Source organism: Phaenicophaeus curvirostris, chromosome 1, assembly GCF_032191515.1.
Source record: "Phaenicophaeus curvirostris isolate KB17595 chromosome 1, BPBGC_Pcur_1.0, whole genome shotgun sequence".
NCBI classification, from domain to species: Eukaryota; Metazoa; Chordata; class Aves; order Cuculiformes; family Cuculidae; genus Phaenicophaeus; species Phaenicophaeus curvirostris.
The window spans coordinates 136,271,592-136,343,680 of NC_091392.1; positions in this window are offsets into that span (position 1 = coordinate 136,271,592).

Here is a 72,089-nt window from a genome sequence, read left to right on the forward strand (position 1 = left end):
TCCAACCCAAACTATTCCATGATTCTAAGATTCTATGATTCTATGATACTATGATTTTATGATTCTAAAAGTAAAAAATTACTTAAGCAGATATATCATTAAAATTGTAATGCTAAACTTTGTAAGAATTTGTCCATGAAGGATTTATATAGCCAGGTTTATCCATAAAGGAAAAGATAACCAAAAATTTGACCAATGAATTCTAAGTAAAATAATACACTTAAGCTGTTCCCCTAAAAAAATCAAACAACAGAAAATAATATTTAAATTAAATATTATGTGGGGGTATAAAGGAATACTGTTGAGCAGGATGCTCAAGCAACCTTGCAGCTAGGATTTGGAAAACCAAATATATTTTACTAGTTGTTTATTCTTGTCTGTTCAATTAGCAGAGCTCTTATGTTTAGATAACATAGGCCTGTGAAACCTGAGGCCTTATAATGTGTTGAGATTCCAGCTCTGCCAGGAAAAAGATTAAAAAACTTGATTCTCCTTTGATAAGTAGGTGAAAAACTAGTTGTCGGTGCTCACACTTTCATGCTTGCTAGCAAGACCCAGACTCTGTTGTGCCTGCATTCTCCCACTTACATTTTCATCTCTGTCTGGGTGCTGTCCTGAGCATCTCAGACTGTAAGCAAGGACCAGTCTCCTCAGTACCTGTATTCCTGGTTGCAATCTCTCTGCTGGGTGTTAATCTTGGAGTTGCCCCGGACTGCAAGTTAGCTTCATTAATTTTATCCATGGCTTTGTGGTTGTTCTTGCGCTTTGCCTGCATTCAGCTAGCACACATTGAGTAAATTACCTTAAAATGCCTCCACTAAATTAAAAATTACATTAAAATTACTAAATCTACTACAGAATATTAATGAAATGGTTTGGATACTTTAGTATACTTGGATACTTTAGCTGACAATAAAACAAGAAGAGAGGTATTCAGCTTTTCAATCATGCAAGTAATTAGACTGAGATATGAAAATCCTCTTCCTTTCAAAGTTGGAAGATCTCATTTTGAAATTGAAAGGTGTTTGGAATTCATCCAGCTATGCAGCGCAACAGAGGTATGAAAAAAATTGATAACATTGTTCAAAGACATTTACTGTTTGATATGCTAAGTGGCCTAGAAGAGGCATACAGTCAATACAAAAAGCAGAGACAAGTAATATGTGTCATGTGTTTCAACTGAAAATAACAAAATATTTGCATGTGCAAAGCTTTCACACCATTTCATAGATATGCACTCTTACACCGTTATAAGCACATAGACAAAACACACTTTTTTCTAAAGTGAAATGGAGCATGATAAAGGAAACCACAGTATTGTTCTTCTCATGGGATTTTGATATGCTAGCCAGTTTTGAAAGAGTGCAACTCGTTTCACAGCACTGTAAAGAATAAAGAATAACAACTAGTATTGGCTGCAGGCCAAAGCAATTAGCTAATATTGATAATTAGAAAACTAAGCAATTAGTTAACAATGCTACTAGGAGCTTTGCTGGGTTGTTCCTGCTGGAAAGTGAAACTCATGCCAAAAGAGCCAGATATTCCTCGGATAGTCAGTTCATTCACAGGCAGTGCCCACGCTGCCTTGTTTCTAGTGAATCAATGCCATTCCTAAAAGTTTATTACTCACGGCTAGCTTACATGCCTGATGTTTGTGTTGATGTCACTGAAGTGAAAAATTGTAGTTTTTATTGTCTTACCTGATAACTTAGCCAGTTCTGGGAGTTATATCTGATTGGCAAAAAATGAGTCCTCCATGACTGCAGTTTCCTCTCTCATTTCTTCTGCCCCATGGTCTGTCAAGCAGACTTTATCTATCCTGTAAAAGCTGTAAGATGCTGGAGATCTAGTAAACTAGGTACAAGTTTCATAGGAAAACATGCTTGTATAATTTTTACAGAAAATTTCCTTGTATTGTGTCATGCCTTAATGTCATTCAGCCTGACAGATACTTGAGGCAAAGTTTTCTTCAGTTTATTCTTTTACATAGAGTTGCTTATTCCAGATCCTTCTAAATCCTCAAATTACATCCTGCTATACACCTTTGCTATTACTTCCTATCTTTGTTTTCTATAAGGGCAGAATAAGTAAAAATATTGCTTAACATTTTAAAACTAGTCTAAGATTCTGAAATTTATGCTTAAGAGAGAATTCACAAAAATCATGAGGCAATTCTGAAAATAAGAGATGTCTTCAGTACCAAAGGGTAATATGGCAACCACAGATCTGGTTTGAACTGTAATTCCTAGTAAAATTGTAATGACTGAAAAACAATAAAGAGATCTAAATAGAAGTCAATCATTGAACAAAACAAAACAGATTAACTGTTATGACTGAAAAACAATAAAGAGATCTAAATAGAAGTCAATCATTGAACTAAACAAAACAGATTAACTGTTGAAGGGTAGCTTAGCTAACAGTTCACTACAAGTTGTCATTAGTGTTTAAATTTCATTTATATCCTGGATCAGCCATGCAGAACAATAAAAAAAAAAGCAAATGATTCAGACAACAGCTACGAACTGCTGAAGAGACTCCCTTCAATGTTTTCTGAAAGGATACATTATTAAATAGTATTACCCAAAGAGTAAAAAAATTGAGAACAACAGCATTAGTCAGGATTGAAGAGCAAAAAAGGAAAAAAAATTAATTTTCACAAGTGTTCCTCTATAAAATTCTCCAACACAGGACCTTCCCACAGATTGGAAGTCTTCATGTACTGCTTCAGCACTGGTTCTTTTTATGGGATGCAGTCCTTCAGGAATGCACCGCTCTAGTGTGGATTGACAAGAAACTTCTTCTATGTGGGCTCCTCTCCACAAGGGCACACATCCTGCCAGTAGCCTGCTTTGGTCTGGGTTCCCTCTGGGCTGCAGCTTCCTTCACGGAATATCCACCTGATGTGGCTTGGTTACCTCTATGAGCTGCAAGGTGAATATCTGCTCCACCATAGTCTTCCGTGGTCTACAAGGGAATGACCTGTGTCACCATAGTTTTCACCGAGGGCTGCAGGGGAATCTCTGCTCCAATGCCTGGAGCACCTCTTCACCTTCCTTCTTCATTGACCTCTGTGTCCACAGAGTTGTTTGTTACACTTATTCTTACTCCTCTCTCCAAGCTGCTTTTTTATCTTTTCTTAAATACATTATCACAGAGCTGCTACCAGCATCACTGATGGGCTCAGCCTTGGCCAGTGGTAGATCTGTCTTGGAGACTGCTGGAATTGTCCTACATGGAGGCAACTTCTGCTGTGTTCTCACAGAAGCCATACGTGTAGCCTTCCCTTGTCCCTTCCTTCTCCCCAAACAGGACACGAGAACACAGAACTGGAAGGAACTTCATGAGCTCATTAGTGCACTGTTTGACTCAAGGAATGGACAACTATATGTATTTAATTTCTAATAAACGCTTAAGATGCAGTGTATGAAGACTCTTGTGAGTGAGGTTGCATAACTTCCCTAACCAACCTATTCTGTTGCTTCCCTAGTCTTACAATTACAAAAAGGTTCTCTGACATCGAAACTAAATCTTACTTAATGCAATTTAAGCAGCTTACAGTTTGCTTTGTCTTCCACAGATGTAGTGGGTAGACAGACTTTACTACTTTAAAAAGCCTTCTATGGATTTGGAGATTTTGTTGCATATACTTTCTGAATCTCCTCTATTTTAACCTCAACAGCTCAATTTTTTAAACCTTTACTTCATATTATTATATACTATAAACCTCTAAATATTGCCACGCATATAAAAGAATGATAACGGATCTATCTATATTTGAGGAGAAAAAAAGTTCATATTATAAGTTACATCCATAAAAATATTAATCTACAAATGTTCAGTCTGGTTTATTTTCTCCAGAAATTACAAACATTTAATGAAATTTAGTCATAGTAATAACATGTTTATTATATTCAGGATTGTGTCTGACATTCAAGATGCATCAAAAAGTTTGGGCCTATGGAAAGGGGAAGAGAGAACGAAAGAAAGAAGAAAGTGGTAGGTTGATAGATAGGTAGGTAGGTTGATAGATGGGTAGGTAGGTAGGCAGGTAGGTAGGTAGGTAGATTGATTGATTGGTTTATTGATTGATTGATTGATTTTGTTCCCTAGCTGTGACAGCCTCTCAAGAAGACTGAGGTAACTGACTAGAGCAAGAGCTGAAGAGGCAAAGCTGCTGTCAGGTAGTAGCTTGGCCACTTCCAGAAATTTTATGTGTTTTAATTGGTAAGGTCACTTCTTTAGAGATCTCAGTGAAACAAGCACTGAATACAAGGAGTGAAGAAACTTTTCCTAACACAAGTGGTGGTCCTCACACAAGTGCATGAATTCCTTTAACCTCACTTCACTTGTGTTACTTCACTTCTCTTAAGCTCTTCAAACAAATTTTATGTCACTTCCTAAATTTAGAGGGGACCTTCTTGCACCAATCCAAGCTATCTTAGGATGTAAATAATTACTTGCCAATTTCTGTCCTGAATAGAAACTGAGGTTTTATTAAGCAAGAGTCGATGTTCCCTACTCTTATTTTTGCGACATGGAATCCAGTGGAGAGTAATAATTTTGATAGTGTGTAATGCTTCTAAAGCTAGGGAAGCTGTTTGAAAAGAGTTAGGGCTCAAAAAAGAAAGAGAAATTGAAAAAGTCAGGAAGGCATGAAGGTGATGCTACAGGTTTATTTTTTTATTAGTTAGTAAAAAGGAAAACAAAGAGAAAGAAATTTCAAAATTGAAATGAGAGTTTGATTTTAAAAAATCACAGTGTTTAGAAGACAAAAATAGATCTACTTTTGCAGCAAGAGGAACTGATAAGAAATGCAGGGTATTATATCAATTTAAGTAGTGCTTTTTGTGATTCTTCTTCACACATCTCTGAGCTCTCAACTTACTTGTGACTGCACTCAGTTCCTCAGGAGTAACAAAGTCCTGCAATCAGCTCCCTTTGTCTTCAACTTCTGATTTCCTGAATGGAGTACTATATCTGCTTGACTGAGTAGTCTCACTTTCCTTTTCTGGCAGGGAATGAGACATAAAAGAAGTTTTGCTGACTACAAATACTAAGCAACAATCTGTTAACTTCTTCACTGGCATTCAAGGCAACAATGAAAGTAACAAACTTCTTTGAAAACAAAGTTTCTGGTTTTTTACCCAAATGTTAGAATTAGTATGCAGATGAGACCAGGAAAACCACACAAGTTACTCCTTCTCCACCAGAGGTTTTAAATGTTAGTTTGCATATTTTTATGTTAAAGTAGCTATGAGAATCTACTGTCAATACTTGTCAATACTTATTAACTGTTAGATAAGTTAGCGTACTGGCATATGTCAGAACAGATAGTGACAGGATATTCAGAAGAAGCTTTCAATGGAATATATTGGATTAGAAAAAGTGGAAAAAAAATGTAAAAATATTTTTCTGTATCAAACATTTATTAGTGTTCATTCCCATGATATTCATGTCATCAGATCAGCTGGAATGGAGGAAAGGCAATCTATACTTGGAGTAAGCAGAGTGAGTACTTATGCAAGAGACACCTCAAAACCTGGTGGCAGAAATTATTTACATAGCAGGAGTGGAAGGATTGCATGTTGCACCTCTACATGTAATCCAAGAATCTGGTAAGACTTTATAGACCTTGTCACCCGTGTTTCTAGTTGTTTACGATTAAACTTTAGGAAAGTCAGCTCAATACTCATGTGTATTTCAACTCACTCTGGGGGACAGCATTTTTGGCATTGAGATGATGGAGATGATACTGTTCTTTACACTGCTGAAGCTGATATATGGATAATGCAGTCCCTGTATTGAAGCTAAATTTGCTGACATAATTTCTTTTTCCAAGCTTTTAGATTTTAAGTGTATTGAGCTCTCATGTTTACTGTGAGGTTCATTTATTTATCCACTTCTTCAGGTAGTAATATATTAATGTTATGATAGATTTTGCGGTTTGTGAAATCAATTTTCTTGATTTTTCTTTAGACAGAGATCAATACTATACGGTAATAGTATATGTATTCTTAAGAAAGCAAAACCTAAAAAAATATCAGTCAATACTGTTAACTGTTATTCTCATACATTAAAATTTATATGCAGAGAAAATAAAAAAGTATTTTTAAATAGATGGCTTTATTGTGGAAAAAATATTGTTTTCTTGATGATGCATGTCATTCTCATTATGGCATAATTCAGACAGACCATATCTCTACTAAGATATGAAATAAAATTGTTCTGAAACTATTGGTTGATGAGAAACTGTAGTTTTCTAAATGTCAAGACAAGGTCCAATGATCATGAGTGAAAGAGATGAAGCAAGACAAATTTTTTATCTTCCAAAGAGATTAGAGATATCCTTCTCATGAAGCCATACAACATGATTGAAAGTTGCTAAACTGGACTAACCTTTCAAAGTAAAATAAAAACAACTTTCCATTGTTAGTACTGGTCATTTCCTGTAAAAATCCATCCTATCTGTGGTATAATAGACTTACTAGGCCCTGTGGATGGCAAAGAGCTTGATTTTGCAAAAGAAAGCAGTTGGCAAAAGGGAGCAGCTGGTAATGGACAACTGCATCTTTTCTTTCTTTCTTTGTCCTAAGCCATGATAATTTACCTTCTTCCTTTCTTTTAGCCTGCAGCTTTTCATTTTTGATAGCAGTGATAGAATCATAGAATAGTTTTGATTGGAAGGGACCTTAAAGATCATCTAGTGTCAATCCCTCTGCCATCGGCAGAGACATGTCCCACTAGATCAAGCTGCCATTCCTTTTCCCTCAATCATAGTGACAAGTTCCTTATTCTTACAAAGAAAAGGATGAATGCTTTAAGGGATGCTAAAATTTATACTTCAAATGTATCAATACATGCATATTTTTTTCGTGAAAAACAAGCACTCAAGTTCAAAGGGTGACTAGAAAGGCTACTCTACAACAGTCAAAGATAATGAAGTGAACTAGCAAATCATAGATGGGAGAGTAGAGACACTAAAATCTTATTTCACAATCAATAGAAAGATAAATGCTAAATTCAGCTCTATATTATAAAACAACCTACATTTCTAATCAAAGACACTCATCAAAGATGTGCTGGGTGAGGCAAAGCTCACTATGAGTAAAGATTTCCTGCTTTTCATTTTTTCCCATGCTTTACTTTTTACACCTGGGCTCCTCAGTAATATTTTAATGTTGAATAATATTGATGTTTTTTCTCCATTTGAATAATTCCACTTGAATAATGGTATGTGTGCTGAAAGGCGGAATGTGGTAATGTTGTCACCTGAGGCAGTAGAGTTCCCTTCTCCAAATAAAGATATTCTCATTGGACATTATAAAGGTTATTCGTGAATTCCTGCAGGGCACTTGTATCTGTTACATTCATGACATTTTAAATGGAAGTGTGCAGAGGTAATTAGTCTGAAGGAGGACTGTAATCAATACTGATTTATGATTATTTCCCACACGTAACACTACTTGTTTGGATAAAATAAATTGTTACTTTTACGATTATCATTTTATCTCTGTGATTCCTTAATGTTCTTTGTTCATGAAAATAACAACCCTATACCATTAGAAATTAAAATTTCCAACTGCAGTTGCCTGAAACTCACATTTTTTCTGCAAGTATATGCACAGATGCTTACAGTTGCTTTAGAGCCATGAAACTTTGGGCTCAAGGGTCTTATATAAAAGGAATGTAACCAGATCAGCTCCTAACTGAAGACTGTTTGTAAAGTTATGAAAATGAATGCTAGCTATTTGCCAGTCATTCATCTATTAGTTTGTGTGATCTCTATCCCAAGGCAAGCCTGAGAGTATTATAGACAACACAGTCTTGTAAGCTGGCACCCTTTTGAAAGTGAGATATTTCTAATTATTTTAATTGCCTTCCCCTTGATCTTTCCATTTCTGCTACAGTTGTCTTGAAACGCCTCAATCTTTAATCAATATTCAATGTACATTATCAGTTTTATTCTGAAATCTCTTTATTGATAGCTTGATTTACTTTTCTGCTTAAGGCTTTTCTGCAAGCATCCATTTATACCATTTTGTGATTTTACCAGCATGATCACTGATGTCTAAATGGCTTTTTCTGAGTTATCACCACAGTAGATAGACAGTACTGCCAAACAGAGAAAAAGGGCACCTGTAAGTAGGAGGTCAGAAGATGACTGCATTTGATCACATTAGAAATCTAGAAGAGTTGTTATACACAGATGGCTTCTACAAGAGGAAAATTTCTTGATGCCTACATGTTGAGCAGACAGTACTCTAAAATTTAGTCAAATTCATTCAACTTCGCAGTAAGTGATTAATTTATGTATTTACCTTTTCTCATTTTCACTTTATCTTGTCATCCTTAAGACAAAAATTTTGAGGTACTGTAATCTGTACCTCTAGTCCCCAATTTGGAATAGAAATATCAATGAATACAATGCTTCTTAATTTTATATTTGGATTTTAAAAGTTCCCCCAATGATCTGTCACTTTATCATTTCAGTAAAGTTGATCCCACAGTTTTGATTTTGCAGATGTCATGACATTGGTACACAGCACTGTTTTCTGAAAAAAAAATCCTGTGTCTCTGTGCTACTCAGCCTGTCAGAGGACTTCTTTCCTTAACCTCTACCAAGTAACTATGAAGGCATTCTAGTTCTCCAGGAACCCATCTGTCTACTTTAGCTACCTAAGACACTTTTTTTGCATCATGAATAATCTTTAATAATCCAAACTACCTTTCCATGGTCCATTCCTACTGTCCATCTTGGGCTGATGTGACAATCTACAAAGCAGCACCCAGGAGGGAAGCTGAAAGAGAAAGATTCTCCCATTTTGGTCAATTGAACTGCTATAGGATTTTCTTACAATAAATCAGCTCTGCTCATCATTTCTACTGTCAAACCACAAGGATGCTCCAATTAGAACTTGTTGCTGTACTTTTAGACAAAGGCAAGACCAAGCCGGTGGCATTATCTCCAGTAAAGAGTGGGAGATACCTACAGGGTCCTCTGTTACTGCTGATGATCAAGTTTATATTGTGGCCAAGTAATGTGTGTGGCACAACATGGGTCATGAGGGGCCACAGTGTGGCACAGAACAGCACAAGATGTCTGCATCTGTTCAGGTTGCCAGTTAGGTAAACCACTAACTGCTCCAAGTAAAACGGTCTTCCAGTCAGGATCTCTACAGCTGTATGTTTTGATTTTAATTTAGTGCTACAAATTTTTTTTTCAACTCTATTTCTGCAACTACTGTATGTTTCTTTATTATCTTTATTTTTACTTTATTTCTTTTAAAATTTTGTCTTTCTTCAAGCATCTTTCTTCAAGACTCTATGTTCAGCCATCATTGAAGAAAAGAACTAGAAAGAGAACACACATCTAGAGGTCTTCCTTCAAGCTGTTTACTGACTTTCACTTTTTTTTTTTCACATTAACAAAAGATCCCAGAGAAATGTGTTACTTTTTTTATGAAGAGTGGGTCTGGAAGAGATTCTTGATAACACAAGTAGCTTTACTTTAAGATAAGATGTGGAGAATCTTAATGTAATTCTGTTCATTGCTTTGTTTATATCTCTGTATCTTAGGGATATTGGATTGAAAAAGTCCTCCTGGTTAATCAAATCAAGTTCCTTGCTACTGCAGGAGCCATTACATTTCATTTTGTTTACAAGCTTACAAACACTTAAATTACTTTGATTTATAAATACCTCTGTGAATAAAGAAAACAAATTGTCCCTGAAGCTCAATTGGACTGATGTTCCTAAATTATAAAGGTACTTCAAAATTCTCACTGCCAATTATACCTTCTTATGTTTATATCTCAAGGGCGTGAGAGCTATAAATGAACTATCATATGCTTATTTCTGGAAATGCGTACTAATGTAGATGAGGAGAAAGTTGCTTGTGGGTGAAGTGGGGTAGAAGGTAAAATTTTTTACTGCAGAATGCAGTTTAGAATAAATATGCTTGAACTACCTTTAAATTACAACATACAAGGACAGCTGCAGAGATAGTTACACAAAAGCTGGAAAGACAAAGCAGAAGTAGACTGGAAGACAATTAATAGAAATATTGTAGAATTCAACTGAATTAATATTTGAAGAAAAAAGGAATGTAACAATGTCTTCACTACTATAAACACAGGTTTTTGTTTTATAGTTGAGGTCATGGTTTTTTTTACATAATAGTTGGGTGAAGGCATATTGTTAAGGCTGAGGTTGTGAGATAGCTGAATGAATGCCTCAGAAGCAGTTGTATACAAAATAGCAACACATACAGTGAGAAAAGAAATTTAAAGCCTGAGACAGTTAATGTTTCTGTCAGTCCTTTATGGGTGCAGTTTGGTAGGTAGTGGACCTTATTTTATTTTTTACCTTTTCCAGAGTCTTTTGGAACAGCAGACCAGAATATTTTGATTTTATCTGATAAGACTGTGTCACTGACTTCTGTTTGAATCAATTTATTGATTGATAGCTGTAGAATAAAGGTAGCATATGACATATTGTGAAGTACATGTATTGGATATGGACTGATACAACATCAGTGTAAAATTTCATGTTACTGTCATGTTACAAGCATGCAAAGAGAGTTTGTAACGGTATTTATAACATCAGCATTTTCCCATCCTGTCTTGTCTCCTAAAAGCACCACTGACAGGTTGAATTAGGAAAAGACTGGATAGAAACACAAATAGGCTTATGCTGTATTCTTATTTTGCCACAAGAGTGACTGAAATTGTATTCTGGTAAGAAGATGTTAGGAAAAAAACCCAGAATGATTTCTCCTGAGCAAGAAACAAGTAGGAAAACTAGACATAATTAATAGACAAGTAAGCCCATAGAGATTCAGAAAGGATTCTAAAAAATCTAGAAAATAAGCAGTTATCTTATAAAGCATGGACAAATACTCATAACAAAATTCCATTACAAAATATTTCTCTTGGGAAAGAAAACTTCTGAAATGGAATGTTATGATTTTTGGACAATCTAAAGAACACAGAACAAATATTTAAACATGGAGGCCCTCCTTCGAGAGTATAAGACACAAGACATTTGATTTCTTCAAATGACTTTGTTATTCCTTCTTTGGATAACACTTTCCATTTCTCTGTTCAGAACACATCACCTATCTCCTCTTGGCATCAGGTACAGTACTAAAATGGAGCAAATTTATTGCAAATCAAACAGAACAGTTCATAATATCAATCTTCCTAGCTCACTCCAAAGAGAAAATTGGGCAAAATTGAGGACTTCTGTGGTTCAGAAATTTGCTTCCTACTTATAGGCACTTAGGAAATGTTTAATTTTCTACCCCTCCCCCCTTTATTTCCTCTTAAATTTAATCTTATTTTAATTTTTATTTAGTCTTTATAACATGCAGCAATTTTTGTGTACCTCAGAATTTCAGAACACATAGGTAGCTGAATGAACTTAATGTTAAAACTCAAACAGAACTAGTCTGTCTGTTAACTAAGCCTCTCCATATGTTAGAAAACTACTTCTATAGACATATATGAAAAGTAATCTGAGGCAGATTAATTTAGGAAAACATTTTGCAATATACAAGAATAGCTACTGAATGCATTATATCCTGGTAACTCTTAGAAAATCAAAATGCAGTCTCTAAAATGCTTAATTACGAACAACAGAACACAAATAAGAGCTTAAAATGGAATAATGAAGGATATTGGAAAATGCGACATACAAAGTAATCAATGCAAAAGTAGAATCATCGAGTCATAGAATCATAGAATCATAGAATCACTAGGTTGGAAAAGACCTCCTAGATCATCGAGTCAAACCATTCCTATCTGCCACTAAACCATATCCTTGAGTACCTCATCTACAAGTCTTTTAAATACCTCCAAGGATGGTGACCCAACCACCTACCTCGGCAGCCTGTTCCAGTGCCTGGTCACCCTTTCTGTGAATATTTTTTTCTGATGTCCAGTCTGAACCTCCCCTGGCACAGATTGAGACCATTCCCCCTGTCCAGCACCCATCTCTCTACAACCTCCTTTCAGGCAGTTGTAGAGAGCAATAAGTAAGTATGATCTTCAGCAACTCAACAATGAAATGATGATAGAATTATAAAAAATACTTATAAGTAAATTCAAAGAGATAGAAGCCAATTTTCATGTTTGAGGATGTCTTCCCTGTTATTCTATCATTCCCAGGAACAAAGTCTGTTCAGTGAGGGTCTCAAAAGTGAATAAAGCTGAGAATGGCTCATTCCTGGAGAAAAAGAATAAAATTGCAATCAGAATGATATGAAACTGATAGTCATTTACCTCTTTAAAAATATATAGCATCAATTTAAACTCAGACTGATGTCTTATGAGTGGTGGCAAGTTTTCATTTTTTTTTCAAATTGACTGTTGTTTTATGCTGAATGAATCTTAAGTTGTGTTTGAATCTTGCTGAATGCACTACAATAATTCATTTTAAGATGAGAAGACTGTGAACATTCACACATTAACTCTTAGTTTTCCTAATTTCATGTAGTTAAACATGATCTATTATCTCCAAAGAAACTTTACCTTCAGACAGAAATATGAAATGTGTCTGGATGTAAGCTGTGTGATAAAAAAATACCCAAAAGGTAATTAAGAGGATTTTATCTTAACAGCTGTAAGGAGGAGAGTTTCATCTTCCTAGGGTTTTTGCCATAAAACAGTTTATACCTTTCCAGAACATTGTAGACCTACTAGAGCATTTAGTCTGCTAGCATAATTATTTTCCCCTCACTGCTCAGTTAACGCATAAAATCTAACAGAACCAGATATTAAAAGGCTTATTTGAACTTCACATGTTATGGTATGCCCATTTGTGGAAATTTCTGACTCCAGCAAGAATATTTTGGCTATAAGCAAGATAAATGTATCACTAAACTAGATGAAATTTATGCTGCAATTTCATGGCATTTTTGCCTTTGAGATGGCCTTGATTTTGATTGCCCCTATGCAAAGTGACACATACTGAGGTATTTTCTAAGTGAAGAAGCAAAGATTCATATAGCAATATATCTTCTGATATCCCAAGTGAAGAAAACCATTTTCATAAGAAAATAAATTTACCTAAAGTGAATTTTCCGGTTTGTTTGTTTTTGAAATTATAGGGTCAGTGGTTTATCATTAGTTCATTTGACATAGCCAACATAACATCAGAAAAGCATCTTCTGCATCCATCACAGCGTCATTTGAGCAGTTAAAGTAAAACATACTACAGAAATAAATCTGGCAAATTTGTTTTGTCATAGTTAAACAAACAAACAAAATGAATAGTTTCTGTATTTGGCTGGAATCATCTTCATAATTCTCTTCTATTCCTTAAGGAAAATAATAAAAATGAATCAGTGTACATTGTTTTTTAACTTTCATTATGAGATCAGTGAAATATTACAGTAATATTTTCCTTCTGTTTTTAAAATAGCACTTTAAAATAGGCTATTCATTACTTAGATTTCAAAGAGAATTTATGACTAGTAATATTTTTTATTTATGAACTGCATTAAGCATTGACTTATGATTTTCCAAAATGCAATGAAGACTTTGAAAAGAGATGTTTTTACACTTATAATAACAAGATCACACAGCGATCAAGGGTAGTGAGAACAACAGGATGGGTCATAACCCAGCTTGGCTATTTGAAATTATAGTTTTCTGTAAATGATCTGTCTGTGTAGCATCACTGTCAATTAAATGAGCATTGTAACTTCCTGTGTGGCAAAATTTAAGATTCTTCAGAGAAATGCAGTCATTTAATGCAAATCACACTGAGAGAAACTGTGCCCTGTTGAAACCACTGAGCCTGAAAACATGCATTGTATTCTCTTGTGCTTTCTTTGCTTGACCATTTATTAAAACTCCCATTTGAAATAAAAGTAAAACTCTTCATTGGAGAAAATATGGTTTCACTGCCCTCAATAGAGATTACAGGTGTGATATGCTTTGATGGCTAACTCCTGCAAATATCCATATTCCTATGAGAAGTCATGGTGCTATGAGAAGTGATGAGCATACAGGGGACAGTCCCTTTCTGCTTGCTCTTGGTTTCCTTGTTACATTTTTGACTCCACTGAATATTTGAACACTGACAGAGTGTGTAACAGGCAGCAGTAATCCTAAACTATGGCAGCTAGAGAGATAAAAATGGGTTACAATGTACATGTCAACCCATTCTAACTTTTAATCTAGCCAGTAAATGCAAAATGAAAGTTCCTTTTATTCTGGATAGTGCTGAGAGATGCAAAACTCTCTGTTTAGCACAGGATCAAGAAAAAGAAACCTATATGTCTAATTTGTCATGTTCCAATCTGCTTCTCTGCTTCTCACTTCTCTTGCATCTAAACCAGTTACAGCTGAGAGCCCTACAAACAATAACTTCATAACCTTATTCATTATTCTTTGCTGTGATATTCCTTTCGGGGATTTCTCTGGGGAAAACAGCACATGTATGCATGTGTCCAAGCTTTATTGTCTGAAAATGGCAACTTCACCTAAGCAAGTTGTTATAACTCACATCCTGCAGAGAGAACATTTGCTACAGACAGAATGAACCTTAAAATTCTCATATATAGATGGCATTATTTAAGGGGGAAAGGAAATGTTTATGCTTTGAAGTCCTCAGTTTCAGCTTACGTATTTAATTACTTACAACTACGTGTTAAGAATGCATTTGAAACAGTTCTTGGTAACACACTTCCCAGAAATGATAGACAGATGAAGGTACTGAGAGGTTTGTTTAACTGTAAAATATAGAAGGAAAGGGAAAAAACCCAAATCTTTATGAAGCCTGTCAATGATAGCATGTTTTTTTAGCTTGATATCTGTGTCCAAAAATCAAAGTCTCAGTGGATGAAGGTAAAAGTCACTTAACTGAAAAGATTCCTAAGTGACTGAAAACTAGCATCTGTTCTTTATAGGTTAGACTTTGAGAATTCTCCCTAGAAGATGGCAGTTGAAAAGATTATCTTATAGCAGTACTAAATAATAGAGTGTTCTGCGACATTCAAAGGTCTGAAGCTCCCTGTGGAACTAATGACATTTGTACAGCAAGTCAGGCTGCTGCAAAGGAGGACGGTGGGAGAAGAAAAATGATAGGGTTTTTTTTTTTCAGAATGCTAACCTCAAGTTGCCAGCTTTTCTCAAAAATAACAAAAAAGAGAGAGTTATAATAATACTTCTAAAAAAAGGCCCAACTCTTAGATGAATTTTAAAGTGATACACTTCCACTGACTTTGATGTTCATAGCTGATGCTCTGCCCCTGAAACTTTAGAGGAAATAAATGCTGGGTTGCTGTGCTCTGACAGATCAGTTGGGTATTTTTTCCAGAAGGTATAATGTGTCATTTTATTAAGGGTAGCTGCTTTTGCTTGTCATTGCAACATTTGAAATAGCTTCTCTGCATTTTTTTTTCTTTTTTTCTTTTTTCTTCCTTGACTTACCTGAAATTTTAAAGTTTCTTTGGACTTATCTGAAGTAAATATGGCTAGCTCAGATATTAAGCAGGGTCACTGCCTCCAAATGAGTCCTCTTAATGTATTTAATCTACTGCTATACTGGAAAAAACATTAAGGGAAAATTCGACTGTGGGCTTTCCTCACCTAGGAGGTCATTTGACCTTATGTTTCCTGCATGCCTGCAGAACAAGGTTGTAACACATGGGAAAAAAATATGTGAAGACTCTTCATCTCTCTGGTTGTATCTGAGCAAAATGGCAGCTGGGAATTTAAGAATCACAGGGGGAAAAGGCAGGCAGGCAAGGACACTTGCTTTTCACTGGGAAGAGAGAAGAACTCAGCTATAGACCTCATGCCTGGTTGCCTTTTACATCTACATCCCTTTGGATAGCCCTTCTTACTTGTGACATAATTTCTTCACTGTATCAATGTATCAATTCAGCATGACAATTGTGAATTTAGATGTCTTTGATATCCCACAATCACAGTGCTAAGGCCTTTTTCCTGATATATGGGAGCCAAATTCTTTCAGACCAAGAAGGGATTGCTGAGGAAAAATAACACTGAGATATTCGTAAAAGTCACTTTGTTCTGCTGTTTTCTGCCACCCATTGTGTGATGCAGTTAGATGTGTCAATCGGCACAGTGACCTGCATAGTGCACTTCTTCAGGGGTTTAAGTAGAATTGGGCAGCTATCTGTCTAAAGTCATACAGAAAGAGAACTCAGCTGGAAGACAAACATTATCTCCTCAAGAGGGCAGCTAAATCCATGTTTGAGTACTCAGGCAATTTCCACCTCAAGGAACCAGAGATCTAAGCGGCATTACAAATAGATGCTCTTGATTACTGTCTGCTTATTGAACTGAGAGCCCAAATTCCCAGCTGAGATGGGTTTCCTAGGGTTGTATTCAGCCTCACAGGTGGATAACATTACCTACCTGCATTTGCTGGGTTTTTCACCTCAAAACCTGCTCAAGGTTTCTCACCCTGAATGTGGACAGGCAGAGAAACTGAGACTCACACCACAGAGGGTTTCATATACTAACAATATTTCTCTCTAGAATTATGAAATAGATAAAGAGCAGGATTTATTGTGTACTAGTAAGAATCTGGCACGTCAGACTTGGTCTGTCTTTCAAAAACTTTTTTGTTAAACACTGCACACTGTTTAGACTGAAAATACTGTCTCCTCCAAGGCATAATATGTTATATTTTGTGGCAGATGTACTCTCTCCCAAGCTAAGGAAAACATAATGGCTGCCAATGTTGGCAAAGCACATTCAAAAGAGTGGCAATAGTCATTGGCTTGGTTACGTCCATATGGTGACATTGATCATATATGCACCTGAAAAGGGGGTGATGATTGCTGACCTTAGTCACACACAGCTATGAAGAGGGGGAGTGATTACTGACTTAGGCACACAGAAACACTCAAGTGTGCCTCTGAAAAGTGCAAAACTTTAGCCAATAAGGAATGGACACGACCACAGATCAGATTTGACTTAGTGTATAAATGAGGCCCTGCCAGGATACCACCTTGAGCCTATATTCCTCAGAGCATGAGGTCTGCAGTTTGGGTCTTGTCCCCTTCAGTTGGGATGTCCTGTTCTGGAGGGATAGGGGAGAACCTGGTTCAATAAAATGGCATCCTAGGAGGTGAGTGAAAGTGAATCAGCACTAAATGGTTAATTTGAACTAACTTATTAATTTCAAGGCAACTTGCAAGTATGCAATCTTTTATTAAAGTGAAATAACTATTGCTCTGTGGTAAGGCAAAGATGCATACATATGCAGAACATTTGAAGCAATAAGATGTATACACATGCCTCTCCAGAAATGGAAATACAGAGAGAGAGAAGCAAAAAACAAAGAGAGGTAGGTTAAAAAGTATGAGACAGAGAATTAGTGGAAAAAAATAGTTTCACCTTCCCAAATGGATCCTGTGATGAAAGATGACACCAATGTCTTTAGAAAAGTGGGAACATTCATTTCAAATAGGGACGCTCTCTCCTTTATGCAATTTAGTGCTGATTGATCATGCCCATTTATGCTCACTAGGCATCTCTCAGGAGCAAACTTTTGTTGCATAAGCTGTCACACACTGCTTCTGGACAGACATGCACAATTCATCTTAGGAGCTTCTGGGCCCCAAGCCCCTTCTGAAATTTCAGTGACTGACACGTGAGCTCTCTTCACTGCACTTGCGCAAGGAGAACTTTAACAGGTGTGGAAACAACTGACCTTATTTTGGCTCTTTTGAGGTAGTTTCAACCACTTTGTCTCACCATTTTGACTCAAAAAGTGTGTTTAAGACAAAATAAAAATAACATGTCTGCAGTTTGCAAAACAGACCTTGACATGCACCCCATGGCTTAAACAGATGTTTTTGCGGTACCCAGGGTGCACTTAATTAAATCCTCTTCTAAGGTGGTGATCTTCACATAGCATAGCATGTAGTAGGAGAAAGAATAGAGGTCATAGAGGAGATGGCATGGTTTATCATGTAGCATAAAACACCTAAGACTACCACCATGACCAAAAAACCCAAATAAAATCATTACTCTGATTTGCATTAAACACCTTCCCTACGCCATCAGCCATAAAGATTTTTAAATGGATTATAACTTTGAACCACGCCATTAAACCAATTATTTGATTGTGTGGATTGAAATAGTTTTTCTGTCTGACTGGTAACCTTCATTTTTACTCAGGCTTTTTCTACGGAGGTTGTAGCATTGTGGATGGTAATGCAACATTCTCCTTCTGTCAAGTTTAACATTCCACATATTCCTTGTTGTTTAAGCTCCCACATTTTCGAAGCTGAACAATTCTCTAAGGCCATCTTGGAAACTTGCTGATCCTCTATGTTTAATTCTCCAAATGCATACTTGGTCTAGTTGAGTAATTACATGGACCTGCCAAGTTAAATTTTCTGAAATGGATTAATGCTTCTGGTGGAGTACAATGAAGGAGGAAAATGCCTGCAATCTGAAGGACATGTGTTGTCCCCAGGTAAAACAGTTAGGGATTTGGATGCTATGAATTATCTTTTGAGTGTCTCCCTGATCATTAAGACCTTCAAAAGATTTCTTGGTTCATCCCTGGAATTTGGAAAAATTGAAAAAATTCTTTAGGCAGAGTGAAGGTAATACCACTGTCCTGCAGGTTATTCTAAAGTCAGATATAAATGCAATTTTCCATCAGATAATGCCTAGGTTAGTGCTAATGGTGCAGGATAAATACTAGTTTGGCAGGTGCAGGTATCAATCACTATAGTTTAAAAGATGCCTTTGGAGTTCAAAGGGAAGAGGTACATCTTGAAGGCGATAATGGGTATGAAGTGGAACATCAGATTAAATAGTCTGCATTATATCATGAGAGATGTTTGGATAAGCTTTCACCCAATTATAAGTTTCATTGCAATATGGCATTTGTTTTTAATCTGTAAGAAGTATAAACCAAACATGCACATCTCTTATCAAAGTTTTTAACCTTGTAAATAACCAAGTTTCTAGGGGGTTTCCTAGTCCAGTGGTACAATTTATAATTTTACTACACTTTTAAAGGTTTGATTTGGTTTTCTTTGGGGTTTTAACATGCTTGAATGGTTTTAAAATCAGGTTCTATCATGTCTACATTCACTGTATATAAGAATGGTTTCATTTCCCAGTTCCCATGTTGATATGGAGTTGTATGCACCGGTAAAGTGCAACATTCAGAGAAAATTCTGCCACATAATAACCTGGTCATAACAAGGGGTGGGAATAAGGGTCAAAGGGAAATAAATCTTATATATCTGGAAGTGAACGTTTATGACTGAAAGAAGTGTCAGGTAACTGTACTTTGCCTGTAAAAGTAATCACTTAGGAGACTTCAGCTTTTGGCTTTTGTAAGTCAAGGATCACATTCAGGATAAAAGCAGTATAATTGTGTCAGTTCCAAAAATATTGAAAGGTATGAGATTCATCATTATAAACCAAATTACTATTACATGAAAATCTTTTCACAGCCAGCCTAAAAATGGTTTCCTGTAATCCATCAGTTACAATTTCATCAACCTGCCATTGAACAATGGTCTTGCCAGTATCTCACGTACTAGGGATTGTCTGCTTTCGTCATATCTATGGTAAAGGTGAAGGTGAGAGATGTGACAAAAAATCACATGCCTTTTTTCAAAGATTGGGGTAGGGCCATACGCAGTCCTTGGTCTGTGTAATTCAAGGTTATTATGAACCCCTGGATCAATTACCACACAAGATTTGAAGAATTATAGTTTCTAATTCCTCCTCCCCCTCCTTCACAGAAGGGGGTTGGGGGGAGGACAACCATCCAGAAAAAAAATAGTATTATATACATTGAGGTTATTGTTAACCCTATGTGCAAGATAAACAAGAAAAAACTTGGTTCTCTTTTGAACTTTTCTCAAAAAGAAAGGACAATCCACCAGGTATTAATCTTGCATTCCTTTACATGGGCATCAGTAGCTATCCAAGAGAAGGTATCCCTAGGTGTCTCAAAGGTTAAAGGTACTTTAAAGAAACAGTGCTTAAAACAAAATAAAAAGTGTAATTCATCTGTGGTTTATAACAGAGTCCTTGCCAGGGACACCATCCAAAGAAACTTTCCAGAACTGAGTAACGTCCCTTAACTAAGTGAATGAATTGTGCATTTTGAATCATCATTCTAACCTTAGAATCAACTATTTGTCATGTAGTAATTGTTTTCAACCAACACCCTGAATGAACCTGTAAGTCACGTTTGTTGAATTGTTATAAGAACAATTTCTATCAGAATGTATTTTTTTTTGATTCAACCATTCTATATTTTGTGATAATAAATTGGCTTTTGGAATATAATATTGTCTGACTTGCATTTCCATAGTATATATATAATGGCTTCATATATTTTCCCTTTTTATCTGTTTATATGCTCAAAATATTTGGTATAGACTAACAGCTTTTCAGGGATTCGGGCCTAAGTGATTTACTACACTGAAGTCATCTTGCTTCTTCTTCTTTCAACTGTAATATGTGAAAATAATTTTTGACATTATAAACCTACTGAACAAACTTTAACCTTAACTTTTTTATGTTCTAGAATAGAAGGAACTAGAAAGTCAGTGATGTCTTATATTGCTTAGGTTTTAAAGATTCTTTTTTTAACTTTTCTCTCTTTTCTTTTGTGATTCAGTATAGACAGATGGAGTTCTTCTTGTGTTGTTGAGATATTTAAAATTAAAAATAGTAAAAACTTACTAAAATTAAAAAAAACAACCCCAAACCCTCTCCCTTCCACTCCTGTTCCTTTATTAAAATGTGAAGAGATCTGTCTTTTAGCATGGAAAAGTCTGAAGAAAAAAATTTTCTCCTTTCCTGGTAAACAAATACTCTTCCTCTACTGCTTCTGCTTAATACATAGATAATTTAGTTGAAGTGTAAAAGGCAGGAAAACGTTAATCACAATGTTTTTAAAATATTGATCCTTCTCCCTCACCAAGCAAAATCTAGAAGTTAATACTACACAAAGCAAAGTAAATGTGGCAAAATGGATCCACCCATCCTAATTTCTATTGTAAGAACATTCTCCTAAAAAAAAATCTGTTTGCTATGTTCTGCCTGAATGATAGATGGCCACAATGTCAAGACTTCATTACAAGTATTCTGCCTCTACAAGACTCTGACAAGTCAGTTTACTCCTTCAGTTTTACTGGCAGTTACCACAACCCACGAGTCTGCATTGATTGAATTTGTCCTAAAGGTACAGAACATGTAGAAATGCAGAGACTTTCTACTTCAGATTGCATCATCAGCTGATCAGCTGCTATAAAACCAGTAGCCCTCCCCTAATTCTAACAGTTCAGCACTGATTTCTATTACATACAGAGGTGGTTTTGCATTCTTTACTTTTATTTTTGCCTTTTTATTCTCCCCTCCTGATGCTTTCACTACTTGGTAAATTAAAATGAGAGTTCATTAAGTTTTAACCCACAGAAGTTGCTTTTAAGCAAATTTCTTATTCCGTGTTGACTTCCTTATTTCAATAAAGCCCTCTAAAATTGAATCCCAGTGCTTTGTTGTGGCATTTTAGGAACAAGTCTTAGAAATTATCCTTTAAAAGAGGGGGAAAAAAGCAGCAAATTATGCCCTGGTGTTCTTCCAAGCTTCCTACTCCTCTTGATAAATACTGCATCAAAGCTACTCCTTATAAGACAAACTGTTCCTCTGCTCTTGAATGCTGGAGCTTTTGTTTGTTTTTAACAATTTCTCAGTTGAGCCTGCCAGCAGGCCTGTAATTTATCCAGCAGGGATAACACTGCACAATGCTCAATTCTTCTCTGTCTAGCTTTCCTGACTCTGTTTTTTTGTAATATCTGGCTCTATATGTTATTGGTCACAGCTCTCAAATCCAAGGCCTTAATGAGCTCCAAATGTTAGATATACTTATTGCACCATTAAAAAGCCCTCTCAATTTCAATTCTCAAATAGCTTCAATGCAAAAGGCTGCATGCTCTATCTCCACATTTTCCGTTACTCTTTTACCCTTTTTACCCCTCTAATAAATTGCCTACAGCCACAGATTTCACATAGTAGCAGAATCTGTTGGACTCCACTGGGAAAAGGGCCTTATTGTGCTTAGTGCTGTAGGAACATAGAGCAAGGATCAATCTCAGCCCTAGATAGCTATTAGCTGTGACAGGTAAAAGGATTATTCTACCTTGTTTAACAAATGAGGTACCAAAGTGCAGAGATTAACCAATTGCTCAAGGAAATCCACAGCAGAACTGAACGCAGATCTCTTAAATCTGAGCCAGATGTCCAGTTCACAAGGCCATTTGTCTTTCTTAGATTAATTCACATTCTGAAAACATCTGTGTCTTATCTACTGTCTCTGTGCATCCTGGCTCAGCAGAGACTTCCTGTAGTTATCAATAAGGAAATCTTTCATTTCTGCTCTCTTTGCCCACACCCAAAAATACCCTTTGAAATGTCAGGACACTGATAAATGTTGAGTTCTATCTAAAAAAATGCAGACTATTCCCATTGCCAAAGCCAATGTTTCACACCTCACAGAACAACTGGCACAAACACAATTCATGTTCATTGCTGTAAACAAGATGTAATGGAGCAGCATAGCAGCAACCACGACTGTCACATATTATCATTGCTCTACTTACATATAATTAATTCCTTGTGAAAGACACCATTATAACAAAACAATTCAAAACAATCTCTCAACCAGTGTTTCTGCCTTGGAAACAACGGAACACAGGCAGGAGAATGGTTTGGGCTAACAACACTCCTCTTTGTTCTGTACCAGAGCCAAGAAGCTCCATATCCATCAGCAGTGCAACCAGCCAACTCACAATAATGAGCTTACTGGAAACATCTATGGTGGAAATCAAACCTATGATTTCAAGATATTTTAGTAATTAAGCAAGGAAAGAATAACACACAATGAGTGTAGAATATTTGTTACAAAGGTGCTTGTGGGATAGTCTGTATCTCCCTGTGCTAACAAATAAAACAGTTTCTTAACTCTTCCTGGGGATGGCAGTAGATTGCGATTTCTGTAATGAAACACTAAATACTTGTGAAAATAAGTAATGCTGTTCACAAGTCAATACCTACAAACCAGAGCACACATTACTCTTCACAATTGCTGCACTTATGCATGTTCCAGGAAAAGAGGGGAGAAATGATAGGCAAAATGTTCTGGCTATTAAAATACTCAGTAGCTTCTGCATGAACGTGATATTTCAAACTTTCATCATAACAATAAAAAAAATTATACAGCTTGAAGAACTTTGTATTGTTAGGTTTAATGAGTCCTTCCATTCTCACCTACTTGTCCTCTTCTAAGGTACGCATCAGATAAAGCACAAAATGAAACCTCTGAAAAAAATTAGTTTCATTATATAGCTTTCTTATCATAAGATGGTTATTGCTTATGCTCTACACTTCTTAGTACTGCTCCAAGACTTCCTATTCAATTCCACCAACAGTTTTAGAATGCAACTACAACGTGGTTTAGAAATATTTTTTAAAAAATCAGGGAATATTCTTCAAGTTAAGTCTTTTGTTACCACTTGCTAACCCCCCGCTACTCCAAGTTAATGCAGCACTAGAGCCAAAGCTGACAGTTACCTTTAGGATAGACTGAATTATGTTTGTCTGTTGCTTGTTGGTGAGGTTTCTGCCATCATCTGCAATACAGTATTTGGTCTTTCACAGAATCACAGAATCACAGAATAACCAGGTTGGAAGAGACCCACCGGATCACCGAGTCCAACCGTTCCTACCAAACACTAAACCATATCCCTCAGCACCTCGTCCACCCGTGCCTTAAACACCTCCAGGGAAGGTGAATCAACCACCTCCCTGGGCAGCCTGTTCCAGTGCCCAATGACCCTTTCTGTAAAGAATTTTTTCCTAACGTCTAGCCTAAACCTCCCCTGGCGGAGCTTGAGGCCATTCCCTCTTGTCCTGTCCCCTGTCACTTCGGAGAAGAGGCCAGCACCCTCCTCTCTACAACCTCCTTTCAGGTAGTTGTAGAGAGCAATGAGGTCACCCCTCAGCCTCCTCTTCTCCAGGCTAAACAACCCCAGCTCTCTCAGCCGCTCCTCATAAGGCCTGTTCTCCAGCCCTTTCACCAGCTTTGTTGCTCTTCTCTGGACTCTCTCCAGAGCCTCAACATCCTTCTTGTGGTGAGGGGCCCAGAACTGAACACAGTATTCGAGGAGCGGTCTCGCCAGTGCCGAGTACAGAGGGAGGATAACCTCCCTGGACCTGCTGGTCACGCCGTTTCTGATACAAGCCAAGATGCCATTGGCCTTCTTGGCCACCTGGGCACGCTGCTGGCTCATATTCAGTCGGCTGTCAACCAACACACCCAGGTCCCTCTCCTCCAGGCAGCTTTCTAGACAGACTTTTCCCAGTCTGTAGCACTGCATAGGGTTGTTGTGCCCCAAGTGAAGGACCCGGCATTTGGCCTTGTTAAACCTCATGCCATTGGACTCTGCCCAGCAGTCCAGCCTGTTCAGATCCCTTTGCAGAGCCTCCCGACCCTCCAGCAGATCGACACTTCCACCCAGCTTAGTGTCGTCCGCAAACTTGCTAAGGGTTCATTCAATGCCTTCATCCAGGTCATTGATGAAGACATTGAACAGGGCTGGACCCAGCACTGAGCCCTGGGGAACCCCACTTGTCACTGGCCTCCAGCTGGATTTCACACCATTTCCCACCACTCTCTGGGCCCGGCCATCCAACCAGTTTTCTACCCAGGAGAGTGTGCGCCTGTCCAGCCCAGAGGCTGACAGTTTCTCAAGCAGAACGCTGTGAGAAACTGTGTCAAAGGCTTTGCTGAAGTCCAGGAAGACCACATCCACAGCCTTTCCCTCATCCAGTAGCCGGGTCACTTTGTCATAGAAGGCGATCAGGTTAGTCTGGCAAGACCTGCCTTTTGTGAACCCATGTTGACTGGGCCTGATCACCCGGTTCTCTTGCATGTGCTTCATGATAGCACTCAAGATCACCTGTTCCATGACTTTCCCTGGCACTGAGGTCAGACTGACAGGCCTGTAGTTTCCTGGGTCCTCCCTGCGGCCCTTTTTGTAGATGGGCACAACATCAGCCAGCCTCCAGTCCAGTGGGACTTCCCCAGTCTTCCAGGACTGTTGGAAGATGATGGAAAGGGGTTTGGCCAGCACATCCGCCAAACCCCTTTGGACTATTTAAGAATAGAAGACTTATGGGCAATTCAAGATTAAATCTCATTTTAATCTCATATTTCAATTTTACTTCTCATTGAAGATCTGACTCCATTAACAACTTAGTTTTGTCCAATCCTGAATCTGTTATTGGTCATTGTGGGCATTCAAGTGTTTTCAAGGAAAATCCTGGACTATAAGACTATTTTCTGAATTCACAGTGCCTGGCAAGTGAGGTCCTCAAATACAGGACGGTCAATATTTTCAATTTGGTTATGTTGTTATGGATAAAAACGTCTTAATACCTCAAAAGAACCAGGAATAACGTTATGTTTAAGTTTTTCTTTTTTGACAGTTGTATTTTAAAAATAACTTGGACAGAAGTAGATAGATCAATAGAGCTATACTGCTTCTTCTAGGAATGATAGTAAATTTCTCTGTGCTCACTGCTGTACTGAAACATCTAGACACATCTTAAAAAGCCCTGCAGTTTCAAAGTTTTGAGACATTAAATATCTGATGAATAAGGTCAGTTAGGTCAGTCCTTTCCATTTCAAGACACAGAAAAGGAAGAAGTGACGCTTGCAGATCTCTGGGGTTTGAGTAAAAATTCTAAATGGAAATGTGGCAAATCAGATTTTAATCCTTCCTGCCTAAAGCAGCCTGTGCCCATGCCACCTAGAAGGAAGTTTTACCACAAGTCATTTTGGACTGTGACATTTAACTGTGAAAGTCCACCTGGAAGAAGCAAAATATTCAGTAGGGAAAACAGCAAACGGGTACAAGCACAACACTATTTTGTCAGCCACAAGGAAGACCAGAAGTGAGAGATAGTTTTGCTACAATAAATGTGATAGTATCCCCCATAAAATTAAGGCACCTTAAAGAATGCTTTAGGGTATGTTCGTGCTTCCTTGTGCAAAGTTGCTTTACGGATTTCCAAGTAGCTCTGAAAAAAAATACAATATGGACAATTATGTTATTCATTGTAATCATCTTTTGTGCAACCCCAGTGACCAGAGAGTCCTGTTTTTAGTCTTTGCATTTCTTGCATTTCTCTCTAACAGCCTAGAGAGCAGGATCGTCTGAAAGCTAAAAAACTCCGTGAGAAGCTGAAAGAGCTGGTTTTGAACCTTGATGTCCAATACCACAGTTCATACTCTTACTGTAATCTGCTGGGGAAAGAGGTCCACGCTGTCGAATCCTGCACATTCTCTGTAGAACCCACACACAGAAAATGTTTCAAATGTTTGTTCTCAGGCTCCGTGAGTCTAAGCTATTTCTTGACTGGCTACGTTTATGAACAAGTGCACAGTCATTTCTTTTGTTCAGCCTGTATTCAGCCTGGAAAGACTAGCCTAGGAAATTTCAAAACTCTGAAATGTTATTACTACTAAGGTCAATGAGACATTTACATCTGATTTCCATTGAGACACATTTTAACATCTCAGAAGAAGCTAAGATTTTGTTTAGCTGTGGTTTTGAAGAGATATCAAGGTTAAGTATTCTGTACCACAAATAGAAAGACATGTTTTTAAGAAAAAGAAGAACAACAGACAAAATACAGAGCAATTTTTTCTCCTAACTTAGCAGTGTAGAAAACTCAACAATATTTTGTGACTGTAACATTATAAATTTATAAGTACAGTAAAACTGGATTTATTAACAGAAATATTATTACTGAATTCTGTTTCACTGCATAAGGCTAAATGGTGCCTCATTCATTTGGTGACTAAAAAAATAAATATTTAATATTATTTGCTGATTTGTACTATGTAGCCAAATATACATAAACCTTTATTAGTGAAAATGACAAGAAAACCTACATTTTTTTATTATAAAAAATTACTGAATGCTGAAAAAATTTTGGAATTAAAATATTTTTTGGTTTATAATTAATACTTCTCTTTCTTTTTACTGTCTTCCCCCAGGGCCTCTCAACTGTAGCTAGAACTGGAAACAAAACCAACACTCTTAAGATTCTTGTATCTAATAAAAAAATCTAGATATGTGAAAATTCCTGAAAGAACTGCCTAGCTAAGGGCAAGAAATATCATATAGAAACCACATAACTTATCACCCAAATTTCCTTCTCACAGTATGTTCAGAAATCATCTTCTTTAATCATGCTATCTAGAAAGTTTAAAATTAAAAATAATAGTAAAAAAGCCCCACACATCTTTATTCCTTATAGTAACAGCAAATCTGGATTCTGAATCTCTCCTATACACTGATCAGTAGGATTTCTACTCTGCACAGGATCTAGCCAGAAACATTGGACCATTTAGTGTCATGGGAAGTAAAGCCGATTCTTACATCTGTTTGCAGCTTCACAAAAAAAGGATGATTGAAGGAAAATAAAAAAATCTTATCCTTTTTCAACTTATAACTTGATTTCCCTTGTCTTGTTTAGAGTAGTAATGCCACTGAAACTGAAATACGTGTTCAGCTTTGGTTATGTGGAAGTTATGGTCCAATAGTGCAACAACTCAGTGCAACACCAGGCTTTTCAAACCCTCCATATGAAACCAAGAATTAAACATGAAGTGCATAATATTTAAAGCTACAATAAGTAAATAAATTTGTGCTTTCAAATGCTGCACATAATTCCACGTAATATTAAGAGTGATACATCTTGAATGAAAAGTGAGTGCTCATGAATGAAAGGCAACACTAATTTCTCTTGATGCTAATTTTCCTTGTAGCTATAAAATCCCTATAGAATGTGGACAGGGTAAGGCAAGCTCCCTATTAAATGGCAATCATTTGTAAGCATGATCTGAGCAAGCTGTGGAGAAGATGAACAATGTGAAATTGCAAACAACAAAATTACTTATCTCCGAAGATATTTTATTTGTTTTAATATTTGTATGGGTTTAAATAGTGTTACTGACATTCTTTTCTTTGAATAGGCATCAATCCAGCAGTTACACGAGAAGAGAATTCTATTAATGTTGAACAGGATTAATCTAGCAGTAAAATAAGAATTAATGAATGACCACATTTTTTTCCCTTTCTCTCAGTGTCTTTAGCTACATCTTCTAGTTCAATTTCATCTGAAAGCAATCTATTTTGCATGCTTTAAGCTTTTCAAGTTTTGAGACAAACTCAGTCAGCAGACAGTCAGATTTGCTGCAAAAACCACAATTCTAATCTAAACCAAAACACTAGCATAGATGAAGGCAGTTTCATCTCTTATTTTTGTGCATGATGTGCTTCTTATAGTAACTTTGTTGATTAATGTTGCACTTATAACATTTGGTTGCAAAAAAAAAAATCAATATAAACACAATTAGCTAGGAAATTAGTAAGTCGCAAAATTTTAATAACATTTCCTTTTCTGTTTATTAATATTTCCAATTCAATATTCTTTCTCTCATCAGATATATTTATTACACATTCATAAACATGCAAAAAAGAGTTCCCTAAGAAATATGTCTGCATAGTAAAATGAGCTTCTCCTTCGTATCATAAGCATAAATTTTTAAGATTCAGAAAAATATAGTTTTGACAAATTTTATATAAAGAGAATGTTTAGACTACGAAATTAAAAACCAAGCTAATAGAAAAAAAAGGTTTAACAGTGTCAAGTGTAATTTTAATGTATTAATGTGGAGCAAGACACAAAATGGAATTCTACAAATTTGTTTTCAGGATTTCCCTTGAACATTCATGTTTTCCAAAGTATTGTGGTTGGGTGGGGGGGGGAGGTTGGGAGGGGGTCAAGCACAATGTAATTTTTGACCACTGCTTTCAATGCTTGTGCACTTACATATATTTTGGCAGAATTTTTGAAAGACCTCTAGTCTTCTAACTTTCAGCTCTGTTCAGGTCCATGGACTACTATATACTATTGATTTTCCAAGTATGCAGTAATGAAAAACCAACAAGAAATCTAAGGGCAATTAAAAAGGACTTCAGGGCCTTGGGACGAATGGTGAAGGGATTGGTTGCACAGGTAGAGTTCTCCTCTATCATTCCTGCTACAGGGAATGATGATGGAAGCAGCAGGAAGAGACACGAAATAAATACCTGGCTCTGAACCTGATGTGAGGAGGAAATCTTTTGGGTTTTTGACCATGGGTTGGCCTGCACAACTCCAGGTTTCCTAGCAAATGATGGGGTACACTTACCCACATGGGGGCAAAATGATGTTTATCAAGAAGCTAGTAGGGCTCATCATCAGAGCTTTAAACTAGATATGAAGGTTGAGGGTAACAAAACCAAGCTTCACAGAAAAAAGCCTTGGAATGGCACTCCCTGCCTGAGGGATCATGTGCTAGTGAGGCCCTTTGGTCTGACACCTCAGAAGAAGTGGGGGATAGCACTTCAAGTAGCAGCAAATATGCAAAGGTTATTGACAGGTTAGAAACTACAGCGAGTAGTCACTTAGGAATTAAGGCTATTCCAATCAGGAGCATGGTGGGACCAATAGCCCGAGTGAAGTGCATCTACACCAATGCACACTGCAAGGGCAATGAACAGGAAGAACTAGAAGTCTGGGGCACGCCAATCGTGAGATGATAGAATTCTCATTTCTAGGAGAAGTGAGAACTGAGCAGCAGAACTGCCACCTTGGACTTCTGGAGGGCAGACTTTAGGCTGTTCAGGAGGCTGGGGATAAAATTCCTTGGGAGGTAGTCCTAAAAAACAAAGGAGCCCAAGAGGACTGGATGCTCTTTAAGAAGGAAAGCCTAGCAGCACAAGAGCAGGCCATCCCTGTGTGCCGAAAATTGGTCCAGTGTGGTATCAAAAAAGCCTGTCTGAGTGGAGAGATCTGGGTGGATATCAGAAAAAAAAGGAAAGTATATGAGCTTTGGAAGAAGGGGCAGATGTCTCAGGAGGGCTGCAGGGATGAAGTGAGATCATGCAGAGAGAAAATAACAAGGGCTAAAGACAAACTAGAACTTAAATTGCCCAGTTTCATGAAAGATAATAAAAAAATCTTCCTGCAAAGATATCAACAACAAAAGGAGGACCAAGGAGAATCTCCATCCTTTACTGCACATTGAGCAGACATTAATGACAAAGAATTAGGATAAATCTGAGGTATTTAATGACTTCTTTTCCTCAGTCTTTAACAGAAAGGTAAGATATTCTCTGGGTACTCAGCCTCATGAGCCAGAAGACAGGAGAGGGAGCAGAACAAAGCTCCCACAATGTCTGAGGAAATGGTTAGATACCTGCTTGGCCAATTAGACATTCACAAATCTATGGGGCCAGATGGAATCCACCCAACGGTATTAAGGGAGCTGATGGAGTTGCTCATCAAACCCCTTTCCACCATCTACCAGGAGTCCTGGGGGACTGAGGAAGATCCTCTTGACTGGAGATTGACAAATGCCATGCCTAGAAAGTCCAGAGGGAGGATCTGGGGAGACTGTCAGTCTGACTGTGGTGCCAGAGGAGGTCACGGAGCATCATCTTGAGTGCTATCACGCAGCACGCACAAGACAACTAGGGGTCAGGCCTAGTGAACATGGATTTATAAAAGACAGGTCCTGCTAAACTAATCTGATCACCTTCTATGATAGGTTTACTGGCTTAATGGACGAGGGAAAGGCTGAGGATGTAGTTGCTTTGACTTCAGCAAAACAATTGATACCTTTTCTCACAGTACTCTGCTTGAGAAACTGGCTGCTACTAGCCTGGACAGACATATCTTCTGCTGGGTAAAAATCTGACTGAATGGCTGGGCCAAATACCTTTGTCAACAATCTGGATGAGGAGACTGAATGTACCCTTAGGAAGTTTGAGGATGATCCTGAGCTGAGAGGAAGTGTTGACCTGCTTGAGGGTAAGGAGTTTCTACAGAGGGATCTGAACAGGCTGGATCAATGGGCTGAGGCCAACAGAATGAAGTTGAACAAGGCCAAGTGCAGAGTCTGGCATTTGGGATGAAAAAACCTCATGCAGTACTACAGTCTTGGGGAAGATTGGCTAGAAAGCTGCCTGGCAGAGAAGGACCTGGGGGTGTTGGTTCACAGGCGGCTGAATATGAGCCAGCAGTGTGCCCAGGTGGCCAAGGAGGCCAATAGCATCTTGGTCAGTATCAGAAACAGTGTGACCAGCAGGTCTAGGAAACAGATTGTGACCCTGTACTCTGCATTGGTGAGGCTGCAGCCCAAATACTGTGTTCCATTTTGGGCCCCTCACCACAAGAAATACATTGAGATCCTGGGGAATGTCCAGAGAAGAGTAACAAAGTTGGTGAAGACGTTGAAGGAGGAGCAGTTGAGGGAAATAGGGTTGTTTAGCCTCAAGAAGAGGAGGCTAGGGGGAGACCTTATCACTGTCTACAACTACCTGAAAGGAGGTTGCAGAGAGGTGAGTGTTGGTCTCTTCTCCCAAGTGACAGATGATAGGACGAGAGGGAATGGCCTCAAGCTGCACCAGGGGAGGTTCAGATTGGACATCAGGAAAAATTTCTTCCTGAAAGAGTTACCAGGCACTGGCAGGGGCTGTCCAGGGATGTGGTTGAATCGCCATATCTGAAGGTATTTGAAAGCACAAAAGCAGACATAATTATAGGCAACAGACTTACTGCAGATCACCTCATAACACTACTGTTACAGAGCCTTTCAAAAATAAGCAATTCTGGATTTACATTATGATTATTAATACTATTGGTGGTGATTACATGAAATACAAGCAAGATTTTTCATTAGATTCTCAGAAACTGTGACTAATATGACTAATTTGTAGGTTTTAAAGAAGTTGATATATATTTAAAAGAGTCCTTACGTTTCAGTTGAGATTTGTTAAATGTGGCTTTTTAAAACTAGTTTAGAATTTAACATGTTTTCAGAAATATTGTACACCAGTCATTATTTAATATCATGCCTTTTTAAGCCTTGGAATATATTATCTTATGTCATTACAGTGCTCTCAGCATCTCTGAACGGTGGCAATAGAAAAGGAACAATTCACAAGCTGGCGTTTTACCAAGTTCATGCTTTGATTTTTAATACCTCACCTAATTTTAATGACAGATACATGTTTAAGATTATCATGGAACAAAATAGAACAATACAAATCACTTTCATAGTTTTCCTTTCAAAAATTTTGAGGTTAGAATTAGAATGTAGTTGCTTCTTTAGCACCAGTACACAAGCAATTGATGAGAAGTGGTGCTCCCAAGGGAGCAAACTAATTTGAGACTTCTTCCAGTTCCATTAATTCTGAACAAAAAAAAAAAAGTGGAGTCCTGTTTCAGTTTGCTGCCTAAGTTCGACTTGCTTTAAGCAACACAAGTATCAGCTTTTAAACAGCAGGCAGCAGAGAACTTAGAGTGTAGATTTCATAGAATCATAGAATCACCAGGTTGGAAGAGACCCACCGGATCATTGAGTCCAACCATTCCTATCAAACACTAAACCATGCCCCTTAGCACCTCGTCCACCCGTGCCTTAAACACCTCCAGGGAAGGTGAATCAACCATCTCCCTGGGTAGCCTGTTCCAGTGCCCAATGACCCTTTCTGTGAAAAAAGTTTTCCTAACGTCCAGCCTAAATCTCCCCTGGCGGAGCTTGAGGCCATTCCCTCTTGTCCTGTCTCCTGTCACTTGAGAGAAGAGGCCAGCACCCTCCTCTCTACAACCTCCTTTCAGGTAGTTGTAGAGAGCAATGAGGTCTCCCCTCAGCCTCCTCTTCTCCAGGCTAAACAACCCCAGCGCTCTCAGCCGCTCCTCATAAGGCCTGTTCTCCAGCCCCTTCACCAGCTTCGTTGCTCTTCTCTGGACTCGCTCCAGAGCCTCAACATCCTTCTTGTGGTGAGGGGCCCAGAACTGAACACAGGATTCGAGGAGCGATCTCACCAGTGCCGAGTACAGAGGGAGAATAACCTCCCTGGACCTGCTGGTCACGCCGTTTCTGATACAAGCCAAGATGCCATTGGCCTTCTTGGCCACCTTGGCACACTGCTGGCTCATGTTCAGTCGCTGTCAACCAACACACCCAGGTCCCTCTCCTCCAGGCAGCTTTCTAGACAGACTTCCTCTAGTCTGTAACACTGCATAGGGTTGTTGTGCCCCAAGTGCAGGACCCGGCACTTGGCCTTGTTAAACCTCATGCCATTGGACTCAACCCAGTGGTCCAGCCTGTTCAGATCCCTTTGCAGAGCCTCCCGACCCTCCAGCAGATCAACACTTCCACCCAGCTTAGTGTTGTCCGCAAACTTGCTAAGGGTGCACTCGATGCATTCATCCAGGTCATTGATAAAGACATTGAACAGGGCTGGACCCAGCACTGAGCCCTGGGGAACCCCACTTGTAACTGGCCTCCAACTAGAGTAAACACCATTCACCACCACTCTCTGGGCCCGGCCATCCAACCAGTTTTCCACCCAGGAGAGGGTGTGCCAGTCCAGGCCAGAGGCTGACAGTTTCCCAAGCAGAATGCTGTGAGAAACTGTGTCAAAGGCTTTACTGAAGTCCAGGAAGACCACATCCACAGCCTTTCCCTCATCCAGCAGCCGAGTCACTTGGTCATAGAAGGCAATCAGGTTAGTTTGGTAAGACCTGCCTTTTGTGAACCCATGTTGACTGGGCCTGATCACCCGGTTCTCTTGCATGTGCTTCATGATAGCACTCAAGATCACCTGTTCCATGACTTTCCCTGGCACTGAGGTCAGACTGGCAGGCCTATAGTTCCCTGGATCCTCCCTGCAAACCTTCTTGTAGATGGGCACAACATCAGCCAGCCTCCAGTCCAGTGGAACTTCCCCAGTCTTCCAGGACTGTTGGAAGATGATGGAAAGGGGTTTGGCCAGCACATCTGCCAGCTCCTTCAATAACCTTGGGTGAATCCCATCCAGCCCCATAGACTTGTGGGTGTCTAGTCGCACTAGCAAGGCTCTGACCACCTCCTCTTGGATCATGGGAGCCTCATTTTGCTCCTGTAGCTCATGGGTTTGTACACAGACAGAACAACTTTCTTTACAGTTAAAGACTGAGGCAAAGAAGGCATTAAGTACCTCAGCCCTTTCCTCATCCCTTGTCACTGTTGTTCCTTCTGTGTCCAATAGGGACTGTATGGTCTCCCTAGTCCTCCTTTTATTATTTATATATTTGTAGAAAGATTTTTTGTTATCTTTCACAGACTTTGCCAATCTGATTTCTAGCTGAACCTTAGCCCTTCTGATTTTTTCTCTACACAACCTCACTTCCCTCCTGTAGTCCACCCAAGAGGCCTGTCCCCTCTTCCAGAGCCCATAAACGTTTCTCTTCTTCTTGATATCACTCAAGATCTCTCTGTTCAACCAAGCTAGTTTTCTCCCCTGCCAGCTTTTTTTCTGGAACATGGGGATGGCTTTCCCCTGAGCTGCTAGGATTTCCTTTTTGAAGAGCTCCCAGCCCTCATGGGCTCCCTTGCCCTTAAGGACTGTCTCCCATGAGACTTTCCCAACCAGCCTTCTGAAGAGTTCAAAGTCTGCCCCCTTGAAATTTAATGCTACCGTCCCACTAACAACCCTCTTCACCTAGAACAGAAAACCCTATCATCTCATGGTCACTTAGTCCTAGGCGTCCACCTACTGCCACATCCCCCACAAGGCCTTCTCTGTTCACAAACAGCAGGTCCAGGAGGGCACCCTCCCTTGTTGCTTCATTCACCAGCTGGGCAAGGAAGTTGTCTTCCAGGCACTCCAGGAACCTCCTAGACTGCTTCCTTTCTGCTCTATTGTACTTCCAGCAGATATCAGGAAGATTGAAGTCTCCCACAAGAACGAGAGGCATTGATCTAGAGATTAACCCCAGCTGTTTATAGAAGAGCTCATCAGCTGCTTCTCCTTGGTTGGGTGGTCTGTAACAGACTCCCATCACAAAATCTACCTTCTGGTGGGCTCCTCTGATTTTAACCCACAGGCATTCAATCTCCTCATCACCACAATCCATCTCAACAGTGTCCAAGTCCTCCCTTACAAAGAGGGCTACCCCGCCTCCTCTCCTACCCTTCCTATCCTGCCTGAAGAGTTTGTACCCCACCATAGCTGCACTCCAGTTATATGAGTCGTCCCACTACGTTTCCGTGATGGCAACGACATCATAGGCTCCTTGCCCTACGACAGCTTCCAGCTCTTCCTACTTATTCCCCATGCTGCATGCATTGGTGCAAATGCACTTCAGCTGAGCTGCCGAGCCTTCAGCCCTCTTAGAGGGCACAGAGTTCATTCCCAATTGCCTAGTAACTGGAGTAGCTAGTTCCAGAGTGCCTATATCTCCCTTAGCACCCCGAGGTGTGTTCTCCCCGACATTTTTTGTGGTGATGTACTGGTGGTCCTCACCAGCACACCCTCTCCAAATCACCAGTGCCCCACATCCAGGCTTGTTCCTGTCTAGCCTGGCCTCAATCCCCTCCCCTTCACATCTAGTTTAAAGCTCGATTTATGAGCTTAGCTAGGTTTCTAGCAAGGGCTTTAGCCCCCCTAGGAGACACACGTGTCCCCTCCTTAGCAACAAAGCCTGGGGGTGCGTGAGCCCCCCCATGATCAAAGAAGCCAAAGCCCCTCTCCTCACACCAGGCTCGGAGCCAGGCATTAATCGAATTCTTCTTCCAGGCTTCCCGCTCCTCTCTATTTAGCCATGGGATGGAGCAGAATACTATTTGTGCCCCAGAGCCCTCCGCCATTTTCCCAATGGCCCTGAAGTCTTTCTTGATTGCTTTGATCTTTCTGTTTACTAGACCATCGTTACCAGTTTGGACTACTATCTATCAGAGTATAGTAGTCTGTCTTGTGGACCAGGGAAAGAAGTTTTCTAGCTACCTCCTCCACTGATGCCCCCGGTAAGCAGCAGACCTCTCTGTGGAGTGGGTCTGGCCTGCAAATGGGTCCCTCCATTCCTTTTAGGAGGGAGTCCCCTACAACAATCACCCTCCTCCTCTTCTTAATGGAGGATGTTTTTATCTTTTTCTGAGGTGCGGCCTAGGGAAGGATTCTAGGCTGTGGGAGCCATCATCCTCATCCTCAGGGTTGGATTCCATCTGCAGCACCTGGTACTTGTTCACCGGGGGGATCTGGGGTTTTGCTCTCTGGTTGAGGGGAGCAGGTTTCCTTCATCTGGCAGGAACTTGCTGCCATTCCCCATCTCTTGTACCCCCAACCTTGCAGTTTGCAGGTGGATGGTGTTTGGACACATCAGCTCCAGCAGGCTGCTGAGTTAGTGAGAGGGCTCTGCTCCACTGGTCTATCTCCCTCTCACACTCCCTGATGGTCCTCAGCCTCTTCACCTCCTCCCTTAACTCCTCCACCATAAGACAGAGTTCCCCCACTCGAGCGCAGCTTTCACAAGTGAAGCCAGGACCAGAGGCACGAGCCGGTGTGGGAGGGGGCACTGCCTGCAGCCCAGGGTCTGGGTAGCTGCCTGCACCCACTGTGGCTCTGGCTGAGTGGCAGCATCCATCCTGCCTGCTACAGCACCCGGAGCAGCTTTAATCTTCTGCCGGGTGGCCACCATGGTCTTTGGTGTCTTCTGTCTAGTCTCTAGGTCCTCTCTGCGCCCTGCCTTTGCGCCCTGCCCGCTCAAACTGCCCCACTCCTCTTTGCGGTGCTCCCAGGGGACTCTTTAAATCTCCCGCGGTGGCCGCCGGGACCGCCCCCTCCCGTCAGGCACCGCGGGACCAGCCTGTGGGGCTGTCAGGAGCCCCACCTCCACCTGGGTTTTTCTGGGATTTTTCCGGCTCAGGGGAGCAACCACCGCCTCAGAATGTCCACCCCACCACAGAACTCACCGTCCTGCTGCCGGGTGCTGCCAAAGAAGCAACAAATTGTGAAATGGAGAATGAGGTCCTCAGGTTGATTTTCCTCTGCATCTATTTTAGGAGAACTCAGCACAATTCTGTTTCTGAAAACACCGGACATTTCAGTTGTTCCAATTTGAAATGACTGACTTTTCTTGACCTCAATATCTGACAATAAGCAAGCATCATATCAAGAAAACTAAACTGCTGAGACAAGGTAAAGTTGTCCTAGTACAGTAACAGAGACATATAAATTCATTCAAAAGAATTTTATTTGAAATGCTGATTTTACAAATGTAAAACTTCACTAAAACATAAAATGACATTTCCTTGCTAAAAGAGTAGTGTCATTTTAGATGCAGTAAGTAGTTTTAATAATATAATATTAATATAATATTAAAATATTTGAAGACATTAAAATGAGGACTTTAATGAAATAATCAAGAAAGTAACTTTCAGTCTTCTGGCTTTAAGAGAAGTGCTGCTCGTACAGAATAGCAACAGAGTAATTAGATGTGGTGGCTTATAAGGATTTCTGCACAGAATGACGAAAAGCGAGACTGGATCTTTATGGATGTATTTATTTAACTGAGAAGATACTAAGCATTAGTTTTGAATTCAGGTGGAAGAGTGAAAAGACCTAGCGTATTCATAAAATTTAAACCTTCGCACTGCTGAGAAAATGCAGCATCTTCTCTTTGAACCATCCACTCGCTGAACTGTTAAATGAGAGCATCAGTGCTTGTTAACTCTCTCAAACTGACATTAAAGACAGCAATTGCAAACAGCTCCTGAGGGAACATCATAGAATTTGCTGGAAGCTCACTCCTACCTTGCTCACTTTGCTGGTATATGATTCAATTTTCTTTCATGCAATCTCCCTGTTTTAAGAACACAAAACCCTTTATGAAGGAGACTAGTAGCTACATGATTAAGGCCCAGGAAACTCTGTACACAATCTGACAAATAAGAACTGTTGCTGAGCATCCTTCCTCTGCGTCTGAATTAAAACATTTGATACTGCCTTCATGGTTTATTTAATCACACAGTTTCTCATCAACTGGCTGAACAAAAGTATTCTGGTAACATGAACAGCTTCACGTTTAAGGACAAAGAAGCTGCAGCAACAAAAATTCACTGTCAGGTATTCATTCTCAAGAGAAACATCACAGCTTCTTTATTCTTGACTTTGCTATAAATATTGAATATTGAAAGAAATGTTCTTTGTTTTCCCACTACAGAACTATAAAGCTAAGTAGTCATGTGTGACTCCTCCTTTACTGTCAAACAACTGAAGCAGCAAAATCAATACTAAGATTGAAAATGTTTATGTACATACTTTCTCTAAAAGGGAACAAGATTAGCTGGCGTAACCAGTTTTCTGCATACCTGAATAATCACAGAAAGAAGACACAAAAATAGAGGAAAAGCCTTTTCCAATTCCATCCAGCTATTTTTCACTGTCTTGACAAACAGTCTACCATATGTCAGTACAGTGTCATATTCTTCTTCGGTCCAGAAGAGAGATGAATGCCCAAGAAATGTAAAGAGGACACATACAGAGAATGGAAGAAGTAAGGAAATAATGGAGAATTTTTTTAAAAGAAGAGGAAATAAGTGGAAGATAGAGATAGTACTCAGAAGTAAAACCAGAAACCATGTTGCATTAGTAGCTAAGGAAACTCGCAGGAGCGGAACAACACTGAGATATTCTGAGCTTAGACATCAGTGTTGGATATGGACACTGAGGCACCCATTTGCCTATCTGACAGGAAGTCACGAGAGTTATACTGCCTTCTGGAAGATAAGATTCCAGACAGTGCTGTGCTGAGAGGGCGCCTCAACTTGTTAAGAGCATTGGCATCAATGATGCCTCAAGCCAGAACCTGGGAATCAAGATCAAGAAAGACTACAAAGCCCTAGGCATGCAAGTGAAAAATATCGGTGCTCAAGTTATCTTTTTCTCCCTTTTACCAAATGGAAGAAAGGGAGCAGCTAGAAACAGACATGTAGTGCATATCAGCTTTTGGGTGCATAGTTAGTGATGTCTAACATAATGATGTAGATCAGAGAAATACAGGCCAGGTGCAGTAGTGGAAGTCCCAAAAACTCGAGATGCAGTGTGCAGGGGATAGGAGTATGGGCATTGGATCTTAAGATATGAGCTACTATCTTGTGCACACAATTATAAACCATTTGCTAAAGACTGAGAGGGCTTAGTTTGGGAAGTGGACAAAAACAGTCCTCAATGGAAGAAAGAAAAAATAAATATTTTGACATACATAAAAGGCACTGTATATAGTAAATGTTGATATAGGTTGGAACTATAGAGCAATGAAGGAATGGAGAGGTGTAGAAACATGTTAGGAATCATAGAAGTGATCCCAAGCAGAAGCTAGAGGGATAAAGAAAATAATGACAACACTTATCATGCTCCTGACAACAAAGTACTTCAGAGACTGCTGATCCATAGTATTTTCCTTTCCAGCAGTGTGAAATTCCCAACAACTGAAGCTATCAGCAATGAGCTACTGAAACATGCTATCTTTTAATGATTGTTAATATGTTTAATTTTTATTTGTGCAGTTGTCATTTCAATGTAAACAATACAGCCATCCTATTAAAAGTATCAACTCCCAGTTTACTTAATTCTACTTGTCCTATTCAGCACAAGTCAGGACTTAGCAGTCAGTTGGGGCTACATATGAACATCTTGATGAAGTGGGGGTAAAATCACCTCTTGGAAGAGTTTAGGCCCCTAAAGGGGATTTTATGTTGTACAACATTATTTTCTCTCCATTTAGTGTAAAATTTCATGCATTCACAAAAAAATATTAATAATTAGAAAATATCTTTCATTTTGGATTTAAAGAGAGCTTATTCATTCTAATTTTGAATAATGATGAACACCAGTCCCCAGCTGACATTAACTGAAGTGCATCCTGACTTCCGACACATGTATAAATTAAAAGAAGAGAAATTTCACAATATGTGGCCTAGAGAGATAGGAGAAATATAGCATTCTTTTTAAATCTACACTCTTTTGTCACAGAAATTTGTCTGCATTTAGAGGTAAGGTTTCTTATGACTTACCAGAGCAAACATCTTGGAGTTCATATCCTACTGAAATAGACATGGCCATCTTTCTCCATTGAAGGTTTTATTTTGTACTATCCACAGTTTTGTAAACCATAGCATTGCCTGATTTGTACTAAATTAATAGTCTTGTATTTGGGTCTTTTTCTGTTTTGTTTTGGGTTCTTTTGGTTTGGTGTTTTGGGGTTTTTTTTAAAAAAAAAAAAGTATAGCATCATCTTCATTTTTATTAAACTTAGATTTACAATGCATCAGTCTGGTATTGTAACAGGCAAAATTTGTCTTTGCAAATAAAACCAACTGCCAAGTACTTGCAGCAGATTAGCTGAATGTACAAGATACAGTTTAGAAAGCTACAGCAAGTAGCCTCTGTACCTCTGAGACAAATGGCACTTTTGAGTTCTGCTAATACTACTACAAATAGCCTTATTGAAAAGTCAGATGAGAGACCTCTCATACGTGTGTTTTCACTTTATGAAAAATAAAGCCATCTAATTTCATTCTCTCTGAAAGACAAAGAGGGTGTATTTGTTTTACTTTCTCACTAAGAAATGCCAGATCTGTCTAGACAGATTCTAGTATCACAAGAAATAAATAGAAGAAAAATAACTCAATAAAAGTAAAAATAAAAATAGCTATTCAAAATTCTTCTTCTGTCTTTTATTTTTTTTCTGTCTGTTTAATGTCAGTACATAGCATGATGTGCTGTTTCACAGTGTTATGGAATGTGACTCTTTTAAATCTTTACATCAGCAACATCTCAAGTGTCATGGAATGTTTGTAAAAGTAGATATTATAAATGAGAAAATATTGAGAAATAAAAAAAACATTTAACAAGCTGCATGTCAAACATTCAAAACTCATAAAAAAAATGTGGTCTGAGTTGACCTGTTTTAGAATCATCACAGAATGAGTCATAGAATGGTTTTGGTTGGAAGGGACCTTCAAGATCAGGTACTTCCAAATCCCCCAGCCATGATCAGGGACACCTCCCACTAGACCAGGTGTCTCAAGGCTCCATCCAACCTGGCCTTGAACAATTCCAGGTTGAAGTCACCCAGCACTTTATGCATTTTGTAAGTGATTTTTAATTATAGCATCATAGGTAATTTTTTCCCTTACAAATGTATTTGTATTATTTATTGTCCTCACTAAATAGTACTCATATACTGAGCAATTATCTGTATTGTGTTTTACAACAGAGTGTGACTCCTAAAGATTTTGTAATAGTCACATTCACCTTGGAGAAGGAAGTAATTTATTTCCTCTAAAGTATTTTGGTAGTACTCCCCACGCTAAAACTGAAAGGTTTCTCAGGCATCAGCTTCAAAATGTACTTACCAATTTATAGAGGAAATAAGGTTATTTCATTTTAGAAAAGGGGGAAAAAAACACTACCATAGCTGGAATCAAATCAAGCATTTACAAATATATAAGACAAAATACTTAAACACTCTATGGCATTTTATGTGATGAAAACTCAGATGCTATTGACCTCAGAAGCAGCTGTAAGCATTTACTATTTCTGCAAAACGGACTGTAACATCTTAAATTAGTTATTAGGAAAATGAAGGGTATGTTCATACAATGATCTGCTTGTTTTAAGCAACAGCTATTTCTCAAGAAGAAGCACTAATAAAGTGTTCTCTAGACCAACATCCTGCTGACTAGGTGATCTTTGGCAAGCTAGTTTCCTTGGTTTTCTCTTCTTCCAAAACAGTGTTTTGGCTAATAATTTCAGAGGAAAAAAACCAAACAGAGGTACTCCTAGCTTTGCCCGTAATCATAGAATCATAGAATCACCAGGTTGGAAGAGACCTACCGGATCATCAAGTCCAAACATTCCTATCAATCACTAAACCATGCTCCTCAGCACCTCCTCCACTCATCCCTTAAACCCCTCCAGGGAAGGTGACTCAACCACCTCCCTGGGCAGCCTGTGCCAGTGCCCAGTGACCCTTTCTGTGAAAAATTTTTTCCTAATGTTCAGCCTGAACCTCCCCTGGTGGAGCTTGAGGCCATTTCCTCTTGTCCTGTCCCCTGTCACTTGGGAGAAGAGGCCAGCACCCTCCTCTCTACAACCTCCTTTCAGGTAGTTGTAGAGAGCAATGAGATCATGTAGAATCAGTCAGGTACACGTGTGACTTCCATGCATAAACAAGGAAGACATTGTAATCCTTCAGCTAAAGATACAGACATATTTTCTAAGCCTGAACTTCAACGTTTTTGGGAAATGCTGAAGTAAGTACTCCATCTATTTGCATGGGTTTGACTTTTAAAATTAATTTTATTAATGCTGTATCACAAAGATCTGAGCTGCTTTACAGCAGCATTTCATCAGCCTAAGGAATAGTCAAGAGAAATTCTAGAATACTAATAAAAATGAGAAGCTGGTGATAAGAATCCTTGGGTGAATACCTTAACATCCATCCAGAGGCACTGAAAAGGGTTGATTCTGCTTGTGCTCTGCCTGTAATGCTTTAATCTCAGGCTTCTTTGGGGAACCAGGAATTTTTTTATTTATTTTTTTTTGCCTTTATGTACATCGTGGTTTCTGAGTATTTCAGTTAACTTCTGAAGTGTTGCCATGTGCTGCAGCTTCTGTTTAAAGGATAGGGATGTTGTGGATATGAAGACACTTTGTATTCAGAGTTTGTCTTGATCTAATGAGCAGGGTCTCTGGGAAAGTCATCTAGCAAGTGTCTTACTATTGTAGTATCCCACGAGACTGGCAGTGATATGGCTCTGTGACACTGGGTGCAGATAATGGAGGGAGCCAACACATGCGGCATAGAAATGGACCAGAAGCTCTGCTGAGGGCAATACTCACAGGCTGACCACAATGGTGACACAACAGAGTGCACGGTCTCCAGTACCAGCCCTGAAGAAATTGCCCCTCAGCCATAAGAGGCTGCCATTCAGAGTGAGCTCCCAGGGAAGGATGCATTCCCAGGCCTGTGAGCATGCCTGGTGACCCTCGGTGGTGCAGAAGCTGTGTGCTGGGGGGAAACTCCATGTTGTGAAGGAAAAGAGATCTCAGAGGATGTCAGCAAGCTGCTTGGCATCTGAGATGATGAAAAGGAGAGTGGATGAAGGAAGAGCAGTGGATATTTATCTTGACTTTAGCAGGGTTTTTGATGCTGTCTCACATAATACCCTTATAGATAAGCTAATGAAGTATGGGTTGGATAAGCTGGAGACACTGGGCTCCAAGTGTTGTGATCAGCAGTATAAGATCCAGCTGGAGGCTAGTAACTAGTGCTGTACTCCAATGGTGGTTACTAGGCCAAATATGGTTTATTGTCTTCATTAAATACCTGGATGATGGAAGTAAGTGCACCTTCAGCAAGTTTGCGGATGACTCAAAGTTAGGAGTACTGATATGCCAGTCGACTGTGCTGCAGTTCAAAGGTACTTTGATATGATAGAGAAATAGTTAAACAAAAATATTATGAAGATCAGCAAAGGCAAATGCTAAGTCCCATATCCAGAAAGAAATAATGCCATGAAATACCACAGGCTTGGGAGCTGACTAGCTAGAAAGCAACTCTGCAGACAAGATATTTGAAGCCTCTATGGACAGCAAGCTGACCATAAGCTGGTAATGGACTCTCATGATAGAAATCAACAGCCTCCTGAATTTCTTTAGGCAGAGCATTAACAACAAGTAAAGGGAAGTGATCTTTTCTCTCTACTCAGCCCTGGTGAGACCCATCTGAAGTACTTCGTTCTGAGCTGGGCTTTCCAGTGTGTAAAAAAGATGGACATATTGGAGCAAGGGTAACACAGAGCTGAGCAAGAGACTGGGGTATTTGACATAAGAGGAGAGGCTGAGGGAGCTGGGACTCTTTAGCCTGGGGAAGAGAAACATTAGAGGGAGTCTTATTAGTGTGTACAGATAACTGATGCAGGATGTGAAGAAGATGAAGCCAAACTTTGCTCCGCAGTGCCCAGCGAGAGAACAAGAACGAATGGTTGCAAATTGAAAAAGACAAAGAGCCATCTGAATGTAAGTTTTAATTTTGTTTATTTCACTTTTTACAGTGAGGGTGGCCAAACAGAGAAATTGTAGAGTCTTCATCCTTGAGATAGTCAAAACCAAGCTTTACATAGCTACCTGCTGTGGTTAACCTTAGTTTGAGCAGGATGTTAGGCTAGATGATCTCCAGAGGTGCTTCCCAGCCTCAGCCATTTGGTGGTTCTGTGATTACAGACTTTGATTTCTCTGGGTCCCAGGTTTGTAATATACTGCATCTTAAGGGCAAAGAGAATTCTATGCCCTTTTCCAAACTGACTATCTAATTAGTTATCATAAACTAAATTAACTTGATAAAGGGCGGTTGGTGCTGTGTTCCTATGCTAATTCTAAGACAGATAATTTTGGTTTTGTCGTATCTATAAGAGCAAGAGATGTTTTTTAAAGAGACAAAGATGCCTCCCTAGTACCTGGCTAATAAGTTTAGAATGATAGAATTTGTTGGATTCTACCACTTTGCTATTGTTATGTTCTTTAAGTCACAGGGTACTAAAATTTGAAATTTGCTATAGGCTGAGATCGTAAAAAGGCCTTCTGCTGTTCTCCAAAACACTTGACATAAGTATATGAGTAAAACATCAGTTGCTGGCAGGATGCTTAGAATAAGATGCAGCAAAAAGACATCTCCCTCTTTCTCTGCATCCATGAGGTGTAGAACAGCAAAAGAATTTGTGTGAGATCTTATAATTACATTAACAAAAGGGACAAATTGAAGCATAACAGGCCATTGCTAACTTATGCATATTCCGCTTTTTCAACATAGGGTTTGGTTTTGTGGTTTTAATGGAATTAATATGAGCACTGCAGCACAGTTCCTTACCTGTTATGGATACACTACATCTTGTTCAACAAAGGAATGATCAGTCAAATTATCCCTATGACTAATTAAGTGAAGATAAGTTCGTGCATATACTGTTAACTGTTGCAGCTGAAAAGGATAAAAGCCAAAAGTGAAACCTTTGATATAATAATAAATAATCCATACTTGCTCAATAATCTCACCTGCTGCTCATTTTTGTTGTAACAGAGGAGATCAGTTGTTTCTTTTTCTGCACCCAGTCTTTTCAACTTATTTTTTTATGAAAAATCTCCGTGTTCTTTGAAATCTAATTTGCCCTTTTTAAGTGCCTTCATACCATGGCTACTTGATGCTTCAAGCATGTAATAGAATACGTTATACATCTCTTCTGCTCCAAAAAAAGTGTGCATTTGTTTCTCTTCTATTTTAATCTCCAATCTACAAACTTGTGATGAAGAGTGAAGAAGAAAGAAAGATAAAGGGATCAATTAAATGTCAAATCCAAAAGCAAATCAGTTTGGATTTTTTTGAAACAAAGGCTTCCACAGGTGAAAAGAGTGGCTAAATTTACCCAAGAATTAGAAAGGAGAAGATCAAAGGAAGAAAACAAAGAGCTTCTTTTGGCTGTTTTTTTTGTTTGGTTGGTTGTTTTGGGGTTTTTTTTGCTGGTTAGTTTGTTTTGTTATTTAGTTTTTTGGGGGGTGTTCTGTGTAAGCTTACAACAGTTTTTTTGAAGAAAAGTTATTTAAGCTTGAAGGTGAAGGTGAAAAACAAGTTAACTTTTGGTTCTCCAGCAACACACTGTAAGTATTCAACATTATAACAGTCTGCTAGTATTGCAGCTGCACTTATTGACAATTCTGCATGTCTCACATATGAAGGAGCAAGTGATGGAAAAAGCTGCAACATTCAGTTATAAACACTTACAATGTAATATAAAAATGTCTCACTTTTCTGAGCCTCATACTTTTATATCAAGCTGATGAATTTCACTAAATTAATAAGTAACACGTGGTGTAGTTTAAAGGGAAATAAGGAGTTTAAGAGAACATCCCAGTAGGATGAGATATTAAGCTTATCAGAATGCTCAAAACAGCTGTTTATGAAGAACATAGTATGGAATGTAATCATATCATGTCAAGTGATATATTGCCAGTAGAGTTATCAATTAATTTTTCACATAGTCTTTTACTATGTAAAAGATACTGTCATACTACTGATATTAACTGGATAAGGTTTAATTCTACTACATACAACTTTCAGTGGTATCAAGATGCTAGATAGCCTTCTTTCAAATTCTGAAGCAACATGAAACAGTTAAAATTCTCCCTAGGCCCCTTCATACTACTGTCTCTGTATAATAAGCACTTGTAGAAACTACAGTCCTATATATATTGCAATTTTAAATTCCCAGTATGAAGCATTTAAACACCTTAACCAGTAGCTGCCAGAATTGCAACTTTAAGTGAATATCCATGACTGTAGAAAACCTGTGCAGTCCTGCTGTTGGAGGACAGAACAAAAAAGGAGAGGAAGCACCTCGTAATGCTCTCCTACATCTATTCCCAGTTTATAGCTTGTCTACAAAGACGAAAGTGCAAGAGCCTGCTTGTACAGATTATATGAAAATAGCATATATGACTCTGCTAAATACAGTTGACAATCATAAACACATTTGAAAACAAATTATTTTTAGTTTTATTATTATTTTAGTTTGTTGCTCTTACTTTAACAGCTGGACTTATTCTGCAAACAGTTGCAACATGTTGCCTTTCTATAATGCTAAATTTATACTGACAGGCTCAGCTTGATCAAATGCATGCTTAGGGCAAAAAATAGTCTTATTTTCAATGCAACAAAAAAAAATCTTTTTTAAGAGACTTGAGGTAAAGAACTGAATGCCCAACTGAAATAAAGTGATAAAGAACTGGAAATGAAAATTGCTGAAAAGGTTATTACATAGCATGTTTAGGGCAGGCTGCTGTAAATTTCAGTAATCAAAACAACATAACAAGGTTTCATGCATAAGTGACTACAGGTTTTCATTCTTTCCTTCTCAAGCCTGGTCACTGTCAAGTATTTAGTTTGCTCTACTTTTTTTCTTCCTGATTGTTGTAATTATTGATGAGACTGCACCTCGAATCCTGTGTTCAGTTCTGGGCCCCTTACCACAAAAAGGACGTTGAGGCTCTGCAGTGAGTCCAGAGAAGAATAACGAAGATGGTGAATGGGCTGGAGAACAAGTCTTATGAGGAGTGGCTGAGAGCGCTGGGGTTGTTTAGCCTGGAGAAAAGGAGGCTCAGGGGAGACCTTATTGCTCTCCACAACTACCTGAAAGGAGGTTGTAGAGAGGAGGGAGCTGGCCTCTTCTCCCAAGTGACGGGGGACAGGACAAGGGGGAATGGATTCAAGCTCTGCCAGGGGAGGTTCAGGCTGGACATCAGAAAAAAAAATATTACAGTATTCTTTCTCTGTTATTTATTGTATACTATCTCCTTCTTTATTCTATTCTTTATTCTTTATGTAATGAATTTCTTCTCAGAAAATAAATCAGTTTTTCATTAAGGTTTTCAGAAATTTATATCTTGATCACGTCAGTATAGGTTTCTCTGTCATGAACACAGATAACTTAAAATGATCATTTTAGTGCATATGGATGCTCACAATGAAATATAGACCTCCTCAGCACTACCCAGTTCAGTGGCTCAGGTAAAACCTATCATGATAGGATTGTAACTTGTTATCATTATCAAGAACTCAGAGATAACTGTCAACCTAAAGAAAAGTCATGTATTCAATAATTCCTGGAGATATCAATTTTGTCCTGTGTAAGTGCCCCCTCTCTCCCACAGAATGTGATGCGCTATTCTAAAATATTTGTGTGTTCTAGTTTGTCTCATAATATTTTAAAAATATTTTAAAGTCACAGAAATCTTTTTTTATGGTAACAGTGCATCATTCAGATTTGATACAGTTATGAGTAGAATTCAGGTGGGAATGAAATGAAGCACTTAATCATAGAACTTCCCTATTTCCAGTCTCCAGAATTCTGCTACTTTCTTTATAATTTGCCCTGTTCATCCAAAGCAGTACTCCCTAGGAGTTTTTCTTATAAATATCACAAGCTATGGCTCCTTTGCCTCATCACCCAGCAACATGTTTAGCAGATGCCAGGCCAGAACTGATTTCTGAAATTATGAATCACTTTCTCCTTTTGTAATTGGCTTCCATTTCTTATACTTATTCTTCTTTTTCCATTTAAATAATTTATCTTTGCTATTTACACCCTTCTAAGATTTAAAATTGCTACTATGTGCCCTTCTACCTATCATCACTTGGACAAATTTGACAAAATTCAATATTCATCTCTTAATCATCTCAAGTTGTTAGCTTGGTGTGTTGCTGGTTTTTGGGCTTTTTGAGGGTTGTGTTTTTTGGGGGGTTTTTTGGGTTTGTGGTTTTTTTTCCCCCTAGTTTATCAATGTCCTTGCCTCTTAAAGGACTGTATGTGCCCTCAAAGGATCAGTAAATTCCTCTAGGAGTTGTATAGATGATTTTATCATGGTAGCTTCCAGAAAGGAATATGTGTTTATAAGGCAAATACTCTAGATCTGTAAGGTATGGGTCACAAAGTTGTGTTTGTTTCTCCTTAGATTTTCCTAACGGTGTGTCTAGCAAGAACATAAGTTGCTATTGCACAGACTTCAGACGCATTTGAAAATTAAGATCCTTAGTAATTTCTCAAGCTGTATTGTTTCCATCCTTGATGTTCTTTGGCATTTTTTCCCCAACTTCAAAGGTTTATTTTATAGGCACATGAATTTTCTATTTTCTCCAACTTGTAGGCAAGAGCCATCAGTTTCTGTATCATAACAAAACTTCAGTTTATCTGTCACACACACCAGCTGTTACTGAAAGTTTAACCCCTCCAAAGGCATAGTTAGTCTCCCACTCTTAGGCAGTTAATTTGGCATAACAACAGTTTTCTTGTAGATGAAAAATTGTCTTTCTTTTATTTATTTCCCATCAATTAAGCTTTTATTTGTTGTCCTGTACTGTCTTCCCATCTCGTTTCTGTTCTTCCCATTCTCACATTGTGAATTCAGGTCTTCCGTTATAGATTATGCTACCTATGGGACCAGATAGTCACACCACTTTTTTTCTGTCTTACTGCTTATCAGTCCTACTGATACCAATTATAAAATTCCCAGCAAATTAAGTAGGGGCAGGTTTTTGCTTTTTTTTAACCTGCTTGAGTTAAACGGGTTAGGCAATAGTTATGCAACTACTATTAGATGACAGAATAAGCTAAGACCAGCTCAGGCTATGACAAGCTTAGGTAAGTCATAAGACCCCTGATAGCAAGATCAACAGAAGGTCTGTGGCCTTTGCTAGTAATGGCAAAAGCTTAATTAGTTGTCCACAGGTTCCAGATACAAGCACTGGCCCAGAACTGGAAATGTTTTAGTGTTGGGTAAAGTTTTTAAAGATCTGCTTTTTAACTTTAACTTCTTCTGAAAATTAAGCTATATAAACACAACTAAATTATTCATGAGGATGTATGGAAAGTTCTAGAAAGAAATTACATGGACTACATTTGAATATCTTTGCTTTTTGCAGACATTGGAGTTGGCTTTCTACAGTTGTTTTGGTGTTCAGTAATAATAGTTTACCAGAATGGCCTGTAAACCTAAAAGTAGATAAAGTGCTGAGATAAATTTCTTTTATTTTAGCTCTTTTCTTCTCAGGAAGGTTAATAACCTTATCAGATGAATCTCTATGGTCATACTGAGCAAGGTGGTAGACAGATTTAAGAGGGAACCAGTAAGGAATTTCCTGTATGAAGCAGAAGAGGTGAATACCCAATGGCACCATGGCTGCGAAAATTAGTTGTTCTTCAGAATCTATGGTATTCAGATCTGGTTTATAATATACAATATATAAAAATTACTGCTTCAGCTAGTAAAGCAAATAACTAAGAGAAATTGCCAGTATGTATTTTAAGATCTGTTTAGCAAAACTTAGCTGTTTGCTCTGATCATTACCATGAAGATTTACTTTTGTACATCACCTTCGTCTGCTAAAATTAGCAAAACCCTGCTATGTATTGACAACATCTATTGACAAAAAGCAATTCAGAAGCCAACAACAGCTAAGTAACCTCTACTATTAGACCCTAACAAAGATTTCTAGAAGTCTAAAATTAGACCATTAAAACTATGCAGCATTAAGTGATATGACTTATCAAAACACTTGAACAACTGTCACCTATCAGTAGAGCTCACATAACATCAGAAATGTTAAATAAAAGCAGGATGCAGCCTGTTAAGATGTAACTTAGTTTAATTGCATTCCCTGGTGCAAATACAACTTTTCATTTTTCTGTGCAGTATATTTGGAATATTTGGATGACCTTACCTCTGTGGGTGTTAGTGGCTGCCATTCTAATTATGTTGTCTGTCCTTGTAATACTTTAAGATGTTGGTTTATTGTTTGGGGTTGTTCTGTTTTGTTTATAACATGGCTGCTGTGATTTCGTTCCTTGCTTATGTGTTAACAGGAAATACATTCTTATCTTTCATTTGCATGGATCTACCAGCTGTAATAAATCATCTCAGATATCACTACCACCCAGCTTAGTGTCATCTGCAGACTTGCTAAGGGTGCACTCAACTTTCTTTTTTTTTTTTTTTAATCTATTGCCAAGTGTTGTTCGGATAGGATTGATACTAAGAAAAGTAATATTGCTGCAGGGAGTTCTCAAAGCAAAAACACACTACTCCATGTTCATTAAGATTCCAAGTTCTTTTTCCCTTTTCCTTCATAATAATTGTATCTATATATGACAGAAACCCTTTTTGGAGAGTGTTTGCTTTCCCTGATTGGATTCAAATGTAAAGATGCCTTTCTCTGTGGGCTGAATTCTTTTTCCTGTCTAATCAGCAGCATGGCCTGAATCCTAATTACAGTTCAGGGACTTAATGAATGAACTTCAAGAATATTAATTTAGTGCTTGAAACACGAGCAAATAGATTGAATGTTTTATTTAGGAGCTTGCTTCAAGAAGTCTCCTTTTAGTGGCTTTAGAATGTAAGGTTTAAAACGAGAACATGGTAAAAACCTAAAATTTAATCTTCAATGTGAGTAAATAAGTAGAGACTTAAAGAAATAGGGAGATGAAATGGGGAGAAACAAAAAAAAAGGAAAGTAGCTGTAATAAAACCATGATTTTAAAACTAGTGATCTTACACATTTCGAAGCATTTTTACTTGCAATAGAAAAATCTAAACTGCAATAATGTGTATCACTGATAATTTTTCAGGTAACATTCATTATTCAAGTGGATTTGATTTTGTGGTTTTTGAACAGTCACCTTACACTTACAGTCTTGCTGTCCAGTGAAGGACTTGGGTTTTCTTGTAGGGTATTGCATTACCTATACAGCTAATGAGAAAAAGCTGATGCTTTTGAATACCTCCAGAAGTAGATTCTGTATGTGCATCTAATTTGAGTTTTAAACATAGAAATCTCGTTAAAAAGCAATCAGTGGGCAAAGGGCACTGATTTGCCATATCGATAAGTGACATACTAAGGAGCAGAGGTTTTCCCAGCTTGTAGGAGAAAAGGTTCAATCCCCAGACAGCTTCCCCAAAATAAATTTTCCTGTTTTGTAACAGACACCAGCTCTGTAAGCACAAGCACTTTACTCAAAGGACAATTTGCTGGCCTCTTCACTGAAGATTTTTTGTTTCTTTACTAGGATTCTGAGTAAAAGAACCTTATTAGTAAACAAACTTTTAGATATTTTAATACAGGTCTGTTCTCTTTCTGGCCTTTCATGTAGGAGCTTCATTCACTTTTTCTTTGTTTGTTTCTACAGATCTTTTTAACAATCAGGGAGAGAAAACTTCTTTATTTTTCTAGTCGTTGATGAAAATGTCAAAAGAAGAGAGAAGAACTGGTGCATCAGGATTTGGCTACACCACCTTCAGAACCTGAGAAGAAACTTGCAGGACCAACTGCTAAAGCTTAGACAAAAGTTTTACAAACTTTTCATTAAGCACCCTTGTCACTTGGATCTGTTTTTCTCTTGGAGAACTTCCTGGTCATCATACAAAAAGCTCTCCTTTCTTTTTGGGTTTGGGGTTTTTTTTAGGAAAAATTAACATAATATTGCATGTAATAGAGCAATGGGATTGTTCATTTGTGCTTAGAAAAGGAAATATATTTAAGACCACAGAACTTGAATGCATTCATTGGCTAATGGAAGCTAGAATAGATTCAGATTGTAGTTCTCTCTACTGAGAAACTTCAGTCCCACATGTTCTGTTTTATTGATGCCGGTCCATCTTTGCAGTTTAAGAATAGGAAGGATTTTTCTTCTTCTTTAATAGCTTTACTTTCTAATTTATTTCCATGGGCAGGAGGAAGAAAAGAATGCAACTCTTAAAACTGTTAATAATTTTCTACAAAAAGATGAAAAGGATAAACAGCTATCTACTTACAGTTCCATTGAGTAGTTTTACTCTTGACTGGATTAACTAAACTAATTGAATTAGATTTTCATTCAAGTTTTTCATAAATTTGCCCTCTCCAATAGTTACCCCATCCCTATGTTTTTTTAAATCCTCAGAGTCTATTAATATCACACGAAAGTGGTCTGTGAGCTGCCTTTGACCTTCTAATCAGATAAATTAAATGCTGTCCTTCAGCTTGAGTCCATAGTTTTACAGGAATTACTGTAGATGGACAGTAAAATGCTTTAAACAGAACTGTGACACAATTTATTTTAATTGTATCCATCTGCAACTAATCTGTCCCACTGTCCTGAGCCATCATTGATATTTTCTTCTTTAAGTTGATGCTCTTTTTTTTTTTGCTTGTTTAAGGTTTCTTTTCACATTCTGCTTCACTCAAGAAGAACTCTCTATTTCTGTATCCTCACTAGAAAACCATGTCTATGCTCTAAACTCAACGAACCCTTTAAAACTGTTTCTTATTATACAAGATTTGAATTAACTTTTTATTACAATTGAGTGAAATTGGAACACTTTTGATGGTTATCCAAGTCAAGGGAGTGAAAATACAGGTTGTGTTAATAGATAGCTAATTGGTCATTTTGAAAAGTGTTCAAGCATCCATGGATTCTTATACAAAACTGCCGTTGAAAAGACTAACCATAAAACTATCAGTGTTTACAAGATTGTATTATACAAATCTGGTGTCTCCCGTAGTTTTAATACACTGCAAAATAGAGTTTTTCTTATTTCTTATGAATACAAAGCACATCTCCCTAAAGGGACTTTTCTTCCTACAAGCTATCAATGCAATCAAAACTAGTGATGCATTTTATTACATTACTGCTTCTTGAAGAAACATGTTTTTATTGTAATATTTCATAAAGATCTCCTGCTAGTGATGTAAAAGTAACTATCTAATAAAATATAGTAGACTGTTCTTGCAAGTCCAATTAATAAAATGTATTGTAGGATAGTGAATATAGTATCTGTTTTTAAACTTATCACTAAAAAAATAACATCTTAGAGTTCAATTACTGAAAATAGCCTTTAAAATCCTATTTTTACCTTGTACATCTCTTACTTTCTCACTATAAAAAAATGTGCAGGATATTCTTGATGAAAAGTGCAAAAGATCTTGAAATTCTTGTATAACTTAAAATCAGCTTGTTATGTCTGCTATACTGGATATATACAATACATGCATATTTATAAACACCATATTAATGCAACAATGCATTTATGCACAACTAACAGTATGAGAAAATTTGGTAATGAAATTTTTGGTGAAAAGAGAAAAAACTTCCTAAAACATAGACGTTTGTTTTTAAGAATAAAAAACAATGGGAATATCCATAAAAGTTTGTTTAGCCTACTAAAATTTATCTCCCTATGTGATATTTACTCTCAACAAAAATAAAATTTTACTCTAGAGGGAAATTAAGGACAAGGAACCAATTAAGAGCCACTAATGTTGTGCATACACCAGCAGATAGCAACACTATTTATAGAATCATACAATCATTACAGTTGGAAAAGACTGTTAAGATCGTAAAGTCCAGTTGTCAGCCCAATACCACCCATGTCTACTAAAATACGTCTCAAAGTTCCATGTCTACAGGCTTTTGAACACCTCCAGGAATGGAGACTCCACCACTTCCCTGCATAGCTTGATCCAATGCTTTACTACCTCTTCAGTAAAGAATTTTTTATCCAATATCCAATCTAAACCTCTTATATATCCATATCCGTATCCATATCCATATCCATATCTGTACAGTAGATAAGTGCAGCAAAATAATTGGTGCTGAGGACTGGGTGTTCACAGTATGCTCCTTTACAAGGTTTTTATTTCACACTATTTCTAGTCTGCTCCTGCAGGTTGAATGCTTGTTAGTCATTGGAGGGCATTAAGTACATTTTTGCAGTTCATCTTTCAGCTTAGTTTAATCTGAAACATATCCAGTCTGCATGCTCTGGGAGTCCTCCACGGAGTGTTACAAGAGAGAACAATCAGGTCATTAATTTCAAAAGCAAACTTTTAATTCTAACTAAAACACTGATGTAGATGCAGTTTGAATTTCTCAAAAGTGGACTTCTGGTCAGATAGCTAAAACCATATGTTATTAATATCACAGCAGGTGACTTATACAAAATAAAATGGTTGTAGTTTTGTGATTTTGGGGTGAGGGGGTTGTTTTTGTTTTTTAAGAGAGAGATTTTATTATAACTTGAAAGAACTTTTGTCAAGGGAAAAACATTCATCCAGCATAATAATCTGGAATCTGTTCTTACATACAAATCTGTTCCAGTTGGCTCTGGATGCTAACTTTCCCAGCTGTCCTTGTTAGGATAATTGGCAAATTAGCCTTTGTCTTTCAGACTGCTTACCAGCTCAGCTTACCTGGCTGTTTCTCAAAACCCAGGCAACCATAGACAGAGAAAACAGGAAAATACAGCCTTCCATGAATGTTGATTACATACAAAACCTTTACAGCGCTACCCACTCACAATCCATTTGTAGTGAAGACACAGGCCAGATCATTTGACCAAAGGGGTGTACTGGGTAATGATTACCTGATTAGATGTAACTTTCTGCCACAAGCAAATACTAGTAGCTCCTCATCCTGCTGCATGTCTGGACAGACTCAGTTGGACAAGTTGGAAAATGGGCCTGTGTGAACCTCTTGATGTTCAGTAAGGCTGAGTACAAGGTTCTACAGCTGTGTTGGGGCAATATGCATTTTCAATATAGGATGGGTGATGATGTGATTGGGAGTAGCCCTGCAGAGGATGACTTGGTGGTGCTCATTGGTGAGAACCTTGACATGAGTCTCACATGTCAAAAGGGACAACATGATTAACATCATGAGCAGGTAAATTTGAAAACATACAAGAGACTTCAAGAGAAGAGTTTATCAATCTGTTTGAGTCTTTTTGCCTAACAGTATTGCAAGAGTGGAAAATCATCACTCAGCCTGCTAGCCAACCTTCCAAACTGACAGTGATGCAAGGGTGTGATGCGTAGCCTGTCAGAACTGTAGCAATGACACAAGGGTAAAAGATAATCACGCAGTTTGCTACATATGCAATAGGTAACATAATAATCACATAAGGGTAAGTGATAATCACCCAGCCTGTCATGTTCTATGAATGACGTTGCAAAGGCAATAAATTTAGCCTAGTTGATCGAAGCAGACTCCCCCTTTAATCCCTGCAAACAATTATAATGAACTGCAGAGACTTGTACAAACAAGTTGATTTTATTAAAAATAACAGCTCATGAATTAAGAAGGTTGATTAATAACTGCTGAGAAAGTAACATTCCTGAAAATACATTGAACAGCCCTGTTTATTATATCACACCCGAATGCATACAGTCACACAACAAACAATGGTATATGCAGAGCAATAACAATCAGATGCAGGTAAAGATAACACATATATAAGGTTAGAGTACAGAGACAGATGCTAACAATTAACTTGACGTTAATTAGCTCGATGGTAAGATGTATACTTAGTGTGGATACACAAAGTGCTTACCCCAATTAAATCCAGGGAAGAGGAGATGGAGGGGGATGGGATGAAGCCTATCGGCTAATCACAAAAGTTTTGATCACGTTTTCCCCTCCAGTCTCTTGCTTAACTTGACGAAGTTCCTGGGAGGCTGGGGAAGAGGGAGGTGGAGTTCAGCCCATTAGTTGATCCCTTTAGTTTTGGTGATATTTTTCCATTTCTTCGCATCTGCCCACCCCCCAAAATTTTTCCTTTGTTTACACTCTTTATAGTAAGCTTACACCTAGGGGTGAAGAAACTTGAGTGAATGTGGTCACTATATTTATTGCTGAATGGTAGAGAAAGAATTCTCACTTCGTGTGCCAAAATTTAACTGCACAAGCCCAACAGGTATGGCCATGGGAGTGTTTTGTCTCAGAAGTAGGGAGCAGGCCGGTAGCCTTAGATGTGGAGGTGTTTTTCAGTATTATAATGATATTACAATGATGAGCACAGTTCGACTGTAGGCCAGGTTGTCAGGATAGCATCTTCAATCCATCTTCTTAGAAAATAATTAGGTTCTTGCCCTTCATGGGGCCTTGCTGAATAAGCTGAATATATATATATATATATGGCTGAATGTGGGAAAAAAAGCTAAGCATGGGAATAGGACTGAATAAGGGGAGAAATGGCGCTGGGTGCTTTCCCCTTCACCCCCCGCCTCTTCCTTTCTTTCCCCCTCCTCCTTGCTGCCATGAGCTGAGTATAATGCCTTCAACAGAAAGGAAGGCATCAAGGGTATACCAGCCTTATTTCCCACGTATGAGCAATGTGTGCTTGCAGCTCAGAAGGGCAACCATGTTCTGGGCTGCAACAAAAGAAGCATAGTCAGCAGGTCGAGGGAAATGATTCTGGCCTTCTATTCTAATCTCATGGGCCCCCACCTGGAGGTACGTGTCCAGTTCTAGAATCCTCAGTATAAGAAGAATATGGAGGTGTTGGAATGGGTCAGGAGGGAAACCACAAAGACAGTCAGAGGGCTGGAGCACCTCTGCTATGAAGATGGACTGAGAAAGCTGAGGATGCTCAGCCTGGAGAATAGAAACTTCTGGTGAGATCTTATCATGGCCTTCCAGTACCCAGGGAAGCTGTGGATGGCCACTTCCTGGAACTGGTCAAAGCCAGGTTGGATGGGGCCTTGGGCAGCCTGACCTAGTGGAATGTCCTAGAACCAGATAATCTTTAAGGTCCCTTCCAACTCAAACCATTCTATGGTTCTATGATACACAGAGATGTCTAGTGGCAGTGTATGTGAGTGTGTGTTTGAGGGCAGTGAAGGGATTATGGAGTATTAGGATATGAGTCTGACAATAAGAAATAAAATAAGGCAGTGGACAGGGGGAAACAGAGGAGGTTGTATTCCTTCATGTATACATGTGCATAATTTCCTGTGGAGCCCAAAGAAGCTGCTATTATTGATGAGGGGGGTCAGAAAATAAAAAATAAGCAAAATTATTTCTCCCTGTCTCTGTGCAGTGACTCATGAAAAGCACTGTTTGGGAATCCTTATAAGCTGGAGAGAACAACAAAATAAATTCTTTCAGAAAAGAAGGTCCAGCTTAAACATTTCTGACTTTTATTTTCCCCTTTTGATACTTCAATGCGAGCAATAACTCAGCAGAACCAAAAAGTAACTATACAGAAGTATTTTACTTAATATGACTCCTAATATACAGTGCATGTAACTTACTAATATAGATAATCTTTTCAAATATCATACTAAAACTTAGTACATATGACAGAAACATGCATGGCAGCATTGCACACATCAGGTATGAAGAAATAGTAATTATTATGTTTGTTAATTTTGTTGTTCATTTAGGAAAAAAGTGGAGCTTCTTTATGCTAGTCTTTTTCTTCCCATGCTGATTACGTGGAGCTTTAATTGCGTATGTGCCTGCATTCTACATATGCCATGGAAAAGTAAGTCAATTCAGCCTAAATCTTTTTGAGTTGAGGGATTTTTTGTTGCCCTTTTTTTTCTTTAATACTACACTTTAAATCTTCAAAATGCTCCACTACACAATAGTGGTTCAATAGCATAATAAACCCCTGCAGAATAAGGCAGGTTGCACGCTTCAACAAGTAGGACAGAAAAAAAGAGCTCTCATGGAGAGTACTGTAGAATTCACGAAGTGACTAAAGGGAGAGTTCAGTAACCCTTGTGCTCCTTGAGGAATGCATTGCAAAAAATAATGAACTTTTCTATAAATTTTATAGACTGTTGAGGTGAGAATGGAGAGAAGGGGTCAGGTTTTCTAATGTTCTTCAGGCTGTTTTGCCACTGAGATTGTGTTCAATTACTTGGTTTGCTCATTGTAAGCCAGTGGGTTGAAGCATGAGTGAGGTCATGGTTTGTAATAGTATATGGATCAATGCTTACCATTTAGAAACTGGGCAAACTAGGTTAAAAGAAGGGACAAAGTACGTGTCTAAGGCAATAGATCAAAAAGATAGCATATTTGTTCTTTTTCCTATCAGTACAGCAGATATTTTTCTTGGTTGGGCTTTGGTTTAGCAATTTTTTTTTAAATAATGCAATAGAAGCGGAGCTGAATGATAATATGTAATACCTCCATTTAACACAGACACAATTAATGACTTGATAATGGAGTCATACACTTTGGTAGAACTAAAGTTCTTTAAGTTGACGTAACAGACTGTAGGTAAACTTTTATTTTTTTTCTTGCTAATTAAGTCTAATATTTATTTAACCAAGAGAGATTTTCAGATCCAAGTTGTCAGTATATACCTTCCCCAAATTGCCATCCTAGTCAGTCCAGTGGGATCAGTATGTCTCTGGGAACAGAATGAAGTTTCATTTTGGTAAGCATATGCTTTTCTCCAAAAGCTTGGGTATTGTCATTAAGTTTGCAATATTCCACAACTCTTGAAGTCATTACTGGAGGTGACAGTCCCCCAGGCCTGTGCTTGCATAGTTTTATTATCATTGAATTCTAAAGAGATGGTCTATCTCACCCTGAAGACACACAGATTAGAACAAAATTAAGTAAACACTGCACACATTTCTTTGTCTTAGTTTTAATATTCTGTCTGGACTACTCTTCTAAAAGCTGGGGTTCTGTGGCCTAACCAAGCTTACTTATCAGTTTCATGGCTTACTTCCTTAATTCTTGAGACTTTCTGGCTTAGCTCACATCTTCAACTTTCTTGGTACTACACAAGTGAATATTGTCTTTTCCTCCCCTCCCACCAAACTGTGTTGTCCTTTCTTTCTTTTTCCATCCCAAAACTGTGCCACGTTGGCTTCCATGACTAACAAGACTCCCTTCCCTGCTTGAATTTCTTCTTTTTGTACATGGTAATTATTCCAAACTCACTTAATGGAGACGAGTAAGAGAAAATTCATTCCACAGGGTTTTGTTTGTATCAAACACCCAGACTACCACAAGTATAACAAACACTAATTTTAATACACTATGGTGTAGGTCCCTGTCATAAATGCTGACTGTATGTTCAGGTGGCAACATTAAAAAACAACAAAGAAACCACAAAACTCTCCTAATTCATTATATTAAGTAAATAGATACATTTTATACAGGCATAGCAACATGACCTGGTTTACTATCAGAATACTGGTCTATATAACCTGTTTCAGATGCCTTCAGAATATCTTCTCTGAGCATCAATGAGTCATTGAGCATTACATGAACAGGTTAATCTCTCCCCTGTTAAAGTTTCACACAGGTAATAGTTTAGGTCCTGCTTGAGCCACTGATTGTTCAAACCACTTGCTTAATAGCTACGTATCTGCTAATTTGCCTAATCCTGTTCTGAAATTGTTTGGTCCCTACAGAATCTTATTGCAATAAAATTATGAGTTGTATGAAAAAGTAGTGCATCAAGGTTGTGCTAAGTCTGCTACCCAAGCATTTTACAGTGCACCACCAAGTCAATCTTATGAGAAACTTACTAACCATATCAGTTAGATTATTAATCATGCTTTAGCCTTCTTCCTGTTTTCCTTGCTGAAAAGAGCTCTACAATTTTCACAGTAGCTGTGATTATGACCAGCATATTCCCTCTTTTATCCCTGTTCAAATTTTGGTGTATCTTCTTGAAGACCATACACAATGTTAAAGGAAAATGTGCCATATATTGGTGCAGAAGCAGCATGATATTTTCTATTTCTCTTTTCCTTTTTTTAATAACACCACTGTTTGCCATTTTGACTGCCATTGCAACACTGATGTTCTTATATCTGAAAACAACATAATAGCTGAGAACACATCAGTGTATAGACCTACTTGGAATGCATTTATTCAAGTATGTTTCTTAACATTTAATTCTATCTGTTCATTTCAACACTCAGTATCATGATATTCTTCAGTCAGCTTTAGACTTGACTATCCTGAATAATATTGTATCTTTTGTTAAATTTGTCTTTGTTATATTCACTGCTTCTCTCAGGTCATTTATCAACATATTGAACTGTGCAGGCTCTTGTCCAGATTCCCCAAAGCCTCATGCCTAGGACATAGCATAGTTTTGCATTCTCTTTGTTTCCCTTATGACAACAGAACTACATCTACAGATCAAAATCTGTGATCGAAAACCTTGTTTATTATTCACAAAAACCTTTCCCATTTATTGCTGTAAATGTAATCCTCTCATGTATTCAGACATGCTGTTAGTAACCCAGACCTCTACAGTCTGTCAAAGTGCCCAGCAAAACAAAATTATTAAAACTGAACAGAAACATATTTCAGTGTTATATGTGATGAATATCATGAGTATCATGTGATTATTATATGTGTTTGGTAAGAAAATTCTCTGTTACTATGTAAAAATGTAAAAATAAAAGTGTTATTTTCAAATTACAGAATTGCACAGAATGACAGTTATGCAGGTTACCTTCATTTTATCTATCAGACTGGTGAAAATGAGGACCTACTTTGTTGGAACTGGTAGAACTAGATTACAAGGAATCTTCCTTTTCATACTGCCACAAATTCAGGTTTAAGGTTTAAGTACTGCAACCCTGTTAGTCATAATGGGATTGGACAAAGGTTCTTCACAGCAGAAATCTACCCAATGTACCAATAGTCCAGTTAGGATAAATGCTTTTAAGGTGGTGATAACTGTGCAGTCTTCCCATTACAAGCACAGTAATGTGTGATTCTACTTACCTTCTTCAAAGTTAAATTTTTAGCAGCTTTTACAGTTCCAGCAGTACATTGCATCCTTGCAGACATGAATCCCCCTACCTTACAAGACCGCAGCACCAGCCTTCTCCAGTGAGTGCATTTCTGGTCACATACCAAGCTATTCCACCTCATGACTCTTCCAAATGGGAGCAGAAATGTGCAAATCAGAAACTTCGTTTACTCAAAACAGTTGAAGACAAATGAATATTATCTGAAAAATTAAATCAAAGATCTCTAAAAATAATGTAGCAGTCAAAGTCTGGTTTGTGTTTCCTTCTATTCCTTTTCTCTGTTTTGTTTTTCTTATCATTCCTTTGTTAGTGCAGAATGAAATGTGTCTCTTTTCCTTCAGGGTACTCTGATTACAGGAGAAATCAAATATGAATAAGACTGTTACAATCTGATAAAATTCTTTTTAAGCTGAGGGGTCATTTATATCATAAGTGACTGTCTCTTGGTGCTTGAATTTTCTCATCCTGAAACTACCTCTTGGAAGCAATACTTATTAATAAGACAATTAACATTGATACTAAAAATCATAGTCCTTGATTTCTTATATTGGCATTTTGAACTATTATTAAGAACATAACAGAGAAATTACCTGAAATCCTGGAGGGCTATGAGTAGATATTAAAAATGGGGAAGAAAATAAGTAATATTCAAATGATATGAGAAGAAAAATTACATGCTGAACAAAAGAAGGCATTTACTGGCTAAGAAACTGTGTAATAGAAAATGCAAAGATAGTAAGTAGTCTTTCTAATCTGAAAGGACATGTGAGATGAAAGGATTAAACTCCACAGATTTCTTAGTGAATATTTGAGAAAAATTTCACCATAATGGAGTTCTGAAACATACAAAACCCGAAACTAAGTCCTACATTTTATAAAATTTATACACAAAAAAGTGACTCATACTGTGCCATTTACTGTGATGATTATTTATTCTTATTTTCAAGAATATCTTACAGATTTTTTCCCAGTTCAGGTTTTAAAGATGATTTTAGATTGTTCTTCAGACAATAAGTGTCAAGTTCAAAGATCTTATTCTTACCGAAAATATTTTGAGTTTTCACAGACAACATCTCTGACCCATGTTTAAATCTGTAGTTACTTTTAACAGAAATTCTATATTCTATACCAGCGATAGACTGACCTGGAAATAGTGGTAAAATTACTAAGGGTGTGTCATATGCAGAATATTATGTAAACCTTATTTTAAACTGAATATTGCTCTTACTAAGTTTGCGTAATTCAGACTAGAATTATTTATTCTCGGTTTCCAAATTCCAGCTAAAATTAGAGGAATACTGTAAATGAATTATTTCAGGCATTCAGGAAAGTGATTAGGAAGCAATAAATACTCTTGCCTGTATTCTGTAAAACAACAATCTACTAATGACCTTTCCCAAGTTGTTTTCTTTCTCTGGCTCTGTTTTTGGGAACGTAGCAGAGAGGTTATGTCAGATATCTTTTGCCTAAATTTAACTTTTTTAATTATATAAAAAAAAATTTTCAACATTCAACAGAGACATTAATTTGAAGCTATAATCTTTATTTTATATGCAATGGCTTATAATTTATAAAAATAAATCAATATTCCTCTTTAGCTATTCATTAAATAACATCTTTTAAGTGAACAGACATCTTTTGGTCTGTGTTGCATTTGACATTTATATTTGAAGATGTTCAAGGTTATGAAGATTGCTTGGAGGGGTCATTCTCCAGCATTCAGCTTCTATTTCACTGCTGTAACAAAGGCATTTGGTGTGATGAACAGCCACATGAGACCACTGTCTAGATTTGAGTTCAATGTCATACAATAGCAGACCATATCACCCAACTTTTTTATTATTCTTGAGGAAAACACACTTATTTATCATAAAAGTAGCTGTTCTACTCACACTCTTTATTTATCTTTGTCAGATGCTTCTGTAAAGACAGACTTTAACTCTTTCACTGTCTTGTTGACTCCACATATTTTTAATAACTTGTGAAAGAAAGAAACTGAACTGAGCACTTTTTTTAGTATTATATTTTTCTACATGCCCTGCTAACCAACCAGGTTAAATTCTACTTTTTACAAGAGAAAAAAGACCACCAAAAGTGGAGATTGTCTTCCCCTGTTGCCTAACATCCAACAGTCAGAGAGCTTGTTCTTTGATATTTAGAGTTAGAGCAAGAGAGCCAGAAGGAATCATAGAATCATAGAATAACCAGGTTAGAAGAGACCCACCGGATCATCGAGTCCAACCATTCCTATCAAACACTAAACCATGCCCCTTAGCACCTCGTCCACCCGTGCCTTAAACACCTCCAGGGAAGGTGAATCAACCACCTCCCTGGGCAGCCTGTTCCAGTACCCAATGACACTTTATGTCCAGCCTAAATCTCCCCTGGCGGAGCTTGAGGCCATTCCCTCTTGTCCTGTCCCCTGTCACTTGGGAGAAGAGACCATCACCCTCCTCTCTACAACCTCCTTTCAGGTAGTTGTAGAGAGCAATGAGGTCTCCTCTCAGCCTCCTCTTCTCCAGGCTAAACAACCCAAGCTCTCTCAGCCGTTCCTCATAAGGCCTGTTCTCCAGCCCCTTCACCAGCTTCATTGCTGGAAAAAGAAGAAGAAAGGTTTTCATGAAGACTCGAGTGTGAGTACTTGGGAAAGTAAAAGATGTGAAGAATGTGAGGCAGAGCATCTCCAGAAAGGAAGAAGGGAAAAGGCTAGAGGGGAACAGAAGTGGAATTTGGAATGGGAAAGCATGTAAAACCTAGCCAAAAAGACTACGAAGAAAATAGATTCAAATAAGAAATTATGGTGAACAAGTTTGAGGAATAATACTATAGGAAGCTGTAGATAAACTATCATTTTGTTGTCTTAAATCAAGATGAGGTGCTATTATACAAGATATGTTAGTAAAGAAAGTGATGTTAGTACGTTAGTAAAGAAAATTATATTGTTGTCTGACTCGTGGGCAAGAACACTGAATAATATGCTGTGCCCAAAGCGAAGCATCGCATTTCCTTACAATTTCTGTTTAAAGTGTATAGATTCCTTCGGAAATGTCAGAAGATCTACTGAGTGTCATGCCATTCACAGTCTGGATGTTGGAAACTCAGTGCCCTGAAAATTATAGGATTCAAATTTTAAGTAAAAGTTTTTATTAGGGTATTCTACTAATTTAGTTTAAAAGAGTATGCATCTGTGAATATAGATTAGTATCACAGAAACAATCAGCATATGCAGCATGACTTTGTGAAATAAAGTTATGTGTAGATTAGGAAATTTTAACTGGATACATTTCCTATAGTTTCTTCCTATAAAATATTATCCATACATATAATACATATAATCCTCATTTCAAGTACGTGTCTCACTAGGAGTTACTCCTAATGAGAGTAGTAGATAGATAAAATCAATACAAACAAGAGACAAATTAAACTTCAATATTCAGTTTGAGATCTACATGCAGAAAAATAGTTATGTAAATACTTAATTAAGCACATGGATATGTCTGCTAATTTTGACTTTACAGAAGTGGAAAAGTATTCCAGGGAGAACCCTGGAAAACAGTAAGGACTTAAATCCATCAGTATTTTTAGCATCATCATAAGTGCAGTCCTAGTGTTGCAAATGCAACAGACTGCTTTCATTATCACGTATCTACATCAGGGCTATGTTTGGAGGTGGGCTGAAAACTGAAAAAATGGCTGGGCCCAGAGGTGGAGGTTGGAGGCCATTAACTAGCTGTATGCCCCAGGGGTCAATGACAGGGCAGAGTGAACCTGCAGCAAGTCTGCTGATGACACCAAACTAGGAGGAATGATTGATATGCCAGAATGTAATGCTGCCATCCAGAGGGTCCTTGATAGGCTGGAGAAATGGATTTATGGGAATCTCAAGAAGGGGAAGTATGGAGTCCCATACTTGGGGAGGAACAGCCCCATGCACCAATGTATATTGGGGGCCGCTTTACTGGAAAGCAGCTTGGTAAATAAGGCCCTGGGAGTCCTGGCGGACAACAAGTTGAACATGAGTCAGCAATGTGCTCTTGCTGCAAAGGCAGCTAATGGTATCCTGGGCTGCCTTAAACAAAATGCAGCCAACATGCCAAGATACTTCCTCTCTGCTGATCACTGCTGCTGCTGATCACTGATGAGACCACACCTGGACTACTGTCTCCAGTTCTGTGCCGCTCTGTACAAGAGAGACATGGACATACTGGAGAAAGTCCAGCTAAGGGCTACAAAGATGATTAAGGGATTGAACTCTCTCTCCTGTGAGGAAAGGCTGAAAGAGCTGGGATTTTTCAACCTGGAGAAGAGAAGTCTTGGGGGGATCTCATCAAAGTATATAAATACCTGAAGAGAGGGTACAAAGAGGATGGAACCAGGCTCATTTTCATAATGTCCACAGACAGGACCAGAGGCAATGCTCACAACCTGAAATACAAGAGGTTGTCTCTGAACATTAGGAAACACTTTTTCACCAGCAAGATGATTCAGAACTGACACAGGTTGCCCAGACAGGTTGTGGATTCTCCCTCCTTGGAGTTATTCAAAAGCCTAGTCCTGGGCAACTGGTTTTAGATGGCCTTACTTTAGCAAGCTGTTTGGATAAGGTGACCTCCAGATGTCCTTCCAACCTCAGCTGTCCTGTGATTCTGTGAATTTAGCCTATTTCAGAGAGGAAGTAGGAGTGAGTGATTAATATTAAAAAATCTATATGGAAAGCAACATTTCCACACGGAATTATTTTTTAGATGATCCAAATTGTATAACAATAGGCTGTTTGGGAATAGAAAGGAAGACTGGAAGACACATTCAATAATTTTTATTATTATATTGTCATTTTTAGGTCTTAAAAAGGACAATATTTCAATCAAAATGTAATACCTTTGCTTCCAGTCATACTTTCCAAATGGCTTATATTGTTTTTTAGAAAGTTAGCACTGAATTTAAAATAAGTCTGCAGATGCAAACAAATCTAATTGGGGATCATAATGGTAGAGAATGTCAGGGGTAGGTTTATCACTCTAAGATATATACCACAATTTTCTGACTGAAGAAGACTCAGACTAGACCTCAAAGATTAAATGAACTGTTATTTCCTATCTCACCAGTTTCATAAATACCTGTTTGCATTAAAACCAATCATATATCATATTAATATTTCATATTTATCGCAGCCTACTTCATTCAAATTTGTTCAAGACTGTTAGGCTGTAATTCCCAGTACATACTTGCTTTTTACAACCAGACACTAGTAAAAGAAAAATATGCATACAGAACTTGTAAATGCTCTTATAATGCTTACTGCTTGGTTCATTAAAATGTTAAATGAGGGTACAGTGAGGAAATATAGTTTTTATTTATTGAAATAATGAGTACTGAAAGGAACTATTCTTGGTGAAAGAGAAACATAGCACTGGAGAACTGATTCATAAGCCTCATGCTGGCTTCCCCACAGTATGGGGGTTTTTTCTAGCACTAATTTAACTTACTGAGTTTTGCATTTGGACTTTGGAAGTCTGGCAAAATCTGAAGTGTTTTGAAATCAAACAAGAATTTCCTGTGATGCTTATATGAAGCTTGTATTTCCTCTGAATCTTGTATGCCTCTGGTGTTTTATACAGCCTTAGGAAACCTAAGGTTGGTCGAAACAGTTGAAAACAAGTATGCACCCCCAGTTTGTTAAGAAGACATTGTATCCATATGTAACTAACAGTTTCAATACAACTTTCATTCCCAGAGATTTATCATTTTAGAGAGTCACAACTAAAGCAACAGTAACCATTCATCTGGTTGGATACTCATCTCCAGGTGGAGATCAGTGACACGCGGTTTCCCTCAGGAGTCCATACTGGGACCAGTGCTGTTTAGTATCTCCATCAATGATATTGACAGCGAGATTGAGTGCACCCTCAGAAAGTTTGCAGATGACATCAAACTGAGTGGTGTCGTTGCCACACTGGAAGGATGGGATGTCATCCAGCAGGACCTAGACAGGCTGTAGAAGTGGGCCTGTGTGAGCCTCATGAGGTTCGACAAGACCAAGTACAAGGTCCTACACCTGGGTGGGGACAATCCCCAATTTCAATACAGGATGGCAGATGATATGATTGAGAGCTACCCTGCAGAGAAGGACTTGGAGGTGTTGGTTGATGAGAAGCTTGACATGAGCCAGCAATGTGCGCTCACAGTCCAGAAGGCCAACCGTACCCTGGGCTGCATCAAAAGAAGCATGGCCAGCAGGTCAAGGAAGGTGATTTTGCTCCTCTATTCCTCTCTTGTAAGACCTCATCTGGAGTACTGTGTCCAGTTCTGGAATCTTCAACATATGAAAAACCTTCCAGTACCTGAAGGGGCCCACATGAAAGCTGGAGAGGGACTATTCCTAAAGGCTTGTGGTGATAGGACAAGGGGGAATGGGTATAAGCTGGAAAGGGGCAGATTTAGACCAGACATTAGGAAGAATTTTTTCACCGTGATGGTAGTGAGACACTTGAAGAGGTTGCACAGGGAAGTTGTGGATGTCCCATTCCTGGAGGTGTTCAAGGCCAGGTTGGATGGGGCTTTGGACAGCCTGACCTAGTGAGATGCCCCTGCCCATGGCAGGGGTGTTGAAACTAGATGATCTTTAAGGTGCCTTCCAACCTTAACTATTCTATGATTCCATGATTCCATGATTCTATGATTCTATGATTCTATGATAAAAGTAAACTTCTTTTTATGCACCTTAAAAAATACGTTTTGTACTTTTAAGTAGATTAATACTGTGCTATCTCATTAATGAGAGCTGCTGCTGCAGAATAAGATGTGCAGACACATCCAAGATAAAAGTGGTAGCATGGTGTACCACAGGAATTACTTTATGTTACTTCTAGCCTGACAGAAAGGGATTCTGTCAAGGATGATCTGTTTTATCACATAAACTGACTCAAAAATGCGAGTCTAGGTACTCATTTGCTGTGCATGCTGTTCAGAGACAGGATGAGAGCACCTACATTTGAATGTCCCTGGAACCTCTGTATACTTTCTTCTTTTAGCAATTCACAGAATTACTTTCAGCCTGTATGAAACAATTCTTATCAATTTATTTTTCTGGTTACAGGAGAATGATTCAAGGTAGCTTATTCTGTGTAACTGAAACACATCAGTGTACCAGCATCAGTACCTTGCCCAGTTTACTAATCCCTGAGTAATTCTGTGAAATAAAGAAAGGACAAAAAAATGCAGATATTACGATTCTTGAAAGACGCTTGAGGTGGAGCATGGATGGGCATTGCAAACTATTACCTGTATCACCATCTCTCTCCCCTCAGAAGTCAGTACATAGTGGCTCAACTATAATTATCAAGTAACCTTGACAACGTAAGATTTTACTTCCCCTGCAGACTGAAAGCTGGTCTGTACCCTTTATTTGTTCCATGTACATCTTTGATGGAGAAATTGCAGCAAGCAATTTGACACTGTATTTTCCAGTGCCCAACCCTCCTATAAGTGCTCTCCTTCACCAACATTGCCAGATTTCTTTGTGTAGCAGGAATCAGCCAACCATATTTAAATGTGCCCCATCCCTATAGAATAAGTAGGGAGTGTTTTCTCTTACGTGATGAAGATTTTATTTTCAGTCTGTGGTTGCATGATGCATAAAGATCAATAGAATATGATGGAGCACCATAAAAAATCAATGAGGAAGTGAATAAGGAAGAGAAAGAAGCTTACTTTGATTATATACGTATACATAAATTTATACAATCACTGAAAGATACAATAATGTCTTTTTCTCCTAGCCTAGTTCCAACTTTTTTCTTGTCTTTCAAAATATCACTAAGAAAAAAAAATATTCTACAGGAAATGGAAAGAAAACAATACCAGTTTCAGTGGTATTTCAGAAATATTTCTCAGAATGAATAGGAATGTAGGTAGTACTTCAAATATTGCATATATAATTAGAACTGCTGAGTAGAATGACTTCATTCTAATTTGAAAAACAAACATCTTTTTATTTCTATGCTGCTGTTCCAGCTGCTTGAAACACTTTTGTGATAATGATTATTAATTACACTGTTCTTAAATGCAGTTGACATGAAGGAATTGTTTATATTTCTAAATAATTTGTATATAAAAGTTGTTATACTAAACTCTGTTCTTTAGAGCTGGAAATCACAGTCATCTAATACATTAAAAAAAAGCAGAATTACAAATAGGTGGATCTTCAATAACATGTAGACTGAAGTTCACTTTTGGTAATACTCTAAATCAACAATCTCTTCTCAGGTTGGTAGAAAGCTTTTATCACTATGTTAGCTTTAAGCATCTCTTTCAGTCAGGGGGCTGTTCCATTAACCTGTGGGTTTGAATTCAGGGTAAACTAAATCACAGAGAAAATAAAACTCTATTTAGTGTTCTCACAGGTCACTGCCTGCTTCTATCATAATCGACATCCTGTTTCCAAAGTCCTAACCTAATAAAATAAAAAAAAAATATTCAAAGATGTTGAGTCTGCCCAGGTATTCTGTATATTACACTCAAAAGAGACTAATTTATTATCAAAACCTTTTTGTAGTGACAGGGAGGAGAAAGTACAGCTTGTGACTGGGACAAAAAGCAGAATATTTTATCATGAGTGGAAAGCTTTGCCAAAAATGTAAGCCACTGATAGCTAGGATATGAGAGAATTTAATGAGAGGCATTAGGTGACCTTAATATAAATGTCACTTTCATTTAGTTGCTAGAAGGAGAGCTGAAGCAATAGTGAATTGTCAGATTTCATTTGAGTCTGAAAAGTAATTTCAAGTAGAACTTGTTTGAGATTCTTTTGGGATCACTTTCCAGGAACAGTTAATCTTAAGTAGTCAAAATACATTACTGTAGGACCTAACCCTCCTTTCATTTACTTCAGTTTTCATCCATGTGATTTAACTAGCTTAATGCAAAATCCTCCTAATTTAACACAGGAACACCAGAAAGGAAAATAAAACTCCAAACTGAATCCATTTGTATGGATGTTAAGCATTCACTTATACCATTTCTGAAAATTTTTTCAATATTATGTTAATTCACATTGTTAGAAACTTTTTAAAGCATTCTCCTTATAAGAAGCATGAGATTTTAATAAAATATTTATTACTTATTTACATTTTGCAGACAGTAGAAGAGCAGAAGTTTGAATAAATTATTTAGCATCTTGCTCACTCTAACAAATCATCTACTTCTTCTGTTCCCCAGTACAAGGGTTATCTGAATCTTCATCATTGTTCAGCTCTGTAGCCTCCCCCACTGCTGCTGATGTGAGCTGAATTTGACTTTTTTACATCTCCATTGTTTTTCCTCAGATACAAATTTTCTTTCAGTGCAGATGATGAGCGGATGAGAAGATATATTTTAGCTTATCATCAGAACTATTTCACATTACTTAATCTAAAATATAAGCCAGAAGATGAAAAAAATATATCTGTACCATTGACTGAAGGAATCATGATGTCTTTCAGGCATGCAGCTAAAAAAACCTAAACCCTGAGAAACTGTATAATGCCACCATCACTAAAGCTGATAGTTCGTCAATTCCTTATGAAATATCATTTATGAGAGAGGTGGGTTTCATTAATTCATGAGGAAGGAATCCATAGAAAATACTGGCACAGCCCTCTGCAAACCTGCACAACTCTCTATATAAATATATATATATTCATAAAGAGATTTAATGATATATAACAGTAAAGGAACCTGCTGAATGAAACTTGGACTGAAGGTCAACAGTTATTTCTCGCTCAAAAATGCAATAAATGGATAAGCCAAGAGTAACAGAGAAACAATATAAGGTGTGCTGCTGTAACTCCCACACACAATAGCAAAGAAGTCATGGTGTGATACTGCCTTTAAGGAAAGAACAGCCAGTTTTCCTAGTCCACAAGAACTTCACAATCCATCTGAGAATGAGAATAATGTTAATCACAGAATCATAGAAACATAGAAACATAGAATCATAGAATAGTTTGGATTGGAAGGGACCTTAAAGATCATCTAGTTCCAATCCCCCTGCCATAGGCAGGGACAGCTCCCACCAAATCAGGCTGCCCACGCTCCTGTCCAGCCTTATCTTGAACACCTCCAGGATGGGGCATCCACAACTTCCCTGAGCAACCTGTTCCAGTGTCTCACCACTCTCATGGTGAAGAAATTCTTCCTTATGTCTAGCTTAAATCTGCCCCTTTCCGGTTTATACCCATTGCCCCTTGCTCTGTCACAATGAGCTTTGGTGAATAGTCCCTCCCCAGCTTTCTTTAAAGCTCCCTTCAGGTACTGGAAGGTTGCCATAAGGTCTCCTCAGAGCCTTCTCTTCTCCAGGCTGGACAAGCACAACCCTCTCAGCCTGTCTTCATAAGAGAGGTGCTCCAGCCCTCTGATCATCCTTGTAAACCTCCTCTGGACCGGTTCCAACAGTTCCATATCCTTCTTATGTTAAGTATTCCAGAACTGGACACAATACTCCATGTGGAGTCTCACAGGAGAGGAATAGAGAAGCAGAATCACCTCCCTCAACCTGCTGACCACGCTTCTTTTGATGCAACCCAGGGTACGGTTGGCCTTCTGGACTGTGAGCGCACATTGCTGGCTCATGTCAAGCTTCTCATCAACCAACACCTCCAAGTCCTTCTCTGCAGGGTAGCTCTCAATCATATCATCTGCCATCCTGTATTGAAATTGGGGATTGTCCCCACCCAGGTGTAGGACCTTGCACTTGGCCTTGTTGAACCTCATAAGGTTTACACAGGACCACTTCTGCAGCTGGTGCAGATCCCTCTTCTGGTCGTTCCTCATGTGGCAACTGCATCATTCAGTTTGGTGTCATCTGCAAGCTTTCTGAGGGTGCACTCAATCTCGCTGTCTGTATCATTGAAGATATTGAACAGCACTTGTCCCAGTATGGACCTATGAGGTGCATCACTTGTCACAGGTCTCCATCTGGATTTTGAGCCATTGACAACTACTCTCTGAATATGACCATCCAGCCCATTTCTTATA